The sequence below is a fragment of the Triticum urartu genome, chromosome 1A (genome assembly GCF_056163025.1).
Source record: "Triticum urartu cultivar PI428250 chromosome 1A, HENAU_Tu73, whole genome shotgun sequence".
In the NCBI taxonomy this organism is placed as follows: domain Eukaryota; kingdom Viridiplantae; phylum Streptophyta; class Magnoliopsida; order Poales; family Poaceae; genus Triticum; species Triticum urartu.
The window spans coordinates 5,752,040-5,824,128 of NC_141873.1; the positions used below are offsets into that span (position 1 = coordinate 5,752,040).

Sequence of the window (72,089 nt, forward strand, 5' to 3'; positions counted from 1 at the left end):
GGTGAAACTTATATGATTCCCCAACCATTTATAGCAAAATCTATAGGCCCCGGCCTGTTGAGGTGTTTGAAATTGGTTGCTGCAATGATGAGTTAACGAAGTCTTTTCAAACAGAAGAACATCCTAACTGTCTTTGCTCTAAGTTTGAATGACACGTTCACAGAGGCATGGCTGCAAGCTCAGTGTAGCAAAATGCAGCAGATGCAATCTAAGTAGTACGTTCAAAAGATGGCCAAATTCAGTGACACAGCGGTCCATGCAGCAATAAAATCTCCCACAAAGCAAATAGGTAAACACAACAGCGTCAGACCGGGTGACGCAGAGGACAGTTACCCTTTCAGTCGAACGCCAACAATAAATTGTCATATATCAAGCAAGGCTGCAACCTTTAGGACATAGGCCTGTATGGAAAGTTTGCTCTGAACTTGCTATTATAGGATACAAATTCCAGTAAATGAGAAAATATAACTTTTCTGCTTCAAGGGTGACCCCAGAATCACAACACACACACACACACACACATGTACATCGGTATGTCTGCACTGAGTGATAATCAGCTGCTCACACATTCAGTAAGTAAAACAGAGTAGTCTGCTGTAAACACACTCTACTAGCATAGTAGTCTGCTGTACTAACGGAGTGCTTGTGCATGCCACGCATGCACGGGCCACCAAGCACTAACAGAGTGTCAATCATTGTGCAACACAACCACGTACATAAGGCTGTACTGTTTGTACTGAACTATTATTAGCAAATCATGCATGATGAAATCAATTTTCCTGAATTCTGCTAGTGCTGCTCCTGGACGACGATGTTGTCCAGCGAAACTGCAACTGCATTTCCAGGGCACGAACTAGTTCAGTGAGCAAAAGCAATTCACGGAATTTGAATTTTTCATCTGTTGCACTCTGAGCATTGGAATGGAACAGGAGTAAAAACCGAATTCAACAAATTCAGAAGCAGAGCAATATATGTGCAAGTGCAAAAGCATGAACTGAAGAGATTTACAGAATGCCATCCTTAAACACTCAAGACCAAACTAAGATGATAAGAACACGTACCTAAATAAATTAGGAAAAACTGAAACAAGATCATAGTAAGAAATAATATTTTTCCGGTTCCAGATTCATACAGGCAAGAATCAACAACATTATTATTTCTTCAGATTTAAATAACAGCACTGTTCCCACATGGAGTGCACAATTCTTACAAAATGACATAGTCCAACATCTAACTAGAGCGTACCATTGATCGTTTCAAAGAAATGAGCGTAAATGGATTCAAGCACCACGAGAAAGCAGGAGACAGCCATGGTGGGCGGAACCGAGGGGAGGGGCGGAGGCAAGTAAGCCAGCTTGCCCGGGGAGAAGGACACGCCGGCATCGTGGAGGCGCCTTGTGCCTCGTTCTTGTGCCTTGCACTATCGGGGCAAGTTTACGTACAGCCTTGGGGAGGATGTGGAATTCAGAATTCAGTCCATTCAGTCACATGGACGCTACCCCGATCTGAAACACTGACAAGATAAAAGAGGTCTTCAACACACAGCAAACCTCCAGAACAGCTTCAGGACGTCAAGAAGGGAAGGAATAACTCTCACCCCCACTTACCAAAGAAGCTAAGCAGCAACCGGAGATTGACCAACATGATATCGTCATCGTTATTTGGGATAATAAGCTGAGAAAAAAGATAAAGGAGTGAGCATGTATATTGTTTGGAAAATAGAATTAAGCCAAAATCTACAGAAGAAACCTGAGAGAAAGGACTCACGATCATCACGGATAACAAGGGTGGGACGGTTGGGATGGGAGTAGGCTGCATGCCTCAGCACAACATTCGCTTTCTCCATACACTTATATGAAGAGCTGCCTTTCTCAAGCCAAAGGCTAACCCATACTTGCTGGAGGGAAGGGAGGTGCCTCATGCTGACATCCAGGTCACAGCCAGCAATATCCGACGCTTGGGCTGAGAACTGCAGGATTTCAAGCCTTGGCATAGCTCCTCGTGGAAGCATAGCTGGCCCTGTGAGAAAACCCAGGAAGTAGCACTCTAGCAAACATGGGAATGCGCTAGCGCCAACGACAAACGTTTCGACACGAGTGTGTTGAGCTTTGCTGGTTGCTAGCTCGAGAAAACGAAGAGCGGGAAGCTTCCCCAGGATATAAATGTCAACTTCCGGCCGCACTATGTCCACTTTAATATCCATGGAGGAGAGGAGGGGAAACGATGATGGATTAACCCACCTAGGCAATGTCCTGGTGCATCCACGAAACACAAGGGTGTGAAGCTGTGGAGTCGGCATCCAACCATCCCAGCTGACATCAACCGTTACACTGTTGTAACAGTAAATACTTAGACTTTGCATTTTCCACAGTTTTCCTAGGGACACAACCAAAGAATTACACACATTCTCATTGTTCCCATTCCAAATAAGGTCGAGCACTCTCAACTCGATTAGTTGCCCTAGCTCTTTTTCAGTCCTAGAAGAACCATCCACCAATACTCCAGTCAGCTCTTCTAAGGAAACCAGGTTCTCAATCCCAATGGGTAACACCGCATCGGATGCATGTAGGCACATCAAATGTCTTAGAAGGGCAACACTTGATGGAACCACTATACTTGATCCCGGTTCTAATCCACTTCCTACTAAGTCGAGTGTCTCCAAAAATTGTAGCTTTCCCATTTCCACAGGGAGCTCACCAACAGAAGTTCCTCTTAGCCCCAGATACCTTAGGTGTAATAAATTCTCAATATACCTGATATCAATATGATGGCGAATTTTCCCAAGATTACAACCTTCTAAATCCAATACACGTAAAACTTGAAAGCGTGAAAAAGTCTGGATAAGATTGATATCAGTTCTAAAGAGAACAACTGACCTCACTTGTGGCATCGACCCGATGGGTAGTGAGCTCTGACATGCTATTTTGAAAAGATAATCTGCGACTCTTGCTGTGTGAAACAATTTTGCTTTGCTGAGTACCATCTAATATAGTAACAAAGTTTTGTTCAATGGACATGGAACATAAGAGATCAAGCACCATATCATGCACGCGACAAGCTCCCGCCCTACCTTCCATCAAAATTTATTGGTTGAATCAAGTTTCTATTTGCGAGCTCATTGAAGTAACTCTCTCCGAGCTCAAATAGTCTAGTTTCTTGTTTTCCACCTTGCACAAACCCTTCGGCTATCCACATCCATATCAACCGGTCTCTCCTTATCTCAAAATCCTCTGGAAATACACTGAGATATAATAAACAAGTCTTCAAATGAGAAGGTAAATCGTAATAACTAATGGACAATATTCTCTGCATCTCCTTCGCACTACCACCTTCTGCAAGTCCACGACCAATAGAGCCAAGTATGTTGTCCCAGTGATACTTTGGCTTTATCTGTTGATCTGGACCCTAACTTGCTAACATACTAGCAATTGTAATGATGGCTAGTGGTACTCCACCACATTTCTTTAAGATTTCTCTAGATACTGGCTCCAATTCATCTGGACACTTACTTCCTTGAGGAAATATTCTTTTGTAGAAGAGTTTTTTGGAGTCATCATCAGTAAGAGGTTTCATCTGATATATTATATCATCAGCAGAAGAGCAACATGCATTAGAGATACTGCCTATGCGGGTTGTAATCATTACTCGACTACCAAGACAGTTGTCGGCGAAAGCACACTTGATAAGTTCCCATGTTTCTTCATCCCACATATCATCAATTACAATGAGGTACCTGTATTTGTTTTAGAGCATTAGTTTGAAAATCAACCAATATAACCAGGTCTATATATGTTTTGTCAAAAAGTAAGCAACAAATGATTAATAAGTGATATTGCCGGCTCAAAATTTTTTTATAGAAAATATTAATCGGTCAGAAACATATATTGTGTATAATTGAACGATGCATATAGAACAGAAAAATAAGGCCTAATAACAGGCTCCATTTAATAAAACTTACTTCGGACACAATCGATATTCACTAACTAGCATTACATGCTCTCCTGGAAAGAATAATGATAATCATTTGCTTCTACGTATGTACCTCTTGTCCTGAAGAAACATTCTCAATTCGTCAAGGAGTTGTCCATCGTCCCTAGCAGCTTCGTTGATGGTTGAATATTTGCTCTTGTCAAGTTCATATAAGACCTTCTTGAATATCTTGGTCATGTCAGGATTTCAAGACACAGAAACAAAAGCTACACTATCAAACTGCACTTTGATCTTGTCATACATTGCTTTGGCCAGAGTTGTCTTGCCTAGTCCGCCAAATCCAACAATAGACATGGTCCTTAAGCGGTCCGTGGAACTCTCATTGCAACCACACAACTTCTGGATCAACTCATCCCTTAGGTGCTCTATCCCAACGAGCTCTGTGACATCTTTGTACACCGCCTTCAGGCGAGGGTCAATGGCATCACCATTACCGTTGGCATCCGCGTCCCTCATATACTTTTGGCGCAGCTCGCCCAACTCCTTGGAGAGCCGCTGAGCTTCTTCAATGGCGTCAGAAATCTGGTGAAGAGCCTTACCCTTGGTAAACAGTTTGGTGGCCCTTTTGAGGAACTTCTTGACTCTGTTCTTCATGTTGGTGGAGCCACGGTTATGGCCCTCCCCCTCCACGTGCACGATGAAAGCGTCGACGGCGTCCTCCATGTGGTAGGAGAGCTCCCTCACTTTGCCCGCCCAGATGAGGACCTGCTCGTCGAACTGCTCCGGCGGCTTGGCGCCAATCTTGCGTAGAACGGCGTGCATCATCTCCAACTCTGTGATCAGAGACTCGATGCCTTTCCTCACGCGTTTCTCCAGGTTGTACTCATCCACGAGTAGGCTGCCGAGCTTCTTGATCAAGGGGGTCATGGCCCCCGCCGCGACATCCATGGCTTGGATGAGGAGGGGTGTGTTTTCTTGCTGTGGTGGAGGAGTTGTTGGTGCTCATGCTAGAGCTGGAGAAACGGGGGAGATGATGGGTTGATTGATAAGAAGGGATCCAGCTACAGATGGATGGTGGTGGTGCAGCAGTCAATGTACGAGCGACCCCTCCACCTTGCATAATTGATGTCTTGCTGTGCTATCGCTTTCCCATTGCATCCAATGCTTTGTTAAAAGCGCAAGGAGATAAGATTTGGAGCCAGATGCTTTGTTTGTTAAAAGCCCTAGGGAGATAAAGATGCTTTGTGTCAGGACCCCGATCCCAAGTCACACCGATCTAGCATGTAACACATCATATCACTTTACGGCCTCTCGCACGGTATTCTCACGGGTGCCACCTTATCTGGCCTGAGACCGTTTGCGTCTTTTGGCTCACGTATATGATAGTGTCGCTAGCATCCATATGACAAAGAACCCGGACCGACATGGCTAGTCGTGAACCCAAAGAGGCACTAACCCATGGGGACAGGCATACATGAATCAACCTCGAGCATGTCGGTCAACAGCGTGTGAATCCGGGCTGTAGCACCGGGCTAACAGGACTCCAGTGACCCGGGCTGTAGCAGGCTAGGCAGGACTCCGGATGTCTCCGCGTGACATTTCTTCGAAGGGACAGACACGGGAATGAAGTGAAACACATGCCGGCCAGTCAAGTGTCCTGAGCAGTAGTGCTGGGCTAGTAGGACTCCGGTGAACCGGGCTGTAGCGGACTACTGTGGCTCAAGGAAGCACTAGACTACATTTCCCCATAAGAGAGGCTGCCGAGGATAAACACCTAGATTGTCGGATCCCACACATACCAAGCATTTTAATCATACACACAATATGCTCGATATGTGTAAATACAACATGGCATCACAACAAGACTCTACGACTCAAGTATTTATTCATTAGGCTCCGAGGAGCGATATATTACAAACATGGGTCTCATGACCCAACATTCAGAGCATACAAGTCAAAGCACATGCAGAAGCTTAACATGTCTGAGTACAGACATCTATAAATGAAAAAGGCTAAGAAGCCTGACTATCTACCAGATCCTGCCGAGGGCACAAGATCATAGCTGAGGTAACAAGCTAAACGTCGAAGTCCACGCGGAACTACTAGCGAGACTGACGTCTCTCTGCAAAACATAAAATAGGCAAACGTGAGTACAAATGTACCCAGCAAGACTTACATCAGAACTAGCTACATATGCATCGGTATCAACAAAGGGGGTGGTGGAGTTTAACTGCAGCAAGCCAGCTTTGACTCAGTGGCTAACCTGAACTACGACTGCAAGTAACTCTTTTGAGGTGGCGCACACGAGTCCACATATTCACCATACCAACACACCACTATGGATCCGCTCCCGTCTCCCTACGAGAACGCCATCCATAGCACTCACGCTTATCTTGCGCATTTTAGAGTATCCACTTTCAGTTGTCTATGAACTATGCAAGGGGTCCAAGTTTCCATATCCGAGGAATCCGGCTATTCGAATAGGTAATGATAACCCTGCAGGGGTGTACTTCACACACGCTCTCGCCACTTACAACCATGTACACGTCGTGTATCTCGGCAACATTCAAGCGGAAGCCTGGCGAGGGAGTCGGCCACGACCTGACTAACCACACAAGTCTCTAGTCCAGGTTTATCGCCTATTCGGGTTCCATCCGCAAGGAGATCCGGCCGGGGTGTCGCTCACGGCCCCAAACGATGTGTGCAGGGTTCCCAAGCCCACCTCGACGGATGGATCTACGCTTGGTACACCGTGCCACGGTGCCTAGTCTGTCCCAAGCCCACCTGTACCGGGTGCCACTTGGTAGACTACTAACACTACCTACAAACACCAGAAACTAGTTGCAACTCCTGGACAGAGATCGAGTTGATTAATAAGCCGAGAGGGGTCGAGTTACCGGAACCCAATGTGTGGTAGTAACTGTTCATGGATCACAAACAAAGAACTCAGTTCCTGAGGACGGTTTCAATGAGACAACCCACCATGTACTCCTACATGGCCTCTCACCGCTACCTTTACCAAATCGTGTTCACACACTTAGCTCTCAACAGTAGGACATGTTCACACACCTCTAATTCATCCCTGATGAATCAGACCTGACACAACTCTAAGCAATAGCAGGCATGACAAACAAGCATGAATGAGTAGGCACGTCAGGGCTCAAACAACTCCTACTCATGCTAGTGGGTTTCATCTATTTACTGTGGCAATGACAGGTCATGCAGAGGAAAGGGGTTCAGCTACCGCAGCATGTAACAGTTGAAACGTTGTTGTCCCAATGCAATAAAAGAGAGCAGGAGCGAGATAGTGGGATTGTATCGGAATGAACAAGGGGGTTTTGCTTGCCTGGCACTTCTGAAGATAGTATAGTTCTTCATCGGTGTCATCGAACACATCGTCGGAACGTCGTCTACTGAGAGGGGACAAACACCGGCAAACAAGAGGGAACATAATCAATGCAATGCAACAATATGATGCATGCTATGACATGGCAATATGAATGTGTTTTGGGCTAATGCAAGCTAGAACAGATTGGAATGAGTCCATTTGAACCAAAGATTCAAATGCAAACCCATTTCATGGGGTCATATTAGTGCATTAAATTGATTCACCTAAACAGCAAGGTTAAAGTGTTCTAACATGCATGAAACCAGTACAGATGGATAGATTGGATTTTTCTGATCATTTTTCATATATAAATTATTTCATTTAGAGTTACGGTTGATTTTCTATGATTTTTAGAAGTTTTGGCTATTTTCTGGAATTCATAAATCATTTCTGATTTATTAAATATCCAGAAAACATTTAACGCGTCAGCACTACATCAGCACGAGCCATAGTACTAATACCTAAAGCAGTGAACCAGATTCCTACTACAGGCCAAGCAGCCAAGAAGAAGTGTAAAGAACGAGAGTTGTTGAAACTAGCATATTGGAAGATTAATCGGCCAAAATAACCATTGAAAAGAAATGTAGCCCCAGTTCCTTCGGAAATGGTAAGATCTTTGGCGCAAGAAGAAGGGGCGACCCTTATCATCTTGACTTGGTTCTGCTTCCCCTCTTTTTTTAAGAATACCGAGTCGGGTTCTTCTCCTACCAGTATCGAATAGAACATGCTGTGCCGGTCCAGGTCAAACCTGACCTGTGGGTCCCGCATGTCAGTGTCTTAACTAATTAACAGAGACTGTTAGCACTAATTAGCAAATTATCTTAATTAAACTAGAGGTCGGGCCCACACGTTGGTAACCCAGAGGGAAGTCAAACACAGTCAACCGGGGTCAAACTCGCCGGAGTTGACTCGCGGCTCGTCGCCGGCGAGGCCAGAGACGGCAGACGCGTTCGGGATTCGTCCTCCGGCGTCCAAAACGACAGACAAGGCCATCTACAGAACGAGGAGACTCGTCCGCGTTGAACTGTGCGAGCGGGAGGGGCAGGGGTGGAGCAAGCTCGCCGGACTCGAGCTCGTGGCGGCGGCCGGCGCTCGGGTGAGCTCGGAATGGACGCAGTAGGGCACGGAAGGAGCCAAGGGTGGGTGCGTTCGAATCGTGGGGCTGCACTGATTGCAGTGGTGTGCTCGGACGTGTGCTTGCACGGCCGTAGCCACGACGGCATCATGGCCGGCGGTGAGGTGCTCTCGGCTCCGGTGAAAACGACGGCTACACGGTGCAATCGATGCGGGGAGGACGGGGGTTAGGGGCAGGATCTCACAGCGGTTGCAACGGGGGCATCGGCGAGCTCGGGGAGGGGCTGGTGACGACGGGAGGTCGCCGGCGATCTCGGTGACCCGAGGTTGAAGAAGACGATGGCGACGGCGATGCAGTGCTCCCCCGGTTGTTTGGCTCGGCGTGGACGAGGAGGGCGAAGATGCGGAGCTCGGGGTCGCGGAGAGGGAGCGAGGGAGTGGTTGTGGCCGCGGCGAACGGCGTCGGTGCGCTCCGGCTCGTTCAGTCGGCCATGGGAGAGAGAGCAGAGGGGAGGGAAGAGGTTGCGGGCGAGGGAGAGAGAGGTCAGGGGTCTCTGGGCGTCTCCAGGGGCGAGGGAGAGGCAGGAGGTGGCAAGCAGGAGCTGGAGCCTGCGGCCTGCGCGGGCGCTCTCTCGCGGCGACAGCAGCAGCTTTGGGGCAAGGGGAGGAAGACGACAGGAGGTCGCGGTGGGCTAGGCCAACAGTGTTGGGCCGGAGCTGGGCCGCCAGATAGTGGACCAGGTAACTCTTTCTCTCTCTTTCTCTTCTATTTCTGTTTCAGTTTTTCTATTACTTTTATTCTGTTTTGAATTAGTAAAAATACTAATTCATTTTGAAAAATCTTGAAAATGATTGTGGCATATGTTTGGATTATTTCCAACAACCTTAAAATACTTTCAAGATTATTTGGACATTTAAAAACATTTATAGGATTTAAATGTTCAAATACAAATACTTATGATTTAATTCAAAAATCCAAAAATGACCTAGAAAGGTGTGCACCATTTTTGTCAGAGGTTCTAGACCAATTCAAAAATGATGAACTTTTCTAAAGAGCATTCTGGGTTCTTGAAAATATTTTAAAGTTGAACCTATTTGATTTAATTTTGGTGCTAAGGTTTGCCATCCCCATTTCAACTTTAATTAAAAAATTAACATGATGCATGGATGCTTTAAGGCAACTAATGACAAGCAAATTCTAGGGTTGTGACACTTTGTTAAAAGGCGCCGGTGTTGTCTCCTCGCACGCTAGTCGCTACTCTTTCTCTTGCAGAATCCTTTTTTTTTGTCAATTTAAGATTGCTTTTACCACACTTGCCGCGTGGTCACAGAATCCATAAACAAAGAAAAAGATGTCATGGATCAGTTAATTAGCACGTGGTGAAGACGTAAGGAAGTCCTCTGTTTAATTAGCAGCGACTTCAAATATCATGTACGATAACTTAAGGCAAAGTCTGTCTAAAGAACCATACATTCGAGATGCATTTTTTTTGCGAATTTTTTTTTCGATCTATTCATCAACTGTCAAGGCAGTAGAAAGAGCACTAGAAGTAAAAATTACATCTAGGTCCGTGGACCACCTAACGACGACTACAATCACTAGAGCGAGCCGAAGGCGCGCTGCCGTCATCGCCCCTTCATCATCAAAGCTGGGCAAACCTTGTAATAGTAGACAGTCGGGAATGCTTGTTTTATTGAATTATAATTATTAACTTAGGTGAAAGCATCAGATGAAGAATGCCGGATAGGGTTGCAAACACATATAGCGCGTGTAAAGAATCAGTCAATTGTACATGGTCAGAAATTTCCCAGGAAAAATTGTTGAGGTAGAAGTTTCACGCCAATGTTTTGGATAAAATCCTATATTTTTATAATTCATTATTTTTAGGTTAATTATATTTTTCAAAGAGAACATATCTAAAATGATTAAAATGAACTTAAATATTATTTGGATTTTCGTATGCCTACCTTAAGACGAGGTATGTCGTCCAGCTACACTCGAGTCTGCAATGCATGCTAGATAGTAGCCACGTTGCAAATCTAGCCAGGCTTGCATTTCCGACTATGATGCAACGGGAGAAAATATATATAGATAAGTATCGCTCATCTCGTATATTAAATTTTTGGTGAAAGTAAACCTAGAATAAGCTGGATACTGATATGAACATATATAGTTAGGCATAAAATACTAATGCTTATGACGGTGGTGCTAATGCTAGAGCTGGAGTAATGGAGGAGACGATTCTCCAGCTACAGATCGGTGGTGGTCGTCCAGCAGCCCATGTGCATGAGCGTGCGACTGACCCCTCCACCTTAGTTGCATAATTGCTGGTGTTCTATCACTTTCCCATTGCAGTGATCCCACCATGTCTTGCTAGTGTTTTTATCGCTTTCCCATGGCATCCGATGCTTTGTTAGAGGCGCCAAAGGAGATAAGATTTGGAGCCACCGCCAAGGAGACGCCTCATGTGGTCATGTAAAGCTCTCTTTTCATACATCGCCATAGTTTTCCAGCATAAGATTTACATCAAATAGGTTAAGGGGCCTGAACAAGACATAGCGACAACAAGAAAACCCAAGTACTAACAATCGCACACAATCCGCTCTTTCCGAGTTTCAATGTGATGCTGGGCCCCCGGCGTCGGGGGCACTTGTGGGCATGTTGCATTTTCATGTTTCGATAGTCACACCCGTGTGTTTGTCCGTGCCATTCCATTTTCACTTTTCACTTTCATATGTTTCTCTCACTCGAGGAATCCCCTCCTTGCCCTCTTCGTGCCTTACAAAGTTTAGGGTTGGGCACCAGTGACTCTCTTTGTCCCTTTCCCTCATCGGACACCATGATACAGGCTCACGCGGGCGCAGCGCATGCACGAGTCCGGTCGTGCCTGCTAGGCAATGGTTGGGTCCATCACGCAACCCGAGCCAGCATCGTGGCTTCAGTCTGGCGCGAGGCGTACACGCCGCTAGGTGTGACCCGACATGGCTTCGCGCGTAAGAAAGCGCACGGTGGTTCACTCGCGGGGCACGCCCGACACCGCCAAATGAAGGTGGCCCATGGCGCGCCGGGAGGTCCACCCATCACTGACCCCCCCCCCCCCCCCCCCCCCCGGTGCGTCGCCCGGCCGTGTCCGAGCTGTCCAGAAAGATCAAACGGTATGGAGCCACCCAAAGAGTCTCCCACCGCAAGACAACTGGCAACGGACGACCAACAGTCTCTCTTCGCCCCCGAGCAGCCCATGGAGGCATACCACAATATCCATATGATTACATGTATTTCACCTTTTTATTTTTTTGGAATTTGGACTTGGTATTGGCTATGTGCATTTAAGTTATGTAGAGGCCAAGTGTAATGCTTAAACCTTTTAAATAATAAAGTAACCTTTATCGAAAAGGAGCAGATCGATCAGGAGTAGAATAGCTAGAGGAAGCTAGATATGCATATGGTGGAGCACGATGTAAAAGAACTATGTCGGGATCATGGTCAGTTGCTTTGGCTTCGGTCGTGACGTGTCATTTGAAAGAACTCGGCAACGCAGTCTGGACCAACAATTGGTGTCTAGAGCAAGGTTAATCTTTTGGTAATGGGAGGTCATGTCAGATGACAAGAAGAACAAGGAGATTACGAAGTACTCCGATACAACTAAAGTAATTGTTGCTTCCATGAGGACCGATTATCCATGATTCGACTCTAGGGCGGTTAAGAAATGCACCATCTCTAGGCGGCTCTAGGCGGCGGTTCCGAGAAATGCGGACCGCCTCTAGGCGGCGGCTGACGGTGGCGCCGTGTTGGTCGCCGACGCCGCCGGCAAATTCTGGTTCCCGGTTCTCTTGCCTTGATTCATCCGACGCGGAGGCGGTGGCGCATACGGGTGATGTCTCCTCCCTCGACAACTCTTCTCTATTGTCTTCTGCAGTTCGCCGGAGGAAAACGGACGAGGAATTGGCTGACGAGTTCTGGGCGGACATCAGCTACCCTACTCCGGCGTCTAGGGTTTGGGAGAGACCGTCGGCTTGACGGGCAGGTGAGGTTTCTTGTGTTTGCAGGTCAGACAAGATCGAAGAACCCTCGCTGGTCTCAGTGGAGGGCGCGGTGGTCTCCTCCCCGGATGTGTTGGGCTCGGATGAGTCGTCGGCGATGGTTGTCGCGGCCACCCGCGGCGTCTCCGGGGTTCCCGGCCGGTCGAGGTCTCTGATCAAGCCGTGGATTGGTTCGATCTTGCCACCGCGGTTGTCGCCACCAAGAACACTCGGTGATCTCCTGCCGCGAGCATGTCTCGGCGATGGGAGGACCTCGCCGGAGTTCAGTGGGCCTGCGCTATCTTCAGGCCAGTCCTGGTGGGCCATCACAGCTTCGGATCCACCATCTGCGGCTACGCCAGGTCAGATCCTTGATCAAACGCATCCTGGGCGTCCGCTCCGGATGGTCAATCTCAGCCGTTGGCTCGGACACATGTGGAACAGGGCAGAGCAGGGAGCGAACCCTAGGTTCAACCGCTCCTTCGTGGCTGTCGTTGGCTCTCCTACGATGACGCGCGGCGATCCATCCGCGCCATCGGGCACCTCCACCGGCCACCAACACCATCCGCCTCCAAGTTCTTCTCACCCGTCTACTTCTCCGCCGAGTGGCGCTCCTGGCTTCGCCCCGGGTGTCTACCAACCGGTGCAGGTCGCGCAGCCATATGCGACGCCGGGACCTTTCGTGCCGGCGCAGCATCCGCCGGTGCAGCAGTCCTCGGCGTATCAGGCACAGTTTCAGCAGCCGTTTTTCGCTACCTCGGGTCAGTTCTTGCAGCAGTAGCCGTTTCTCCTTCAACCGATGGGTGGCTTCGTGCAGCAGCAACAACATCAGGCAGCGTTTCAATCCGTGGTGAACAACTATGTGTAGCAATCTGGTACTCCTGCCGGGGTGCAGATGGTTGCCGGCTTCAGCGGCCCGCCACATAACCCAGCTACCACCGGAGTCCATGCCGCTGCACGTCCTCGGAAACCAAAGGGTAGCAAGGGTGGTCGTCATAGAGCTCACCATGGTGCAGTATTGCCATCTAACACTACTCCATCTGTGGCCCCTATGCTGCCGCCCTTGGTACAGTTGCCCGCTTTGGCCACTTCTTCAATAATGGCAGGGGTTATGGGCAGAACGCTCCTATGCAGTTGAGCTCGATGCAACAGCAGCCTACGCCTACGATTCAACCTTCAGGGGCAGCCGAGGTTGCAGCAAGTCCTAAGAAGGTGTGGTGCTCTGAGTGCCAATCTTCAGGGCACAAAAATGATGACTGCGAGACACAACAGTATTGTTTCATTTGCAACAAGACTAATCACCCGATGACTATGCAGCGCTGCCCTGCTCTCAAGATGCCGAAGCCGGTAGCGATGCTGTGTGGATATGGAACTGAAAGTATGGCCTTCTTTTAGATGCCCGACAATGTCAGCAGGGAGGATCTTTCACCATAGGATTCACTCACGGCATTGGTATCTATTTCTGGTGGCTCTATAACTCCCAGTATCGTGGAGGCAGAAGTTGCTAAGATTGCTCTGTACCAACTGCAGTGGACGTGGGAGGCCATACCGCATGGCGAGGATGCTTTTCTCATGTCCTTCCCGAGTGAGGCAGTTCTACAGACGGTGACTGGGTTTGTAGTTTTCTTCAAGTCTCACAATGTCACTATCGAGTTTAAGCCTTGGAAGTCAGAGGAGATACCACACCGTTTCGATCTAATACCTATTTGGGTGCACATGCATGGGGTGCCTCACGCTCTCCAACACTTCTTGGGTCTTTGGACGGTTGGCTCGGTGATTGGCACTACTCTTGACGCCGATCTTCTTTGTTTACGTCGGAGAGGAATTGTTCCTATCCAGGTAGCAGTGCTGAACCTTGATGCTTTCAAATGCAGCACAATTGATTCTCGGTCTACCGATATGGTGGTTCAAAGGAAAGGTTATGAGTTCCGGTACAGTCTGGAAAAATCATTCTTCCGTGTTGATAGTGATTTTGTGCCTCGAGTCTGGGAGCACGACGATGATCCAGGGGGCGACAAGGGGCATGACAGGGAGTATACAGTGAAGACCAACGATCCAAACAAGATGTCCAAACCCACTTCATCATCCAACAACCCTTCGGCCCCTCCTACCATGGGCGGAGTGGTGCCAATGCAGATGGCCATTGTCGTCACACCGCTGAACCCTCATCGAGGCTTTCCTGCCATGGCTGCTTCTTCATCATTAAAGGGGTCTTCTTCGTCGGAGTCGGTTACTTCGTCTAAGGCTGCTCCTCGGACAATGTCGGCACCCTGGTCTTTGACGCCGTCGACACCGACTCACTGGTCGGCACCGCCTCTCGACAAGGGGAGTCACGCGCGCCCCATACCTAAGGGGTTGGCACCTGCCGTGGTGATTGCGAGCGCTCCATCGTCGCCACCATCGCCTGCACCTGTCTCTTTGACTCGACGGGGAGTGATCTCCTCCCCGTCCGTTCGAGCTGGCTAGGTGTCTGCCATGGCGGAGCTGTGCGCGCTGTCATCTACTCCTCCGTCACCGGGGTGGGGGCGTCGGCTTCCGGACTCGAGGAGGTTGAGGAGCAGCCCCCGCGATCTTCTTCTTCATCCCTGCAACAGTCTACTCCGCCTCTTGGGGTCGCCGGGACGGGCTCGGCAGCCGAGGTTTCTCCTTCGCCGTTGAGGCGCAGCGGGCATCATTACGTCGGGACTGGCAGTTCAGCAGACACCGATGATGACTCTATGGTGAAGGCCATGCGTAGGACGGATGTCCGCAACCTCGACTTCGAAGGTACCCCCTCTCGCAAATCTTTTATGTCTTTTGATAAATCCAAAGTATCTTCAAATATCACTAGACTTGGAGTGTCACTAGGACGTAATGAGAAAGAGATAGATTTTTCGGTTAAGGCTCTTAAACAAGTGGAGTTCGACCGGCTTACGGTTGCTCCTAAGTTGTCGAGCTTTGTTGACCCTCTCGTGTTAGATGAGGAGGATGAGGATGTTGATGCCAATCACGAAGGCAAGCTTCTCTCTCATTTTGTTGAAGACACGACATAAGTAGACCTTGAGGATACTGTACGCGACACTACGCTTTGTGAGCTTGTCGCGTCGGTGCGTAAGAATAATTCTAACTCAACATAGAAAAGAGGACACTCTTCTAAGAAGGCAAAGGTCTCTAAACAAAAAATTGGTTCAGCATGAGAGGCATGTTTTGGAATAGCAGAGGCCTTGGTGACTTGGCTAAACACAAACACATTGCTGATTGTGTAAAAGATCATGTGTTGGACTTTGTGGCTATCACTGAGTCGGGCAAACATGACTTTCCGACACGTAATCTGGACCACTTTTCATGTGGTTTTGATTACGAATGGCACGTCTTACCGCCGACCGGGAGGTCGGTGGAATAGTGCTAGGTATTAACTCTACGTACTTGAAACTATTGTCCACGTCAAAGGGGGAGTATCATATCAAATTCCACCTTCGAAACAAGTCCGACAACTTCCTTTGGAGTCTGGTGGCTGTATATGGCGTTGCTCAAGAGGAGTTTAAGTCTGCATTTCTAAAAGAACTTGTTAATACCTGTCGAGACAATCCCCATCCTATGTTAATGGGGGCGGTTAATATCCTTCGATATCAGCAGGAAAAAAGCAATGACCGGTTTGATACTAGGTGGCCTTTCCTCTTTAATGTTGTTATAGACAGCTTGTTTGAGGGAGATCACGATGTCTGGTCGTCAGTACACTTGGGCCAATAACCGATCAGTGCCAACCTTTGAAAAACTTGACCGAGTGCTAGTTACCACCGACTAGGAATATGAATATCCCCTAGCCTCGGTTCAGGCACTATAAAGAATTGAGGCCTTATCGGATCACGCTCCTTTGCTAACCGATTTTGGACAACCAATCCCAAGTTCTAACCGTCACAAGTTTAAATTTGAACTGGTATGGCTCACTAGAGAGGGATTTCATGACCTCGTTAAGAAAGTGTGGGCGTGTCAACCTCGCGATAACACACCCATTCAACGATGGAATAATCGGATTCGTGCCTTGCGTCAATTCCTTCATGGATGGGCCAAGCATACTGTTGGCATCTACAAAAAAGAAAAATTGCGACTATCTACCTTAATTGATTCCCTTGATAAAATAGCGTAGGTGAGGCCTCTGTCTGCTGTCGAGATTGAGCAAAAAAACAATATAAATGAGTAGATTGCCTGCCTATTACGCGAGGAAGAGATTAAATGGTACCAACGTTGCAAGGCGGATTCGCTTGTACAAGGTGATGATAATACGAAATACTTTCAAATGCTAGCCAATGGCAGACATAGAAAGAAACGCATATTTGCCCTTGGCCAGGAGGAAGGCCGAATTGAGGGGGACGCACCACTTAGAACTTTCATTACTAAGTATTACAAGGAGCTTTTTGGACCTTCAGCTGAAACAAATTTTCAGTTGGATGAATCTGTTATCATGACATTCCTCAAGTTACGGAAGCGGAAAATGAATTCCTAACCTCCCCGTTCTCTGAGGAGGAAATTCGAACTGCGGTGTTCCAAATGGAACACAACAAAGCTCCGGGACCGTATGGCTTTCCCGCAAAGTTCTATCAATGTTTCTGAGACGTGATTAAGGCAGACTTGGTTCAGTTGTTTAACCAATTGCATACTGAAGACCTTGATATTTCTTGTTTAAACTTTGGGGAAATTATCCTCTTGCCTAAGATTAAGGAGGCTAGTCGTATTCAACAATATCGACCGATTTTCCTTCTGAATGTAAGTTTTAAAATCTTTACGAAGGTCGCAACTAATCGGTTGAACGGGGTGGCTGACCATGTTGTAAAACCCACTCAAACAACATTTATGCAAGTCCGCAACATATTAGATGGAGTGGTCGTCCTGCATGAAACTATAGATGAGCTTCATCGGAAAAAGTTGAATGGTGTCATTCTTAAAATAGATTATGAAAAAGCCTACGATAAAGTTAAGTGGCCCTTTCTGTTGCAAAATTCGCGCATGAAGGGGTTTTCACCAAAATGGTGTCATTGGGTAGAGAGCTTTGTTTCTGGAGGCAGTGTGGCCATAAAAGTTAATGATGGCGTTGGCAACTCTTTTCAGCAAGGAAGGGGCTTCGCCAAGGGGACTCCGCTTCTCCTATTTTGTTTAACATTGTGGCCGACATGCTAGCTGCCCTTGTTGAGCAGGCTAAGCTAGACGGTCAAATTAGTGGTGTCATTCCACACTTGGTAGAAGATGGTCAATCTATTCTCACTACAAGAAATATGTCAACTTGTGACCACCACTATTGGTCACTGAATGGTCACAAATTTCCATTTATGACCTTTTTGTGACCAAAAACATAAGGTCAAAAGCTGGCCGTCGTAAACTGACTATGGCGACCTTTCTTCTGGAATGGTCGCAAACGTTTATGACCAAAATATGTCCACTGTGGCGTTTTGGTCACTAGCAACCTCCGCAGGCCATGTAGGCATCCAGCGTGGCAAGCTGATGTGGTACAAGATTCAGCCCGGCCCATTAATTCAGCCTATTAGTGTTTTTTTCTCATATTAATTTTGGCTAGGTAGATGGGCCAAGCCCAGCAATTAAGCCTTCTCATTTTTGGGCCGTGGCCTTTTCGGCTAGACAGTTTTATTTTTCTTTATTCAAAAAATTCCTCTAGTTAGATGGGTCCCAATGGTCAAGTTCTAGTAAGTGGGCCCCTTTTGTCAATGCCTTTTTCTTCTGATTTTGATTTGACAGTAAATAAATAATCAATATTTAAATCAGCACATACATAAAACATAAGAAATACTTCAAGTAACAGCAACCAGAATCAATCTGTATACAATGACAATCAATGTTACAATCTCTACAAATATTGGGATCCTGCTCCAGGTACAAATTCTACTAGTGTAAAAACACATATACAAGTAGAATCACTATTAAACATATGCAGTGACAATCGGCACAAACTGGGTCCCTGCTCCAATCATATTAAACATATGCACGACTCAATGGGCGACCATACTTGACTAGGCCATGACCTTCATTACACTGGACTAACAGAATGACAATATGAACTATCAGCATGCCTTCCACGGTTGCCCTGTTACATGAACCAGAAGAGAAGAATCAAAAAATTTGGGGCCAATATATTATGAACAAACCAATCAAAAAACAAACAAGTTCTTTAGAATGATAAGACAAATTCAGCTAGTACAATGCTTTCATTCTCCAGCAAGTTAAAATGAGATAATCATTCATACAAGAAAGGTGACGAAAGAAAATAGAGCATTTTACTCATAGCATGCAAAGTATCAATATTCTGATAAACATATACAAGTGTAAATGTCAACTATCTTACACCCAAATGAATGACTGCTTGTGGAAGAAATATGTTAAACCAGGTTAGTTGTAACGGAGAGGGGCTGACTTACATTGGCCATAGTGGTCGATTGTGGCCTGAACAAATCTGTTGTAGTCGTCTGGGTCTGCGACGTCCCCGAGGAGAATGATCACGTCCGGCGCGCCGAGCTCGAAGGCGCGGTCGGCGACCTGCCACAGGCTCCACTCCCTCCTTGCTACCAGGGCAAGGCATGCCCCCTTGGCAACGTACTGGTAAGCCAGCTACTGCATGCAGAAGAGAAGATCCCAAGTTGTTTGGAGTTAACAACGAAAGTACTGTATAATGTTTAGAACATGTATATTCAATATGACAAGTAGAAAAGCAGAGTTCTAGCAGAGTAGCATAAGAAGCAGAGGAATTCCAATTCTGTAACAAGAGGAAACGGAGTTGTCCTGTGCAACAAGAGGAATTCTGATTCTTTAACAAGAGGTAGAATTAGCATCACTAGCTCTGTTGCTGTTGTTTGCATATTACTTAAGTAGTTGTCTGCCTAAGCAAATAGAGAGGTATATGTAGCAAGAACACACAGTGTGATGACAGTATGAGTGCACTATAACTCTGGAAGTAAAAAGAACATAAATTCATTTGGGCTGATTTGGACACAGCCAAGAAAAACTTCTTACAAATAAATTCATGGAAGCATATCATCCTTTTAGTCCCTCACTCATATCTCCTAGTAGTATTACATAATGCCTAGTGAGTGATCTAGCAATGTACTGTACAAGAGAGTATATATGTGTACGGATTCCTGCAGCCAGCTTCTATCAGTAACATGCATGTATATATTGAAGTAAACGTAACAGAGAGTATCTTTGGAAGCATTCAAAATATATTCAATGTTGGAGCTGCATCTTACAACTCAAGGAGCCACATGAAATCCATGGAAGGACCTTACTGTGACAATTCACTTGTATAGTCCTGCCTCATGTGCATAATGCCGTTGCAAACAATTTTCATAGTGTATGTATATATATATATATATAGAAAGAAGCGCTTGATCAACAAGCTGCTGTAATAGTGTGTGTGTGTGTATATATAGTGTATATATATAGATAGATAGTGCACCAATAATTTTTTAGAAGGTAACTGAACTTCTGTGCACACATTTAGATAGAAAGAAGCGCTTGATCAACAAGCTGCTGTAATAGTGTAGATATAGAAATGCTAACAACATGAATGTTCCATCAGGCCATGATCAACTACTCCAAACCATTACATGCTTTGCAAGAAAATAATAGAAAAAGTAATCAGCAGATGACACAATGAACAAGTGAAGGCTTTAAATATCTCCCTGTCAAAGATTCAAGTCGATGAAGACATGCAGTACAAGGAGGAGCAGCCTTGCATCATCATTTGCTCAGATCGACACTGGAAAGTGTGCTGCTATACCATGATCAGAACCTGCACGACACAGCCTCTCTGTCCCCCACCTCAACTCGCCCATGCTGCTACTGCAGTTGGATGTAAGTGTGTAAATACAACATACTTTGCATTATGTATCTAGACTATAGCATCTTGCAGCTAGCAGTACATGAATTCAACTCAGTAGTATAATAAACATCCGCTGGAAGTTGTCAGCTCAAACATGTCTTAGTTTTTTCAGAGAAAATAGGCAGGAATTAAGACCCAAATGTGCATGTATAACCAAAACCTATAACAACCAGAAGCTATCAGAATAAATCATAGAGGCTGGCCGAACTAATTGGCGCACTCAAACGATACAAGAGAGCGGCCCGGTGAACAACTAAGCAAGCATACACAGCAAGTAAAACTACATCACCAAGGCAAGTCATGCACAAATTGTTGACAGTAAGATGCAGGGACATGTTAATTTAGTGTTCAGCAGCATCGTCAAGCCACATTAACTCTGTGAAACAATACAAATCAATGGTGATGTTGAATCATGTACAATAAATGTCCAAATCAGACTATGAAATATCTGTGACAACAGACAAATGATCACCGCATGGTCATATCAAATCAACTGCAGCCTAGCTATAACTATCAGGCACACCAAGAAAAATTTGCACAGAAACTATCAACAAAGATGCAGCAAGGAATGGAGGAATGGATGGTCACCGTTACTGAAGTTGATGCTTCAGGAGCCCGCCAGCGTGGTGGTTCAGGTGGTCGAGGAAGAAGAGGAGCATTACTGCATAATCATCATGAAACATAGCTGGACACTTCACCTGTGTTAAGAACCAAGCAAATGGTAGTATAAGCACACGATGCACAAGTATATTAAACGGAGCAGAAAACTGCGTGTGCTGTGTTTAATCCCTCGACATGAACATTTCAGCTTCAGTTGGGTTTTACTTCAGTATGTCATCTGAAGAAAAAGGGGACATGTTTTTGTTCCATTATTTCGTTCACTAGATTAGTGTTCACCATTGATTTGTAAATCTAGTCCATTTGAGCACTGTGAAGACAGAGCAATCCAAACTGCTATTACTAATTAATTCTAATCTCAGAGAACAAGATACCACGAGATGAATGATGGCACTCAAATTCTAATCTCACATAGATAAAATTCATTGCCATAGTAAATTAGTAACATTATATCTTCACTTGGGTATATATAGTAAGTCAAGTTTGTTCTTATAAGCAAGTGTTCACGGGTTACCCTTAACATGGCTGTTTAACTTATACTTAAATGTGAACAAACAGTACATATCAGAATCATGGATTTGATTTAAAGTGTCAGCTATGGATAAAATCATGCACAATCCAATATAACCAGAACAACTGCAACCAGAGTAGGACGTTGACATACCTGAAAAGCCCGGCGACCTTCGGCAGAAATCAACAGGAGCAACGGACGGATCCAGGGTTGTTGCAGCTCCTCCGTGTGGGCGCTCAGGAGGAAGTGACCTTCGTCGGTGAGCTGCAGCTGCGTGGGGAAGGGAGTCAAGCACGCATCAGCATCATGGTTGGATCAAATGAAATCAATCCAAGAGGATAGGGGAAGATGGGCACCTTGAATGGAAGATGCACACCTCCATGGACAGGAAGAAGCAGATCACCACCGGTGGTGGTGAGCTCCATGGCATGGCGCAGCAGATGATGGGCTCCTTGGACATCGCTCGTCTCGTACCCCTCCGGGTCGCGGGGTGTAGGCCGGCTCCGAGGTGTAGGATGGGCGGGCCGCGAGGTTGGTCGAGGACGAGGGGGCGAGGGGAGAGTAAGGGCGGCGGTGAAGGTGGGTGGCGGCGAGGATCTGAGGGGTGGGTGGTGGCGACGAGGGGGATGAGAGGGTTCTGCATCGGGGGCGAGGATCTGAGGGGTGCGTGGCGGCGACGAGGGGACAAGGGGGTTCTGCATCGAGGTGGGGAGGGGAGATGTGGTGGAGGTGGGTGGCGGCGAGGGCAAAGGTGGGTGGCGGCGAGGGGAGGGGTGGGTGGCGGCGAGGGATCTGGATGGGGGAGGGTGACGGGAGGGGCTGCTACCAGCCTGGGCAGCGGGAGGGGCTGCTGCTGCCTGCCCCCGAGCCGCGGCGGGGAGGGCGGCTGCTGCGTCGCCGGGATCTCGCCGGACGTTGGTGTGCTGGTCACGGGGATCGGCGGCTGGAGGTGGCGGCGGCAAGGGAGGAAGCTAGGGTTCGCGCAAGAGAGAGGGGTTGGGTGGGGTTCGAGCTTGAGGGGAGAGGGGTGGGGTTCGCTCAGGAGAGAGGGTTTGGGTGGGGTTCGCGGTGGTGGGATGGATGGACGGAAGGATGGACAGATGGATGGATGTATGGATGAACGGATGTTCTCCATGTCAGCGATCCATGCCACAACTGACTCCACCAATCAGGATTAAGCCTACATAATTTGGTTTTTTCTTTTGTTTCTCTTATATTTTTTACCCTCTTATTTCGGGTAACATTCAACATATTGCCTTCTTATAGTTTGTTAAAATTAACCAACAATGTGCACATGTGTGTATCTTGGGATGACAAACAATGTTGATTTGGAGGTTTTCTTTTTCACAGCGCAAAAAAAAATCATTTCCATTTTCCGAGTGCCCAAAATGAGTTTTTTTGTGAAGGACCTACCAAATAATTGTTGCAAAATTAGACCAAATTATTTGTCTAAAATACTAGGTCATATTTAATGCACAATTGACTAGATGGTTGAGTGTCAAAAGTTTTAATCCACCTCTGGTGAAAAAGACAAATTTTCGCCGATTCAGCTAGAAGCGGGTCAAATTTGAACTGTAGCTACCTCATAGTTTTCTCTTTATTTTTTCCAAAAATCATTTCTAGGTAGATAAGTATCTATTTAATCAAAGAAACACCAAAAAAATTCCAAGATTCAACCACTAGCTAGGAATGGTTATTCCCGCCGTTTTGACCGCATTTTGAAACGGGCATAAAAAATTCAAAAAAAATCAACAAATTGGGAAACCTTCGCATTGTGTCATTATATGTGGCCAAGTTCCCAGGAAAAATAACAAACTTGTAATACGACAATTATTTTAAAAAAGTGTTCTCAGAAACGAGCTATCACGTGTGGAGATCAATGACTTTCAAGCCAAATGATCAATCTTATGGCCACATTCATGGCATAGTTTGTTCAAATGATCTCATATTGTGCACAATGGTGCATATTGGAATAGCAAACAATGTTGCCTAAGAAAGTTTTCATTTTCGTTGGACGAAAAAACCATTTTCCATTTTTCGAGTGCCCAAAAGGAGGGTTTTTTGTGAAGGACCTCCCAAATAATTGTTGCAAAATTGGACCAAATCATTTTTCTAAAATACTAGGCCATATTTAATGCACAATTGACAAAATGGTTGGGTGTAAAAAGTTTTGATCCACCTCTCGTGAAAAAGACAAATTTCCGCCGATTCAGTTGGAAGCGGGTCAAATTTGAACTGCAGCTGTCTCATAGTTTGCTATTTATTTTTTACAAAAATCATTTCTAGGTACATAAGTACCTATTTAATCAGAGAAACACCAAAAAAATTCCAAGATTCAACCGCTAGCTAGGAACGGTCATTCCCGCCGTTTTGACCGCATTTTGAAACGGGCATAAAAAATTCAAAAAAATCAAAAAATTGGGAAACCTTCGCATTGTGTCATTATATGTGGCCAAGTTCCCAGGAAAAATAACAAACTTGTAATACGACAATTATTTTAAAAAAGTGTTCTCAGAAACGAGCTATCACGTGTGGAGATCAATGGCTTTCAAGCTAAATGATCAATCTTATGGCCACATTCATGGCATAGTTTGTTCAAATGATCTCATATTGTGCACAAGGGTGCATATTGGAATGGTAAACAATGTTGCCTAAGGAAGTTTTCATTTTCGTTGGACGAAAAAACCATTTTCCATTTTTCGAGTGCCCAAAAGGAGGTGTTTTGTGAAGGAACTACCAAATAATTGTTGCAAAATTGGACCAAATCAATTTTATAAAATACTAGGACATATTTAATGCACAATTGACAAAATGGTTGGGTGTAAAAAGTTTTGATCCACCTCTCGTGAAAAAGACAAATTTTCGCCGATTCAGCTGGAAGCGGGTCAAATTTGAACTGTAGCTGCCTTGTAGTTTGCTATTTATTTTTTCCAAAAATCATTTTTAGGTACATAAGTATCTATTTAATCAGAGAAACACCAAAAAATTTCAAGATTCAACCACTAGCTAGGAACGGTCATTCTTGTCGTTTTGACCGCATATTGAGACGGGCATAAAAAATTCAAAAATAATCAAAAAATTGGGAAACCTTCGCATTGTGTCATTATATGTGGCCAAGTTCCCAGGAAAAATAACAAACTTGTAATACGGCAATTATTTTAAAAAAGTGTTCTCAGAAACGAGCTATCACGTGTGGAGATCAATGGCTTTCAAGCCAAATGATCAATCTTATGGCCACATTCATGGCATAGTTTGTTCAAATGATCTCATATTGTGCACAAGGGTGCATATTGGAATAGCAAACAATGTTGCCTAAGGAAGTTTTCATTTTCGTTGGACGAAAAAACCATTTTCCATTTTTCGAGTGCCCGAAAGGAGGTTTTTTGTGAAGGAACTACCAAATAATTGTTGCAAAATTGGACCAAATCATTTTTATAAAATACTAGGACATATTTAATGCACAATTGACAAAATGGTTGGGTGTAAATTTTTTTGATCCACCTCTCGTGAAAAAGACAAATTTCCGTCGATTAAGTTGGAAGCGGGTCAAATTTGAACTGCAGCTACCTCATAGTTTGCTATTTATTTTTTCCAAAAATCATTTCTAGTTACATAAGGACCTATTTAAGCATAAATACATGGTTTGGTGGTGATACGTCGAGGTTTGGGCGGTGGCTGAGGGCCCCAACTCTAGAGCGCGTAAACTCGCATGCCCGTCGCGTGGTCACCGCGTGACCGTAATGTTGCCATGTGTTCTGGGCGGCCTAGGCATGTCTAGTGGGTTGGGCACTCCCCAGTTTGGTGCTAGGAATAAAATTACAACATAAGATTCTCACGAGGAGACCGATCGATGCTCAAACATGAATTAGCAGCCAAGTGTTTGATTAGCGGTACGGGAAATGCACATGGACAATGGCAGTGAGTTTTGGCTGAGGATGATCATCTACTAAGGAGAATGTCTTCACAAATTTTTAGCTCAAAAGGAGGATCCTAGGTGGTACTTGCTTTGCAAAGTACCACGCTAGACAAAAATATGAATGTTGAAGCTGGGCTCAAAATAATGAATGGATTGAGCTGAAATTTTGTGGAGGATGGTTATTTGGGCATAGGAAAGCATTGTAGAAAATTGATATCATTTGGACATGCCAAAGTAGTACTTCCTTCACAATGCTCTTCTATGGACAGAAACTTGGGAAAACTAGTGAGAGAGATTCGATGAATGAAATGAGCTCAAAATTGGTGTAGGTAAGTTACTTAGGTATGGTCATGCGCTGGTAAATTTTCAGATCATTTGGGTAAGCCTAGCTAGTACTTACTTTACAAAGCTTCTCTCGAGGTAGAAACTTTGGAAATTTCCCGAGAAAGATTTACTTGGAAAATTGAGCTGAATATTATCATGTGGCAATGATTTGGGTATGGAAGAGTGCCCGAAAAGTTTGAGGATAATAGGAGGGGTCTATATAACACTTGCTTTGCAACGTGCCAATTTGGCCATAAAATATAAATTGAACCTGGGCTCACATAGATGAATTTACTGAGCTGCAATTTGGAGGAGGGTGATAATTTGGGCATATGAAGAAACTGTATAAATTTCATGTCATTTAGAGATATAAAAAAGGTACTTCCTTCACAATGCTTCTAGGTGGACAAAAACTTTGGAAATTTGCCGAGGAAGATTTGCTAGGCAAATGGAGCTGAATTTTGTCATGCGGTAATGATTTGGATAGGAAAGAGTGCCCAAAAATTCCTAGGGCAATCAAGAATATATAAATAGCACTTCCTTCATAAAGTGTTGTTGTGAACATAATAGGAAAATGAATATTGTTGAATTAGTTTTGAACTAGGCAAGGAAGGATTTTACATATTTGATGAATATATGACCCAAAGAATTTATGAGATTTTTTTGGGAATTTTGGGAATGATAGAAATATAGGTTGCTTCACAACCTAGGGCAAAAACTGCCACATGGACATGACACATAGGCAAAACTGATGAGATGGCGCCTAGTCATCACAACCCACCACAATCTACAAGGCTATGACCATCTATATTGGTCATGATCAGCAAGAAATAAGGCAGCAGACTAGCACTGTTTGCTTTGTGACCATTTCGTGTAAGGAAATTACGACCTTTTTGACCAAAATGGTCGCAATGGTTTAGGGTTTGGAGCCCCCTAAACAGATTTTGACCAATTGATCTAAAATGATCAGAGATTTATGACCAATTCTTCGAGGGTCACTGACAGAAGGTCATAAGTTGACATATTTCTTGTAGTGTCTACAATATGCAGATCACACTATCCTATTCTTGGATCATGATCTAGACAAGGCAAGAAATCTCAAGTTGCTCTTATGTGCTTTTGAGGAACTTTCTGGTCTCAAAATTAATTTTTGTAAGAGCGAACTTTTTTGCTTTGGCGATGCTGCACAATCAGCACCTGAGTATGCTGAGATTTTTGGATGCCAGCACGGGCAGTTTCCTATTCGATATCTAGGTATTCCCATACACTATCAGCGTTTAACTATCGCTGAGTGGAAGCATGTGGAAGAGAGACTTGAGAAACATTTAGCCATTTGGAAGGCCAAACTCTTGTCTTATGGGGGACATTTGATCTTGATCAATTCTGTCCTAAGCAACATGGTTTTATATATGTTGTCATTCTTCCACCTACCGAAAGGGGTTCTCCAGCGACTAGACTACTTTAGATCCAGATTTTTTTGGCAGTGCGATAACGAATCCAAGAAATATCGACTGACTAGGTGGAGCGTATTATGCATGCCTAAAAGTCAAGGGGAGCTCGAAATTTAATACCTTGAGATTAAAAACATTGCTCTTCTCAGCAAGTGGGTTTATAAACTACTCACTGAGAGTGGAGTATGGCAGGAAATCATTCGCAAAAAGTATGTGGGATCCAATGCCATTTCTCAAGTTCATTGGAGTTCTTTTTGGAGTGGCGTGATGAAGGCCAAGGAATTCTTTTTCCAATTTGGGACCTTCTCAGTTAGGGACGGTTCTCAGGTTCGATTCTGGGAAGACAGCTAGCTAGGGAACAACCCACTAATGATGCAATATCCGAGCTTGTACAGGATTGTCAAACATAAATTTGTCACGATCAAACAAGTTTTAGGACAAGAAAACCCTAATATTTCTTTCCATAGGGACCTTCTAGGCCCTCGCCTGGCAGCATGGAATGAATTACTCACTCGCCTGGGGGACATTCAATTGTCAGGTGAGCCGGACATTTTTCGATGGAACTTGCATCAAAATGGTAAATTTTCATTCAAATCCATGTATGATGCAATGGTTCATTGTGATGTTCCAGTTGATAACAGAAAATTGTGGAAGCTCAAAATTCCTCTAAGAGTGAAGATTTTCCTCTGGTTTCTAAATAGAGGAGTCATCCTAACTAGAGATAATCTGGCTCCGTACTTGGTCTATCCTGCAGAGGCCGGAGGACAGTGACCTTTTTATGATGGCGTCTACATGGCTGGAGCGTACGGCCAGGGAGATTTTCTACCCCCATGGATGGCGGTGTGATCTACGGATAGGATCTGCCACTCCTTAGGCTTGACATGATTTATTTGCTTGGCATCGTATCAAATTATTTTTATTTTTATTTTTAGGGCACTCTGGACTTTTTGGCTGTGTGCATCTAGCTATGCAGAGCCGGGCTTTCTTTCGATGCAATTGTATCACCTCGATATTTCTTTTGTTTTTGATGGAAGGACAGTAGGAGAGGCTCCTACTATGTTTCCATATATAAATGTAGGTGTTACACAGTTACATCATATGTACAAAAGTGTCAACCACCAAAGAAGAGGAGGTGGCTGGCCAATGGTGATCTATAATAGGGTCAACTATTCAAAGATCAGCTATGAAAGAGGAAATAAGGGCAGAATGTGCTCTCTTAGTTCTATGTTGTAGCAGGCCGAAATCCTTCTTGAAATGTTGGAGCCAGGTGCCGATGGTCGGGTCCACCCTTCTGAAATGTTTGTTGTTCCTTTCCTTCCACAAGCTCCAAGCTGTCACGAGGAATGTGTCGAAGAAGAGGGGGCCGTCCCAAGCGTCTTTAGTGGCTTGCAGTAGGTGTAGGCGACAGTTAAACGCAGGCCAAACAATGCCAAGTTTTCACCAGCAACGTTGACTAAAGGGGCAAGTGAATATCATGTGATCAACCGTTTCTTCCTGTGGGCCCCCGCAGAGGAGACAACTATGATCATCACCAATGTCATAGTGCCGACGTTTTAGCATGTTGCGCGTGTTGAGCCTGTCGTGGAGTAGGAGCCAACTGAAAACTTTGATCCTCATGATGCAGTGAGACCGCCATAGGCGTTGGAAGATAGGATGAGCATTTGCTTCTCTGAAGAAATATTGATAGCAGTCAATGAAATGTTCTTTATCAAAAAAAATTGAAAGAACTCGGCAACGCGAGCTGGACCAACAATTGGTGTCTAGAGCAAGGTTGATCTTTTAGTAATGGGAAGTCATATCAGATGACAAGAAGAACAAGCAGATTACGAAGTACTCTGATACAACTAAAGTAATTGTTGCTTCCATGAGGACCGACCGTGATTCAACCGCCGAAATTACATGGTATGGGTGACCATGATGGAGTGGGTGCTCGAGGCCAATGAGCTCTGGGATGCCGTCGACTATGACACTAACGAGTATCCGAAGGGTCGTGCCATGTATCAGAAGGATCGCCCGGCGATCACTGCCATCTGCTCGGTGATGCCGATGGACGTGCAACAACATCTAATCTCGAAGAAATCACCGAAGGAGTCGTGGGACACACTCAAGATATTGCAACTAGGGCACTCGCGTGTGTACGACGCGAACTTGCAAATGGTGGACTCCTTCGCTTCGAGGTTGCCATGATGGTAAATGGGATTTGCGGTCTCGAAGAAAAGTTGGATTACATCTCCATGGTTTGGCGTTTCCTACATGTCACTCCACCGCACCACATACCAAATGTGTCAGTGCTCGAGCAATGCGTTGATCTCAAGACTCTCACTTTGGATGCCTGGTTTGTCATTTCAAGGCACATGACGAGCGGATGAAACTGAGTTACGCTGACGCAAAGCAGGATAAGTATCAAATGCTTACGCATGTTACTTAGTGGAAGGCAATGGTTTCCAAGGAGAATAACAACAACAAGGCGTCCGGTAGCGGCGGCAAGTACCGCCCGAAGGAGCCTGACGAACAGTCAGAGAAGTTAAATAAGAAGAAGCTCGGCAAGAAAAAGATTTGTTGCCATAACCGTAATCTGCTTGGGCACTTCAAGTAGGAGTGCAAGAATCCACCAAAACAGAAGACTCTCATGGGTCATGGCCCACCAAAAGAGGATCCAGTCCTTCAAGATCAGCTAAAGAAATTGTCGCGCTCCATGAAGAAAAAGTTCATTCTCAAGATCATGATTCGGAAACTCGTATCGATGATACAGATATGAGAGGTGATCGAAAAAGCATGTCAAAGCTACGGACACGAAGACTCATGCGCGTCGAAAGGAGATGAAGGCGTGGGCGTAGCGACTGTCTCGTCAGTAGCAAAAAGCAGCGGAGGTGCCCTAGGAATAGGAGTACTCGTTCTCTCAGCGAGCAAAGCTAGGAGAGCTCATGTTAGCTTACGCACACGCATTCCAAAACCTGCTCAAGGCTGGCCAAAAATCAGCCAGATAGAGGTGGCTAAGGCGCCACCAGAAAGCCCATAAGAGGGAGCTTCACGTCGCCTCAAACCAGCAGACCGTGGCCCATGCAGAGGTACTGTTGAATGAGGTGTGAAAGACCTGAAGCAAGTGGGCTTGGTTAAGCTCAGCATACCCAGTGGCATCCTTTTTAGATTCCACTGATTTACTTTTCCTCAGATGGAGGTCAACCTCATGCCAGCCTAATTGCAATCGCTATGATTCTTTCCATGTTTGGAAGTTCTTTCCAGTAAGTGGCTCGATCTTGAAACCACGAGGAATGGAAGCTGTCATAATTTCAAAATATCATAAGTAAAGAAAAAGAATATAACAATAATTGCATGAAAATTAACATAAGTTGGCTTGATTAATTTGCATTCAAAATATTAGTCCCGCTTCGGTACAACCCCCCTTGCAATATGTATAAAGGGTAATATGGACTTTTCACAATTTGTGTCTACTTTTATAGAAACGTATATGCAGGGCAGCTTACTTGGGCCGGCCCATTTGGGATGGCATGGACTTTTCACAATTTGTGTCTACTTTTATAGAAACGTATATGCAGGGCAGCTTACTTGGGCCGGCCCATTTGGGATGGCATTCGATCAAAAAATAGCGAACAAGGATGGCACGAGCTGGGAATCGAACCCACGACCAATTAAAACATTAGGTGCATCCAGAACCACTGCGACAAGATACCTTTCGTGACCAATATAAAGCTAGACACATTAAGTAATGGATGAGCTGGGAATTTTTATTTATTTTCCTTTTCCTGTTATGTTTCATATTTATTTTTCAAAAAATCTCACGCTTTAAAAATGATGTTCGAACTTTGAAAAGGTTTGTTATTTCGAAATTTTGTTCATAAATTAATAAATATTTGCATTTTCGAAAATTGTAAGGCAATTTCAAAAATATTTGTGTCCTTAAAAAATTGTTCAGAATGTCAAAATGCGATTTTTTTAAAAGAACAAACAAATTGTGAAAACAAACATTTTCTGAGAGCACAGACAAAAAATTAAATTCCAATTTTTTTCAGAAATGAGACTAAATAAATGATATAAAAAAGTATTCTAAATTTGCCCGAACATTTTTCCAATTTGTGATTTTTTTTTTAAATGAGAACATTTTTTAAATTCTGAACAAATTCCAATAGTCGTCCAATAGGACCAATGCCGTCGCTTAGTTGGGAAAGGCCTAAGATTTTCTTTTTACTTTTCTATTTTTTTCGTTTTTCTATCTTTTTTAATTTTCTTTTCTCATTTTTAAACATTATTATTTTTTGAAACCTATTCAAAATATTGAAATACCAAAATAACAGTTTTAAGTAACTATTTTAAATTATGATTTTAATAATTTTTATTTAAATATTTATTAAATGCTTTAAAAAAGCATTTGTTGTTTTCAATTCTATCATTTTGTATCTGTTAGTTATGTTAGGTACTTAAAATGACAGTTTTAAGTATCTATATAAATGATGATTTAAATACATTTTTCCTTCAAACCTGGCGTGGATGACTACTCGGACACGCTACATTGAATATGGTGTTTTCTAGACATTCTTGAAATGACCCCAACATTTGCCAGCAGGTGGCATGCCCATAGTAGGCATCCATGCCCCTAATATATTTTTTTCAATGGGCTTTTATGACCAATTCAAGACACCAATCCAAGTTGCTTGGGTTTTCGACAAGATTTGCATTTCTAAAGTTTTCTCTGTCAAAAAGGTTGATAAATGGCTAGATGTGTCGCAACTTGCATATGGTGTCGGAAGTAGTTCAAACCCGCCATGGCGCCTACCATGGGCATCTCCACCTAGTGGCAAAAGTTGTGGTAATTTCAAGGATGTCCACGAAAACACCATGTTCAACGGAAGGTGTTCAGGTTAGTCAGAAGGGTATGTCAGAGAGCACGTTGTTTTTCGACATCCTTGAAATGGACCTAATTTTTTTCATTGCCTCGTATGACAAAGTCAAGACACCATGACAAGTTGTTTTGGTTTCCGACAAGTTTTGTATTTTCTTCTAGAGTTTTCTTGATAAGAAAATGCAGAAAAAAAAGGCTCGATGTGTCGTAACTTGCATACGGTGTAGGAAATTGTTCAAACCTGGCATGGATGCCTATGAGGGCATGCCCACCTAGTGGAAAAAGTTGGTATCATTTCAAGTCATTCAGACCAGGTATGGATGCCTAACATGGGCATGCCCACTTGCTTCCAATATTTGGGGGCAGGTTTGATATTTCCAAACAATACCATGTTCAATGGAGAGTGTTCAAATAAAGTTCAAAATTAGCAAAATGGATTAACAAAAAGAGAGGAAAAACGAAAATAATTGCAACAAACAAATGCTTAGGCCCTAGAAAATAAGAAATGTTTTCAGAAAATGTTAGTATATTTGAAAATTATTTGTAAATTTGAATTTTTTTTGTGTTTTAGAATAATGCTCGCCAATTTGTAAAACTGTTTGCATTTTTTAAATGTTCAGAAATTTAAAAATTGCTCATGTTTTCAACAAAATGTACACAAATTTTATAAATTATTCGTATTTTCTAAAAAATGTTTGCAGTTTCAGAAAAATGTTGGCAATTCTGAAAAACTGTTCATAAAATTTGAAAAATATTCACAAAATCAAAATATTTTTCATAAAAGAGGGTCGGAAATTTGAAGAAAATGCATGTTTCCAAAAGAAGTTCAATATTTGAATTTTTTTCATATCTTTAAAAATATTCATGTTTTCAAAAAATATTCCAAAAGATGAAAAATATGTTAGTTTTTTAGCTATAAAATACGCTTTAGATAGAATGTCCGGCCCAGTTGTACAATACCAATTTTGATCTGCTACTGTACTTCTAATTAAAAAAAAACACCTACAGTACGTCCATTCTAGGTGATAAATGTCTGCGCTCCTTAAGTGTCATCTAATTATAATGGTTCTGGTGGCTATCAGCTGTTTCACAACCCCTGTAGGTCCTGTGTTCGATCCGTAGAAGGCTCACTATTTTTTTGTATTTTCGATCAGTGCTACCGTACATACTTACTAATTGGCTGGCCTAAGATGGACACAAAACGTGATAGATCTCCACGTCGTATTTTCTAGAAAGACCATCCTACCCTTTATTATGAAGGGGTATGGACAGATCTTGCCCGTTGATGTGTTCAGGAGGGTTGTACCGAAGAAGAAGTATCAAAATATAACTCCTAAGTATATCACCGTTGGGCAGTAACTCCGAGCGCTGCATCACCACCCTGTGTTGGTCTCGTCCGTCAGATCGAGCCGGCGGCTCTGATCGGCCCTGAGAGGATTGAAACCACTGCTGGGTCAAACACTAGCCCTAATTCCCCATTTTCTCCTGATTCTATCGTTCCAGAGAGAGAGTGACTGCGGCGGTAATGCAAGATGCGCCCGCACATGAAGACATGGCGGCGCGAGGCACACTGGATATGATAACGTGGTAACTTCGCTCGTCAGAGCAGCAAGCAGGGGACCTCGTCCCACGCACTCCTCCGTCGAGCGTAGCTCCAGTGACGCACAAGGCAATTTGGGAGGTGACTCGCCGCCGGCTGTCAGCGGAAACTTTAGCTGCGACGGCAGCGTGCAAGGTGCAGTGGCCAAGCAACATCACGTTCAAGGGTGTAGTAGCCACAACTGCTTCTTTCCGCGCGTCCTCTGTAGAGATGACAACATTGCCAGCGTCGGGATCCAGAAGACCCGTGCCTACTCGATGCAAGCGTGATGCAGGCTTGGGGTAGATGGTCGCAGCAGGTAGCAGCATCCCTCCAGGTGCCACCGGCACTGCCCTGGCACAAGGGCAGAGGTAGGAGATGGTCTTCCTATCGTTGTAGCGCTCACCCAGATCAGTTAGGGATTTGGGATGTGGGGAGCAGGAATAAACTGAACATGAACTGGTTAGGTCATAGGTGTCGGCTACTCCCCCTTCTAATATATGTGCGCTGATGAGGGGGAACCAAAATCATAGTTGGTTAGGATCACCCCCAATCAGGGAGCATTAGTTGGAAAAGGGTAACATACGTTGGTGCGTGGCCCGTCTCCTTAACATTACTTTTCTTTTACCTTTTCAAATTATCTCTTAGCCCGTTGGGCCTCAGATCAGTACCACATAGAGTCCGTTGGATATGGTTTCTTGTAAAGCAATAGACATGTTCCTTCTTTTTAGTCATTCGCTGTGTAGGTACAGGGCGGGAACATGCATGAAGCTAAGATCAGATTAACAACGATAGTCTATCATATATATTTTTTGAACCAGGCATCACACCTTTCCATTATGGAATAACGGAAATAAATCAATTCCAAACCCATAACGAGCACAAAAGGAGAAGCGAAAGGGAGACTGAGTTCAGCATCACAGGTAAACCCACTACAAATAAGCGTCATCAACACATTCACCATGGGGCGTAAACCCGACGACACTCTAACAAGGGACTAACCTACCAAAAGAAAGGAGAATGTCCAATGCTCCAACATGAAGATAGAGTACAACCAGAGAGCAGCACCCATGCAAGGGAAGTGGATCCTCTAACATTCTCAAGGGATGTCATGAAGCTATAGTGAAATGTGTGTGTAAAACGAAGAACGGATGTTAGGGTACCTTAGCATGTACAAAAATATGTGTACACAATTTACTGTAGCATGTACAAAAATAAATCAAAAAATAATTTTATTGCACCATAATTTTGTTTGTACGTAATTTTTGTAAATATATACAATAGATTTGTAATTTGCAAATTAATTATAATCATTTTAGGCTTAACCATATGGATGTGAAAGAGGGATGTTACGGTTACTATAGGTAGCTTACGTGACATCCCTTGAGGATGTTAGAGGATCCGGTTCCCCATGCAAGGGGCAAACTGAAGCAGAAGAAAACAGCCAAAGGAAGTAACCCCAGGGGACCTCCAGTCCACCATGGAAATAGTATATCATATATCTTTTGTTTATTTAATTTGTCTCCAGTCATTCCCCAAGAAAGTCTCAAGTCCGCCATTTTAAATTACGTGGATCGTAAGGTCAAGGTTCATAATGTTAGAAGATCCTCTATGTTAAGGGTCTGTATTTTACAATTAACATTGGATTTACAACATATTTCTCTTGCTTCAAGTGAACCCGTTAATTACTTTTAATATATAATAGATAGATGTGCCCTTGGAAAAGGACTAGAGTACTGTTGGTCGACATGTACACTGTGTGTAACTGTTCGATGTTATCAATAAGTCTAAAGTAGGAGGCGCTTTCGACCACCTAACCTTTTGTGGGCGCGTGGAACGCGTGGAGCAGGCTGTATCTCACGTGATCGATGGCTTGTGGATGCAGGATTGGTACAACCATTCGTCTGGTAGCAGATATGTGGTTTTAGTTGAGTTAGAGTCAATGCTAGCATATGACCAACGGGAATGCAGGATTAATGAAATTGAGAAGTGGTCGTAAAAAAGAAGTTCATGCATGTGTATCAAACCTTTAAAGGGTAACTACCAACTCGAAGCCCCTCTTCTGTAAACGGGAACGATCCCGGCCGGACAGCACGAATCAGTTCCCGTTTACAGAAGAGGGGCCATGCTCCGGCCAGTGACCTCTGTCTCCATGGCTGCGCCAACCCTTCCAACTATCTCCGGTCTCCACCATGGCGCGTCTCCTCTTCTCCGAGCCAGAACATCAAGCACCATGTGCGCATGCATGCCCTCCCTGGCGCACCGAAAGGTAGCGCGAGAGCTGGTGGCTGAAGCCGAGGCGCGGTTGCTGCCCTCGGCTGTTCCTGCAGACGTACTCGAGTTCCGGAACAGCACCGGAACCGCCGTCGGCATGCTGGACGTGCGTCGAGGCGTGCCTGCCTCATCGGTATTTCCTCTCTCGATTCAGTACCTACGTGATATACTACTACTTTTGTGCATCTCTCTCTCTCTCTCTCTCTCTCTCTCTCTCACACACACACACACACACACACACACACACACACACACACACACATAAACACACAAGCATCACCATGGCTTAACTGAAATTAATAGGAATTAGTAGCTCCGTGAGAACAACAAACCCAACAATATTGGCAGTGGAATCATGAAAACTGGCGCACTAATAAACTTGCCTAATTTCTTCTATTTGCTCCTCCTCGTGATCATATGACTGTATCAACAAAAACGACAAATGCGTACGATTTTCAATGGTCTTAACTTCTGTCTACAGATTGATTTCATGTTGTACTCGTCACTTCACTGCAAAGTCCCGAACGGTGCAATCGATATTACATCGGTTCTTATTTCCCTAAACGCCTTGTCGGATGCACCACATTTCCTCATGGAGTTCATACAAGGCAGCCCAAGTTCAATGGTAGTGATTCTCGATCTGCTCCCACGTAAAGACCTTGCACTCCACCCCGAGTACATCGTCAAGTACTATGAAAACACTGGGCTGGACAAGCAACGTGAGAACATCGAAGAGTTGCCACAAACCCGTCCATACCGGTCGCCGTCGCTCTTTGTGCGCAGTGCATGTTCTCCAACAGCGCTGTCGGTCACCATTGATTGTGGTCATGGAGGGGAGAGTACCTTGGAGGAGATAGTGTCCAGCCATCTGGCATCAGCTGTGAAGGAAGTGCTTCAAATCTGGCTTCATAGTTGTGCTGGTCAAACATCCGAAATGGAAGATGCCGAGAGGGAGATCATGGTCAGGAGGGATCAAGCTGTAAGATTAAAATCAATCGAGGTCGATCTGACAGCAAATTTGCCTAAGATGTTCGGTCCAGATGTGTCCAGCCATGTAATCGCTGAAATTCGTAAGGCCTTTGGAGCCTAGCATTGAGAAGCAGAAATGTAATCTAGGTGACTCGGCATCCTATTCCTATATTGGAATCCAATCACAAGCATGTTCCTTGTCAAAGCTGTGAGTTGTAAGTAATGCGTGCCATGATTCATTACTTACTATGGCAGGGTCTTATTTTTACACCATTTCCCTTTTAAACTCTTTCTATATTGAACATAAACAATTGAAAGCGCCATGCTCAATCTTGGTATTACTCTGGATTAATAAGCATGATATGTTCAATGACTTTCCTTAGTTACAAGACCCGTAGCAAGCACTAAGTACGGCCCGCCACTACTAGCTTGGTCTAGTATAGCACAAGTACCTGTCGTGCATTATATGATGTGCATAAATTGAAAGCTACACCATGAGTCTCAAAGCAACTGGCTGTCCTACAGCTCATTTCAACAGTGTCTCAATATTCTGAAAATATCTTTTGTTGACTTTTATAGCTGGCATACCTACAAAGACCAACAAGGCATTACACCAATAGATCATTGAGAGGAAAATATAAAATTACTTTTTAATTATGTGACCGAAAAGAATAATTATATTATTTAAATGGCTGGACACAGTGGAATAAATTGTTCTGCATCGAGCTGGAAAGCTACACCATGAATCTCAAACCAAAGTGTCTTGTAGCGTGCAAGTAGAACGCATGATAGATACTCGCACTATTGTATGCAAAACAGTTAGCATAAACAAGTGGCACTCCTTCCATCACATAAACAGTTAGCATCTACTCTACCGCTCATTCCAGCAGTGTTCAAATGTTCACAATTAGTATATTTTTAGTAACTCTTATTGCTAGCTTTACCTACAAAGATGTAAGAAGCAGTGTACCATTACCTCTTTCAGAAGTCCAATCGATAAATGATTTACATTTACGACCCATCAAAAATAGTTATATTATGTTATAAATCTTTGAATAGATAGAATATTCTGACATACAATGGGTTACAAAGGTACATCATAAATCTCAAAGCAATAACCTAAAAATAGAAATGCACCACAGCAAAAACAAGTGGAATATATCACAGCAAAAAAAGAGTTGTCACACTATGAGTATCTATCCGACGGCTCATTTCAACATATTTGGAATATTTGAAAAGTATTTTTTGGTGACTTCTATAGATGGCTTTACCTGCAAAGACCCAAGAAGCATAACATCACTATAACATCACCCAAAAACCAATTATATTATGTGTGTAGATGGTCGGATACAGTAATATAGTGTACTACAGTATGCTAGAAAGCTACCCACACCATGCCAAAGAAAACACAGGATAAATAAGTGGCACACATTTCTTTTAATAAATAATTCAAGTCATAAGTTGATGTGCATCTATCCTACAACTCATTCCTAGAGTATTCAAATGTTCACATATACATTTTTTATGACTTTTATACCAAGCTTTTCCGGCAAAGATAATAATATGGTGAAATACAGGTAGTTGTACTATACTAGGCCAAACTGTTAGCATAAAAAGGTGACACGCATTTCCGTCAGAAGAAAAAAATATCAAGAGTCGCAACTTGATGATTAGAGTATCGATTTTGTTTTATTTGCCACACCTTCCAGGAATGTGATTCCAAGACGAATTTTTGCAACCACTTGAAACTTTTGTCAATGTTTGTCACAAAAAAATTCAGATTTTTTTGAATTTTTGTTGATTTTACTGTTCACCAAGCTCATTTGAGCTCGGGAGCGGAAGGTCACTTTTGGCTCGTGATGAGCATCTATGCTACCGCTCATTCCAGCAGTGTTCAAATGTTCACAATTAGTATATTTTTAGTAACTCTTATTGCTAGCTTTACCTACAAAGATGTAAGAAGCAGTGTACCATTACCTCTTTCAGAAGTCCAATCGATAAATGATTTACATTTACGACCCATCAAAAATAGTTATATTATGTTATAAATCTTTGAATAGATAGAATATTCTGACATACAATGGGTTACAAAGGTACATCATAAATCTCAAAGCAATAACCTAAAAATAGAAATGCACCACAGCAAAAACAAGTGGAATATATCACAGCAAAAAAAGAGTTGTCACACTATGAGTATCTATCCGACGGCTCATTTCAACATATTTGGAATATTTGAAAAGTATTTTTTGGTGACTTCTATAGATGGCTTTACCTGCAAAGACCCAAGAAGCATAACATCACTATAACATCACCCAAAAACCAATTATATTATGTGTGTAGATGGTCGGATACAGTAATATAGTGTACTACAGTATGCTAGAAAGCTACCCACACCATGCCAAAGAAAACACAGGATAAATAAGTGGCACACATTTCTTTTAATAAATAATTCAAGTCATAAGTTGATGTGCATCTATCCTACAACTCATTCCTAGAGTATTCAAATGTTCACATATACATTTTTTATGACTTTTATACCAAGCTTTTCCGGCAAAGATAATAATATGGTGAAATACAGGTAGTTGTACTATACTAGGCCAAACTGTTAGCATAAAAAGGTGACACGCATTTCCGTCAGAAGAAAAAAATATCAAGAGTCGCAACTTGATGATTAGAGTATCGATTTTGTTTTATTTGCCACACCTTCCAGGAATGTGATTCCAAGACGAATTTTTGCAACCACTTGAAACTTTTGTCAATGTTTGTCACAAAAAAATTCAGATTTTTTTGAATTTTTGTTGATTTTACTGTTCACCAAGCTCATTTGAGCTCGGGAGCGGAAGGTCACTTTTGGCTCGTGATGAGCATCTATGCTACCGCTCATTCCAGCAGTGTTCAAATGTTCACAATTAGTATATTTTTAGTAACTCTTATTGCTAGCTTTACCTACAAAGATGTAAGAAGCAGTGTACCATTACCTCTTTCAGAAGTCCAATCGATAAATGATTTACATTTACGACCCATCAAAAATAGTTATATTATGTTATAAATCTTTGAATAGATAGAATATTCTGACATACAATGGGTTACAAAGGTACATCATAAATCTCAAAGCAATAACCTAAAAATAGAAATGCACCACAGCAAAAACAAGTGGAATATATCACAGCAAAAAAAGAGTTGTCACACTATGAGTATCTATCCGACGGCTCATTTCAACATATTTGGAATATTTGAAAAGTATTTTTTGGTGACTTCTATAGATGGCTTTACCTGCAAAGACCCAAGAAGCATAACATCACTATAACATCACCCAAAAACCAATTATATTATGTGTGTAGATGGTCGGATACAGTAATATAGTGTACTACAGTATGCTAGAAAGCTACCCACACCATGCCAAAGAAAACACAGGATAAATAAGTGGCACACATTTCTTTTAATAAATAATTCAAGTCATAAGTTGATGTGCATCTATCCTACAACTCATTCCTAGAGTATTCAAATGTTCACATATACATTTTTTATGACTTTTATACCAAGCTTTTCCGGCAAAGATAATAATATGGTGAAATACAGGTAGTTGTACTATACTAGGCCAAACTGTTAGCATAAAAAGGTGACACGCATTTCCGTCAGAAGAAAAAAATATCAAGAGTCGCAACTTGATGATTAGAGTATCGATTTTGTTTTATTTGCCACACCTTCCAGGAATGTGATTCCAAGACGAATTTTTGCAACCACTTGAAACTTTTGTCAATGTTTGTCACAAAAAAATTCAGATTTTTTTGAATTTTTGTTGATTTTACTGTTCACCAAGCTCATTTGAGCTCGGGAGCGGAAGGTCACTTTTGGCTCGTGATGAGCATCTATGCTACCGCTCATTCCAGCAGTGTTCAAATGTTCACAATTAGTATATTTTTAATAACTTTTATTGCTACCTTTACCTGCAAAGATGTAAGAAGCATCACACCACTACCCCTTCAGAAGCCCAATCTATCAATGATTTACATTTACGACCCATCAGAAATAATTATATTATGTTCTAAATCTTTGATTAGATCAAATATTGTGAAATACAATGGGTTACAAACGTACATAATAAATCTGGATCGAATATTGTGAAATACAATGGGTTGCAAACGTACATAATAAATCTGAAAGCAATAACCTAAAAATAGAAATGCATGACGGGTTACAAAAAAACTGTAGTAGGCCAAACAACTAGTATATACAAGTGGCACACATTCTATGACAACCAAAAAAAAAGTCGTCACACTATGAGTATCTATCCTACAGCTCATGTCGACATATTTGGAAGAGAAAAATTCACCGTAGGTCACTAAACTTGAACCGGTTGACAGTTTAGTACCACTACTTTAGAATACCCGAACTACGGTCCATTTACTTGTGCAAGGGGTTCACTTTGGTCCGTATGAACGATTTCGTCTACGTATTTACTGACTTGGCCGAGTCAGCGGTCGCCAGCTCGCTTTGGCCGCCACCTGGTCGTGCCTAGGGTGAATACTAGTCCATCCGGGTTTTTTTTTTTTGTAAAAACGCCAGACAAAGCGACCAGGTCCCCGTCCTCGACTACCTCGACAAGGTCGGCGTCCACCGCGACGAGCTCCCGCACCTGCTCCGCCGCTACCGCAGGTGCTCCACGCCAGCATCGTCGTCGACCTCGCGCCCGTCGTCAAGTACCTCCAGGGGATGGACGTCAAGCCCAGCGACGTGCCGCGCGTGCTCGAGCGCTACCCGGAGCTCCTCGGCTTCAAGCTCGAGGGCACCATGAGCACCTCCGTCACCTACCTCGTCGGCATCGGCGTCGCCAGGCGGCAGATCGGCGGCGTCATCACACGTTTCCCTGAGGTGCTGGGCATGCCGGCCGTTGCAAGAATGATCAAGAAGAAGCCATATGTCCTTTCGTTTGGGTTGGAGGACTAGTATTCACTGTCGCCAGTACCTGTCCATAGCTACGGCGCAAGGGGGGAAGGGATCCCCGTTCGTTTTCTGGTCGTGATTTCTGATAAGGTTCTGCAGCCTCCTGACCTGAAACTAAAAGGCAGGAATTTCACATAGAACGGGTCAGCTCTGTTCGGCTGGCACTTGGCAACAATTTCTCCAGATAGAGTGGCTACTGGAACTGAAATGTTTCCAGCAAAATTCTTTGCTGCAGATGATCCAGTTTTCGATGGAAACACACCAAATTCCAAACCAAACGGCGCCAGCAGCCTGACTAGCAACTCTGGACTATGCACTATCTGGAGGCAGGAGTGGTGGACTTCTCCTCTCCGGGCATTCTGAAACGGGGATCCGCGACTTTGGTGTTCAACAGGAGACAAGTTTTATAAGCCACAACACCTACTCCTTGGTTAATACTCCTTTGGAGTTCTAGACTGGAGTAGTATGCATTGCGGACTTTTTAAATCCATCTCTGCGATCTTTATCAGTTCTTGACAACATAGTCAAAATCTTGATGCCAACATCCCTCTCTACTACATAGTCGTAGTCCAGTGAAATAAACTCAATCATGAAGAAAAGGGTATATCATAAGAAAATGACAAGGTTGACTCAAAAAAAAGAAGGAGAGACAAGGTGACACCAAAAATGAACATGCATTGCATTGGAAGACCAACTGGTGGCATTAACAGGAGGCTCATATCTCACTTCTGACTGGGAATGTCAGATTTATAACATCGCAATTTGTTCATTGTTTGCTCAGGTTCTTGCAAATGCAGTGGGTCATAATGCAGTTTCACATTCAGAACAGTGCAAACTGTCTACTCCAGACTGCAAAATGTGTCACCTTGTCTAGGCATACATGAGCAAACAATGAACATATTTACAGTATATCTACGCATACATGAGAAACATGCAAAGGGAGTATATGATATAACTTCAAGTTTACAATATATCTAGGCATACATGAGAAAGATGGCTGCAAAATGTGTTCCCATATGAAAATGCCAAATGTGTCAGTAACAAGGATGGATGCTACATCATTTCCCAGTTAAACAAGCACTGTGTGAAATATCTGAATATATCAGATCTCTAAGCTACAATTTGATTATATCCAGCATTTGGTTTATCAAGCACATCCTTCAAAACTGACAGTCTAGTTTGATGCTTTGTTGTATATGATGCAGTAGTGATCACTAGACTGTCAGTTTTGAAGGATGTGCTTGATAAATGCCTTGAGCTTGATGCTTTGTTGTATATGATGCAGTAGTGATCACTAGACTGTCAGTTTTGAAGGATGTGCTCGATAAATGCCTTGAGCTTGATGCTTTGTTGTATATGATGCAGTAGTGATCACTAGACTGTCAGTTTTGAAGGATGTGCTTGATAAACCAAATGCTGGATATAATCAAATTGTAGCTTAGAGATCTGATATATTCAGATATTTCACACAGTGCTTGTTTAACTGGGAAATGATGTAGCATCCATCCTTGTTACTGACACATTTGGCATTTTCATATGGGAACACATTTTGCAGCCATCTTTCTCATGTATGCCTAGATATATTGTAAACTTGAAGTTATATCATATACTCCCTTTGCATGTTTCTCACGTATGCGTAGATATACTGTAAATATGTTCATTGTTTGCTCATGTATGCCTAGACAAGGTGACACATTTTGCAGTCTGGAGTAGACAGTTTGCACTGTTCTGAATGTGAAACTGCATTATGACCCACTGCATTTGCAAGAACCTGAGCAAACAATGAACAAATTGCGATGTTATAAATCTGACATTCCCAGTCAGAAGTGAGATATGAGCCTCCTGTTAATGCCACCAGTTGGTCTTCCAATGCAATGCATGTTCATTTTTGGTGTCACCTTGTCTCTCCTTTTTTTTTGAGTCAACCTTGTCATTTTCTTATGATATACCCTTTTCTTCATGATTGAGTTTATTTCACTGGACTACGACTATGTAGTAGAGAGGGATGTTGGCATCAAGATTTTGACTATGTTGTCAAGAACTGATAAAGATCGCAGAGATGGATTTAAAAAGTCCGCAATGCATACTACTCCAGTCTAGAACTCCAAAGGAGTATTAACCAAGGAGTAGGTGTTGTGGCTTATAAAACTTGTCTCCTGTTGAACACCAAAGTCGCGGATCCCCGTTTCAGAATGCCTGGAGAGGAGAAGTCCACCACTCCTGCCTCCAGATAGTGCATAGTCCAGAGTTGCTAGTCAGGCTGCTGGCGCCGTTTGGTTTGGAATTTGGTGTGTTCCCATCGAAAATTGGATCATCTGCAGCAAAGAATTTTGCTGGAAACATTTCAGTTCCAGTAGCCACTCTATCTGGAGAAATTGTTGCCAAGTGCCAGCCGAACAGAGCTGACCCGTTCTATGTGAAATTCCTGCCTTTTAGTTTCAGGTCAGGAGGCTGCAGAACCTTATCAGAAATCACGGCCAGAAAACAAACGGGGATCCCTTCCCCCCTTGCGCCGCAGCTATGGACAGGTACTGGCGACCGTGAATACTAGTCCTCCAACCCAAACCAAAGGACATACGGCTTCTTCTTGATCATTCTTGCAACGGCCAGCATGCCCAGCACCTCAGGGAAACGTGTGATGATGCCGCCGATCTGCCGCCTGGCGACGCCAATGCCGACGAGGTAGGCGACGGAGGTGCTCATGGTGCCCTCGAGCTTGAAGCCGAGGAGCTCCGGGTAGCGCTCGAGCACGCGCGGCACGTCGCCGGGCTTGACGTCCATCCCCTGGAGGTACTTGACGACGGGCGCGAGGTCGACGACGATGCTGGCGTGGAGCACCTGCGTAGCGGCGGAGCAGGTACGGGAGCTCGTCGCGGCGGACGCCGACCTTGCCGAGGTAGTCGAGGACAGGGACCTGGTCGCTTTGTCTGGCGTTTTTACACAAAAGCCCCCGGATGGACTAGTATTCACCCTAGGCACGACCAGGTGGCGGTCAAAGCGAGCTGGCGGCCGCTGACTCGGCCAAGTCAGCAAATACGTAGACGAAATCGTACATACAGACCAAAGTGAACCCCTTGCGCAAGTATGTGGACCGTAGTTCGGGTATTTTGAAGTAGTGGTCCCAAACTGTGAACCAACTCATGTTTAGTGACCTACAGTGAATTTTTCTCTATTTGGAATATGTGAAGAAACAAAATTGGTGACTTCTGTAGATAGCTTTACCTGCAAAGACCCAAGAAGCTTGACATCACTATAACTTGGGAAGACGATATATAATTTGTTTTTATTTATGGGACCCAAAAACCAATTATACTATGTGCATAAATGTCCGGATACAGTAATATAGTGTACTACAGCATGCTAGAAAGCTACACCAATAATCTCAAAGCACTGTTTTATGTAATTGACGTGCACGTAGAATGGATAAATAAGTGGCGCACAGTCCTCTTAATAAATAATAAGAGTCATAAGTTTTAGAAAAGGATACGAGTCATAAGGTGATGTGCATCTATCCTACAACTCATTCGTAGAGTGTTCAAATGTTCACAAATATATTTTTTATGACTTTTGGACCAAGCTTTTCCGGCAAAGATAATAATATGGTGAAATACAACGGGTTACAAAGCTAAGCATAAATATCAAAGAAACATATTAGGCGACTAGAACTTAGAAATGCACGCTAAATACTAGAACCATACTAGGCCAAACAATTAGTATTAAAAAATGGCAATCCTTCATCTCGCATCAAAAAACAATCAATAGGGGGTAACATGATGAGCAGCTATCCTAAAGCTCATTCAAACAGTGTTCACAAATATCTTTTGGTGGCATGTACGGCAAGATTTTTCTGCACAGAGACAAGAAACATCACATCACTACCTCTTTGAGAAGCAAATCTATATTTTTAAAATCCTGGGGCCCATAAAAATGATTATATTTCATGCATAAATCGTTGGAAGCAGTGGAATATAGTAAAATACTGTGGGTTGGAAAGCTGCAGCATGAACCTGAAGCAATAATATGCACATAGTAATGCACTACAGGTACTCGTACTATAATAGGCTAAACAACTAGCATAAAGTAGTTTCACATTCTGTCATAACGATAAAATATCAATTTTTAAGGAGATAGGTATCTATCCTAGAAATCATTTGAAAAAGTTCAATATTCAAACATAATTTTGAGGAGTTTTATAGCTAGGTTTACCTACAAATACCCAAGAAACATGACATCACGACAACTTTGAGAAGTAAAGCTATAGTGTAACACAACACACTGAAAGCTACACCATGAATCTCAAAGCATTGTTTTATGTAATGTGCACATACAGTGCATGATAGATACCCTCACTGTTTTTAGGAAAGTAGTTACGATAAATAAGTGGCACACGTTCCTTTGCGTAAAATATGAGACATAAATGTGATTAGCATCTACCCTACAACGCATCCTAGCAGTGTTCAAATGTTCACAAGTACATTTTTTATTAGTTTTATAGGTAGCTTTAACTTCAAAAATCTTAGAAACATCACAACGTTACCTTTTTGACAAGCCAAATCTGTAACGATTTTTAATTGTGGGACCCATCAAAACTAATTATATTATGTTATAAAATCGTTGAACACACAATAATATGTGAAATACAATGGGTTACAAGCCTACACCATAAATCCCAGAGCAACATGTTAGGCAGCATGAACATAGAAATGCATGATAGATCCGCAGTAGGTCAAAATATTAGTATTAAATGGGGCACGGCTTTGTGTCTTAAATAATCAATGGGATGAAGCAATGAGCAGAAATCCTACAGAACATTAAAACAATATCCAAATGTTTATTAATATTTTGTGGTGACTTTTATAGCAAGATTTACCTCCCAAGAGCCAAAAAACATCACATGACTTCTAGCTGGGAAGTATAATATATACTCCCTCTGATCCATACTAAATAATATGGATCAGAGGAAGTTAATGTCTTTTAATTATGGCACTCATAAAATATAATTATATTATGTGGGTAAAATTTTGTATGCAATGGAATATAGTGAAATACAGCAGGGCGGAAAGCCTCAACATGAATCTCAATGAAATAACATGCACATAGAAATGCACGACAGGTACTCGTACTATACCAGGCCAAAAAATTAGGTAAAACAAGTGGCACACGTTCCGTCGCAACAAAAAAATCAAGAAGTGACCTGTTGCAGTAGCATATAGAGCTGCCCTTTTTATATTCTTTCCATGACGCACCTAGTGCAAATGGATCTGGTTGGCGCCTAATTAATGGCGCCAGAATGCTTCAAACACCATAGATTGTTTTTTCTTTCTTTACGAATAAACAACACAGATTGCTATACCTAAAAGAAATACGTACATAATACTAATACTCAATCTTATCAGTTCACCAAATGAAAACTCAATCTTACACAATAGTTGTTCCAAGAATTTATATGATGTTTGAGATAGTCGTCTCGTTGATTTTATTATACAGTTGACCCCTAACTATATGAAGCTCCAGTCTGCCTGCAAATTGCAAAACGGTCTATGTGCTCTTCACAGATGCTGGTTAGGTAATTATTTTTTTCCTATGCTTCATTTGTTCCAGTAGCCGCCGGGCTCACCCCCTTCTTCCACCTTTCCGTTTTCTTGATAATGAAACCTTCGCAAAATAATATTAATTATATAATTAATATATAGAAAATCATACCTGTGCCTCTATGCAAAACAGCTTCCTATGTCATAATTTTTTAGGACCTGGCTAGAGAGCGCCCATCTGCATCATTGAGCAGACCTGCCGGCCCAAATAAGAAAGTATAGCTTTTTTTGTGCCACCAGTTTCACCTAGTTGTATAGATTCAGAAAAAGGTGGTCCTCTTCCCCCGTAACCCTCTTCTAATAGACCAACAAAGATCCATGTCTCATGTGCATTAAATCAAGGTTCCAAAATATTTAAAATGTTGCAACTTTTGATTAGAAGATCAAAATTCAGATCTGTTTTCACCGATGTGTTTCTCGCGGCGAGCTCTTCACCGTTGGAGCAACGAAAGGCCAGACAGAGTACAGGATTGTAAACATAACAGACTTGCAATCGGATTCAACATATGCAGTTGCAATTCAGAGGCGACACTTGTAGTTGCGTGCCTGGTGATGAACATGCAACCCCCCCCCCCACCTGATAAATCATCACTAAGTTGCAATCTCGTTTAAGACATGCAATTGCATTCGGGGCGACACTTGAAGTTGCGAGCCTAGTGGTAGACATGCAACTGCCCCCACTCCCCTAATGAAAACACCACTAATTTGCAATTGGGGGAGAGAACTTGCAATAGTGGGCCTAGAGGTAGACACACAACTGCCCCACTCCCTCGACAAAATGCCAATAAGTTGCAATCGGCTGTGACACCTTCAATTGCGTGCCTAGTGGCGTACATGCAACTAGCCCTTTTTGACAAAACACCACAGAGTTGCAGTCGCGTGAAGATATGCAGTTGTTGTCCACGGTGGCACTTGCAGTTGCATGCCTAGTGACAGGCATGCAACTACCCTCTCCACCTAGCCCAGTAAAAACACCATACAATTGCAATCACGCTGAAGACGTGCCGTTGCAGTCAGGGGCAACACTTGCAGAACTACCCTTCCTCTGACAAACACCCGAAAGTTGTAGTCAGGAGTGAGACTGACAGTTGCATACCTAATGGCAGACATGCAAGTGGCCCTATCCAATAAAACACCACAACGTTGTTGTTCCATTGAAGACATGCAATTGAATATCCGAGATGACACTTGCAGTTGTGTGCCTAGTGAAAAATATGCAACTATCCTCTCCCTCCAACAAAACACCATAAAGTCACATTGAAGACATGTCGTTGCAGTCAGGGCAACTCTTGTAAGTGCATGCTAGTGATAGACACGCAATTGTCCTCTGACAACACACCACAGAGTTGCAGTCAGGAGCGACACTTGCAGCTGCAAGCATAATGACAGACATGCAACTAGCCCCTCGTGCTGCGAAGCACTAAAGAGTTACAGTCACATTGAAGAAATGTAGTTGCAGTCGGGGAAGATTATGCAGTCGGATGGCAATATTATCTAATTTTAAAAATAAATTAATTTTAACTAAAAACATGAAAAAAATAAAAATAGCGAGAATCGTGTGTTGGTAAGAAAAAGCTTAAAAAGAGTGATAAAAAGCATAAATAGAATTAAATAAGAAAGTGAAAAATACAAATGGAAAAAAAATCAATGCTATGAGGAACATAGACGAAAAATGTTAAAATAACTTGAAAGGAAATAGAGAAATACAAAAAAAGATAAAAAAATTAAACCAAAAAGCACAACAGAGAAAGAAAAAAAAATTACCTCTGAGCACCTAGCTCATCACGAGTCACTGTCAAAAACAAAGAAAAAGCAAAAAATAGGCCAACCACAACTAAATTAGGCTGGTTAAATACAGGACAAATGGTGTTGCACGAATCTTGATGTTTCTTCGACAGTAATAACACAAAAAAGAACCAGAAAAACCTAAATGAAAATGATCATCTGGGCATGGTCATCCTAAAAAGCACAATAACACAAAAAGAAATAGTGGCATTGTCAATGGTTAGTCTGGTCTTGAGTGGAGCAGCAACAAAAATTGAACCGACAGAAAAACTAATTGGCGACTCAAATTTTTAAAAACAAAATATAGTTCATAGATTTGTATGACGTCAAGCCACGACACACATGTTATAGAACACAGCCGAGGAAAGAATTTGAACAAAAAAACTATGTGCGGCCGATTGCACACCCCTGCCCAACAAAAAAAAGCACAAGACAAAAATAAATGGGCCAATCGCAGCCCAGCCCGGCAACGCTGCTTGACGGGGGCTCTTATTCAGCGCTGTTAGCACCACAAAACACAATCGGCGCTCACTGCAGTGCCTAGTGAGCCGGCCCACCAAGGCGCAGCGCATGGATGGTATTAAAAGCCCGAAAAAACAGCAAAAAAAAGGTGCTTCCGCGAGGAATTGCAACTGACTAAAAGCAGCGGTAATTTGTTAAGCGCAATTATAGATGCTCATATGTGATTTTTATTTTAAAATGAAACTTCACAGATTTCGGAAAATGTTCATGAACATACAAAAAGATGTTGCCCTATTCAAAAAAAGTTCATTTATGTCGAAACAATCATCAATTTTGAAAAATAGTTCACAAAAAATTGTGAAAACTTCATCAAATCTTGAAAAAAAATCACCAACTTGAAAAAAAGTCCACCAATTTGGAAAAAAAGTTCTTCAAAATGAAAAAAAAGCTCATCGAATTGAAAAAAAGTTCAGAAAATTTTAAAAATTTTCACAAATTTTAATAAATATTCATGGATTTTGGAAAGAAAGTTCATCGAATTTGAAAAAAAAATCACGAATTGGAATAAAAGTTCATGGATTTTGGAAAGAAAAGTTCATATATTTTGAGGAAGATATCGCCATGTTGAAAAAAAATGTGCATTTAAGAAAACAAAAGGAAAAAGTAAAACCGAATAAAACATTACTGACCAGTGAACTGGGAAGAAAAATCACTAACTGAAGAAAGAAGTATAATAAGGGAAAAAAGCAAAATGTGCACGAGAGGGTAACATAGCCTAGTGGTTATTTTTGTTCCCTTAGTACACATAGGTTGCGAGTTTGAAACTTGTCACCCTCACAGTTTTTTCCTTTTTTAACAGAAAAAATGTACATGGGCCGGCCCAGCAAGGAGCGAGGGGTGTGCGCCAGTTTTGTTTGCACTGTAACCGATGCCTGAAGCGCGGAATAGGAAGTGCCTGCTTAACAGAAGCCATACAGCTGCCCACATGCGCTTGCACAAAGCCTAAAGCTGTATTGATCCAACGACTGAGCATATGTCTGGTACTTCGCCAAATCTCAGTCGACTAGAATTTACCAAGCCCCAAAAAAGAAAGGGCTAGTACAACGAGACACCTAATCAGCAAGCCCAATGAGTGTGGCTTTCATGCAGGAGACCAGAGCATACTTCTTGACCAGTGTGTCCAGCCCCAGTATACTTTTCATCACCGTGAAGATGCTCACGAACATCAACTTGGTGTGACTGGCTGGCGGAAGCAATATTTTGACCCAGGCAGACGCCCAGTCATATGACCACTAGAAGCAACAAGGCCACCAGAAAAGTATTCAAGAACATATTCAGCACCACGAGTGTGAGCTGACGATGAATGTATCCTTCATGGAATCAAACATTTAACACGACTGTACCATTGAGCACACCACACAGATGAAGTACATTTGTACTGACTCTTGTAGTAGTCGGTATTGTCAAAAACTTCAAATGTTGTTTACTAGTCTGTGATATAACAATGCGATTATTTGTTCGCTTTGGTCCATACTTCTATAACTTCATCCAATGAAAACATTCAAACAGTCTGCTGCCATGGAATGATGCTAGCTACTTTTACAAGGCTGACCCTTCTAATTATTTCAACAAGGGCCCGCAACACAAACGAGCGTGCAACATGACAGTTCCACGGAGCAGCCGATGTAGATGAGGTAGCCTGCAAGGCCAAGAAACGTGGCTTTCATGTCAGGCAACATGAGAAGGCTCCTCCAACAGTGTGCACCACATCACATTACAAGGGAGAGGCCGACAATGATGGTGAGCATCATCAACGCGGAGTGGAAGTACAGTGTTGGCTGCCAAAGGTGTAATTTGTAGGCGGTGCCAGCGGTTGTGATGAGCACCAGATACGACATTACCACCATGCACACCGTATATATGGATGATGTAGCCAGGAAGTGTCGATTTCATGTCAGAGACACTGAAAGTCATGGTAGAGATGAACCCAGAGATAAAAGCAGACTTGTCGACCGGTGTGACACCGTGGACATCATTCAGCACCAAGGTGATGCCGATGATGATATTAGGTAGTACCATGTTTTTTTTACTTCGACGTGCTGGCAATAGAAATGCTAGAACGGGGACCGTAATTGATTATTGAAGTGTTTGCCATCTAGACTCTGGAGCTGTCTCAAGTCACCTACTGAACTCGGCAAGTACCACGTGTCATCCTGTTCCGCAGTGGCGGCTAGTGCCTCATGTCGTCCGGTGCTGTTACACCACCCTGACGGGTACGAAATCCTCTGATATCCAACCTTCTGCCACGGGCTACGGCGGCAGGCCCTGCTACCACAGGCTATGGCGGCAAGAACCACTGGAGAGCTAGGCCCACATGGACAGTTGCAGAACAAAATAATAAAAGAAATTGAGGAGAACATATTCTTTGAAGCAAATATCTCTATCAAACCAGAATATTGTTCCCGTTTACGAAGAAACCTTTCGACAAGTACCTAAAGATGCTACCATGACACAGAAATAGTAAATAATTAACTGATTCTGGGTAGCAGTTTTCAGTTTGGAAACTTAACTAGTATATGTCCAACTACCACAGAAGTTTTTCCGCCCATGACACAGAAGTTTTTCCACCCCCTCTGATTCAGCTATTGTACGGTAGGCAAGCACTCCGATGCAGCCCTTATAATGAACCCTGGTTTCTTTGGGATTGGTAGATTATCCTCGCCGTTCAGCATCTCAAGAACATGCGGCATGGTGGGTCGATCTTCAGGAACCTCCTGAGCGCAAAGCAGTCCGATCTCTATGAATCTTTCCAATTCCTTTAGCAACGTCGAAGGCTCGAATAACTCCTTCATCCTCTGAGATTCTCGTACCTCCCAAGCCTGACAAAAATAGCATCACTTATTACAACTATATATTTCAGTTGTAGTAACCAGCATGTTTTTTAGGCTCAATTGCTAAACTGTGTTGTGCCTTGTTGTTCATTTTTTGTAATCTGATGTGGAAAAGCAAACATTCTATCTGTAATCTGATGTGGTTTTTTGGGGTCACTGCTGCAACATCGATAGAGAAAGAATGTTGCATGCAGCAGGTCCTGACACACACTGTTCACTCATGTGACTGTTCGTGTGTGCTGCATGCAATGAGGAGACTGCTCTGTCTTTTTTTATTACACATGGTCTGACCCTCCTGTAATCAACTGCATGTTTTGTATGTGACCTTGGCTGAGTTGACACCAATCTCGAGGAATAGGAGGCCAGTGAATGGCACAGATAGAAGGTGCCATGTAGCCCGAGCTACAAAAAACCACATCATATTACAAAAAATAGATCTACTTACCCAAACAATTGGATGTTTGTCAAGGTCTGCCTTTTTAATTTTTCGGTTAATAGTGTATAGGAGGAGGACGCCGAAACTAAACACATCGCTCTTCAGTGAGATAATACCATCTGCAATATATTCGGGAGGAATGTAGCCCCTGATTGGCATGTGATTCGAAAGGTCAGTAGTGGTAATAGTATAGAGAAATTTATATAAGAGCTTCGTGGATGTCTAGGTAATAAAAATACTATTGTCTCTGTTCGAAAATACAAGAATTATTATCTAAAAAAATTGTAGTTCTGTATATTTGACTAAGCTTATAGAGGAAAATGTCAATATTGGCAATACCAAATCAGTATCATTAGATTCATCATTAAACATAGTCTCATATTTTATTTATTTTGGTATTGTAGCTGTTGATATTTTTTCCTACAAACCTGATCAACCGTAGAAAGATTTGCCTTTTCTGAAAAAAAATATACACCTCATTATTGTAAACAGAGGGAGTAGTTTATATTGGATGGAGTCTTACATTGTGCCTACTAATTCTGACGTCTGTTGTTGAGTGACATCTTGATTTAGTATTTTAGCCTTCTCAAGATCGCAAATCTTAGGGTTCATATCTGGACCGAAGACAATGTTGGTTGGCTTCAGATCCATATGGATAATATGGTTGAAGTGCAGATAAGATACACCCTTTGCTACCCCCCGAATTGTCCTGAGCGCTGAAGACCAATCCAACTGTTCTGACGATCCTGCAAAGTTTGAATCAACTTTTCATATACATACACATTCTCTTTTCCTTTTTTTAGTCATACAGACACAAAGTTGAAGTTTGGTTTAGAACATGCGAATTTATTTTTGGAGGGGACACAAGAGACATAATTTATTGAGAGTAACTACAATAATAGAGAGAAATCATACCATTGATAATCTCAGACAAGGTTCCGTTCGGCATGTACTCTTCCACCACCATGTCCTGGCTAGCTTCATGGCAGTATCCCACGCAACGAACCACATTCTCATGCTGAAGCCACACCGGCAAAACACGAGCTTGTGTCTCAGGATCTTCAAATCTTTTGATGGCAATCTCAAGTCCGTCAGGCAATACACCCTGGAAATTGTGAGCATAATGTTAAACTAAGAGTTAAGTTTATGTACAAAATACCCCGGTAACACATATGGCACGACGTTGCCATATGGGCATTGCCGGTCATTAACACTGAGCACATCTTATCGGCTTGTCAACACTCCCCACCAGTTACTACTGATGGATTGACCTAGGTCCATCAATGTTGAACTGGCTCTTTAACCTGTTTTGTAGCAGTTAAACCTCCGTGCTTGAACTTATGAAGAACTGAGAGCAAAACCATCCTTTTTATAGCTATTGATAGCATTTGCCTTAGAGAGAACCTTGATATCAATGGACTTTACACCAATTCCCGGCAGTGAGCCACATCTTTTCTAATAGTTGCTTTTGTGCTTGCCCATGTGTATTTTTTTAGTAAAACTATATTATAGGTGTAAAAAACATATGCATTATTAATAATAAATGGTTGTATGCATCGTCCTGATGCAGAGGCGGGGGTAATCCTCCTTTTCGGAAAAAAGTATAAAAACATATAGTCCATTTAGAAAATAAAGTAAAACAAAATAAAATTGAAATACAACAAGAGCGTCGTATACACAAGGCTTTTAGACGAATTTTACTTCAGCTATGACCTGGGAAAATCAAACATATAGCGTACCTTGTAGACAGCAACATGGCTAGTTTTTCGGATAATATTATTTCCTGAGAAGCTATTTGTAGCACCTTCTATCACAGATATACTGAAAATTCTGAAGCCTGTTGGAAAAGCAACAGGCACACACACACACAAGCATACATAAATTAGATTATGCAAAACAGTGAAGTAGAGCAGCAAAGTACTGAATGAGTTGTCAAATATGCAGAGGGTGCGAGTTATTTGATCTTACCTGGTGATACTGCCGCGGCCTCCATATTTATTCCAAGACAACAGTTTATGGAAGAAGATTCAGCCACTGTAGCACCCTGAGATAGAAAAGGTATCATATTCAACCTGTCGATCTTACATGGCAGAATAATATGTCCATAAGTGATAGCTTTGCATGTCTAATTCATTCTTATAAATATTAAGTGGACCCCTTCCAATTAACCACTTCAAATTTTGGTGTGCAAAACCTTATAATAAACAAAATAATGAAAGAGCTCGTGGCCCAGTAGGACTAGAGATGCACATAATTCTCAATTTGTTCAACATATCTATCACCTGTCCATTTAAAACCCATTTTCTGAAGTTCAAAATATATGACTACTCCTGATGAGATGTAATTATGGAGTACGTGTGTTAGTTAAAATACCTGTAGGGGGTCGAGCAGACAAACCGAATGGTGGCGAACTGAGCACAGCCCACAGCAAAGATGGCGTCCACTGTCCGATCCGAGATGCGTCTGTTAACCAGATTCAGTTCCTCGTGGAGCTCATAGACTTTAAGGACATTCCCAAGGGTGGTCCTCTCCTGGCAGGCCTTGACAAGATCGAGGGCCTCAGCCAAGATGTCTTTGAGGGCAATAAGCACACCGCATATCGCCGGGTGGTGGTGTATCACCCCTATATCCTTCAGCATTGACAATATGTCACCGAGTCTGCTCGCGCGATCTGCAATCTCACGGCAAACCTTCCTGTTCTTCTTTACTGTCTCCACCACGTCCTTGATCTGGAGCACAATCTCCACAATAGTGGCCACGCTGCCCAGTACATCGGCATCACTCTCCAATACCTGTTCTTCTCTTCCTACAAGCAGAAACAAACCTGCTTCGGTGAGCCAAACACGCATCTAACTTGTCTTTGTAAGAACGCAATGAACAAACAAAATCATACCGAACTTATCGGGACGAAAAGTGAGACTGTTTGGGCCTCATCCAGAAATCATTCAAGACAATGAAAACCATAAGCTGAGTGAGATCGCAGCTGTGTACAGCGAGAACAACACAAGCAATAATATAATATGCCGGCCGGCTTCTTGGCTAGTTTCCTTGTTCGTTTGCAAGCACTTGTACCAATTGATTGACGGGGTTAGCACACAACTCGATTGTACGTTCCCTATGGACCAAAACCAGTGTGATTATTCTTCTCGTCTCACATTGCCGACATCTATTTATTTTATTATTTTTTTATATATCGCATGATTTGGTTTGATCCATGAAAAAATGGCGAGACCAAGGAAACTGGGGCTGTCTCAATCACATAGCAAACCGCCACAAGGCCCACGAACGTGCAGCGTAGTTTCCCTGTCAACTATCAGTACTCGAAATCACTAATTGAAGAGTAATACTTCCAAAGATCACTCCCACCTACCCAGGTTGTCACAAGTGGCGCGGTCGCAACCTGTGAGTTTTCCTTTTTTCTGTAAATTTGTTTATTCAAAACGTTTATCTCTTAAACCGTGCGTCCAAATCTCAAACCGTTTTCATCGTTGGATTTATCACGTCAAGATCTTCAAAACTAGATTCCATGTTCATAAGTTTTGATGAACTTTTTTACGAAAAAATCAGACAAAAAACCGGACGAAAAAAAACAAACCGGGAGCACGTTTTATTTTCCTTTTCCGGAAGCAGTTTCCGAGAGGCACGGCCGTGCCTCTCGCGGAAGCAAATCCATGCCACTCGCAGAAGCAAAAACGTACCTCTTGTGGAAGAAAAAAACATGGTTTTTTTTTCGTTTCCGAGAGGCACGGGTCATGGAACCAAAACCGTGCCTCTCACAGAAGGAAAAAAATTAAGAAAGCACATTTTTTTCGTTTCCGAGAGGCACGGCCCTGCCTCTCGTGGAAGCAAAACCGTGTCTGTCACAAAAGGAAAAAAAAAGGAAAACGTGTTTTTTTCGTTTCCGAGAGGCACGGCCGTGCCTTTCGCGGAAGCAAAACCGTGCCTCACGTGACAGAAAAAAAGACAAAAAGGTGTTTTTTTCGTTTCCAGGCCGTGCCTCTTGCGGAAGCAAAACCATGCCTTTCACGGGGCAAAAAGAGAAAACATGTTTTATTTTATTTTCCGAGAGGCACGGCCGTGCCATTCGTGGAAGCAAAACCATGCCTCTCTTGGAAGCAAAACCGTACTTCAACGAAGCAAAAAAACATGTTTTTTCGCAATTTTTTTATTCTTTTTGTTTTGTCGAAAAGCTAGAAAGACCAGTGAACACCCGAAAAGCTAAAAAAACACCGGAAAATCATCTAAAAACCCGGAAACACGTGCGAAAAAACTAAAAATAAAAAATCTGCAGGGAGCGCCCAGGTCGCGACACGTGATGGCGAAGTGACGCGCTCTCAGCGCACCGCAAGTGATTGTTGTGAGGCTCCTGAAGGAGCGCTCGTCAACTAGTTGTCTTCGTAGTCCTAACTTTCAATCTTCTGTATGATCTCTTGGTATTCATTTGTTTTGGTGCCAGATCGTAACAAGGTACGTAGTTTCGATGTGAATTTCCGAATGCGTGCGATGTGAAGTTTTCATTGTGATCGAAGAACAAGAGTCAAGTTTTATGTAAACCAAGAACTTGTACAGGTACTAGGATCCAAACCTTGAACTTCTAATCCTTGAAATCAAGACCCTAAACTCATCAATGCCAGTCATTAGCGGCCCACATGGCGTTGCCCACTTGGATTAGCTGCCGTGGCTCAGATTCAAGCCAGGATCAAACGTGGAAAACATGTTTCCACAGGGAAGTAATCAATGAAAAACCACTTTTGGATTATCGGTAGAGCCATGTCAGATAAATTTGTATTTCTGTATGATGACAGTAGTTGTATTAAGATTTCTAACCACTTTCGTATTAATGAAGTTCCAAGTTTTGTGATTGTGGAGGGGATTGAGCCATTGGCTAGCGGTGCTAATGGGAATGGATTGCACGGGGGACATCTGTGTGCGGCAAGACAAGATGAGAAGAGAGTGAACAATGTTTTCTTTCTGAGCGAGTGATGTATAAAAGAGTCAAGTGAGTGTGTGATACATACATTTTCCATCACAATTTCCAAAGATAAATTTTGTATTTACATGCATATGTGATCACCTTTGCATGGAACATAATTCCAATTCTTGAATTCTAGCCCAATTCGTAGGAGCCAAACTAGGCATTTTTGGTAACAAAATGTGGCAGGAAGCTTTTGTGCTCCCCCGCCTTAGACATATTTCCCAAAACAAATTATGGCGCGAGTAGCTTTCGTGTTCCCCAGGCAAGCGGTGCCACAACCAAAGAATGCCAAAGAGGGCTTGCTCCCCGGTGGATGGATAACACTACCAAAGCCTATCAAAGAGGGCTCACCACCACTAACAAGTCTGCCGCTAACTGATGTTGGCATCGGAGAGGCGAAATGGAATCAAAAGAACTAGGTGGAGGGATTTTGACGAGTCTCCCCAGGGCGGGTCATGTCACGAATGAGAATAGGTGTTTTTTGTTTTGAGAAAGGGTGTTCTTATTGAATCATAGTGCAATAAGAAAGGGGATCAATATTCTCCGACTTCACATTGCCGGTTCTGGGCAACTGCGTTTACAATCTAGACAAAAACATGAAATCTACCTTTGCCCTGGTTGAGACCTCAAGCGTATGATGCATATTTAATCTCATAATGACACCACTATGAAATGGTGAAACACTTCCAGTAGAACGCAGGTGGGACGTGGAAAACGTTTGATATAATAGAAGATAATTAACACAATTCAGCATTGTGAGCAAGATCCCAGTATACGACATAGTCATACATAGCAAATTGATCCATCATGGTTTCACAATTCGTTAGGCATCATGTTGCTAACGAATTAAGCTGCATTTGTCCATGCAGCCTTGCATAGAAGCTGCAAGCCAATGCACTACTTATTTAAGTTACACGCCACAAGCACCATTGTTTCCAGTACTGATAAATGCATAATACGGGAACCAGGGATAAATTTAGTTTTACCAACTGCAACACGTCGGTCGGCAGAGATGCCTTGTATTATTATGTATCCAATTATGTAATATCAGCAAGGAGTTGATGATCTAACTGACTTTGAGAAAGTCCATCTCAAAAAGCCCATTATCTGAAACGTGCCCTTTTCCAATGAGTGTGCCATCAGTAGCACTCCTGATGAAGCATGTGCCGCGGGTAAACCCGATGCTGTAGCCGAGCTGATTGAGCTGGGAAGCTGAGACAACGTTCTTGGTGAGACCTGGGATGTACCACACGTCCGGGAGAACCACTGTATCGGTTATCACAGAGCCTTGGGCATGGACCAGCATGCGAACCCCATCCCGCGCCGTGATGAAGAGATCATCATCATTTCCAGTTGTTACGCCAGAGAGGAGTGAGAGCTTTCCTGTTGCGTGGTGCACAGCGCCGGTGTCAATCAGCCAGGTAGCTGCAGCTTTCCCATCTGCCTCAATATAGCAACAGATGCGACGGTCCGCAGAATCAGGAGCACTGGGCGAGTTTTAAAGCAACAGATGATGTTTTTGACAAATTAAAACAAAATAATATTCAGAGTGTAACAGCAAAAAACTCAAACTTCATGCATGCACTCAGTATCTCATATTCTGATAATTTTGATCCCAAAAGCTTACTTCATACTACTTGAGTACTGTATAAGACAAGGGCAAATTTTAACATGGTCCCTCTTACCCCCTCTTTTTACATGCGAGGTAAGAAGATAAGAGTTAATCAGGCCACTAATTAATGAGACCAACAGGTCAGATCTATTTTATACTCCTACCTTCAGATTGTGACTAGTTGTGTTGTGCTAGTTAGGTCTAATATGGGTGCGTGCAAAATTATTCTGCTACGTAGATGTTCTTATCCATGTGAGGAGTTACGCTAGCTGTTTGAGTTAAGAACTCAAAATTTATTGATCGATGGCATCAGGAAAGTAAACTTGAAGATACCAAAGGGATAAAGAAGTTACCCATGAATTTCCGGTTCAGCGTGAGTGAGGTCGTCCACATTTGGATTAGTTGACTGCGGTATGGGCTTCTTAGAAATGCGACCTGATTCATAAAGATTAACGATGCTTTTGGGCACAATGGATTTGAGACATGCTAATGTTGCACCATACAGCGAGTCAGCAAAGAGCACCATTTGAACGAGTGGGCGGTGTACACTGATATGTTAGCATGGAAGTTTCAGTTACACTGATATGATATTGCCATCATTGAACATGGACTGTATACAAGATTGAAGAAAATTTCATTTACCTGCCATATTTCGGCACATGTATTTTGTATGAACCAATCTTAATGTCAACGCCTCCCTTGGGTGAAGTTTCCACGGAAAATTGGACGAACGACGATGTTTCACGTTCAACAGAAGAAATCTGATCTTTGTACAATGCTACATCCTCGATAGCATATATATCTCGCATCATCCCAATCCAACTTGTGTGTATCGGAGCCGGGGGCACATCGAGATGTACAACAGAAGCTGCCCCATGAAAGGTTTCTCTGTAGGTTTGGCAACGACATATTAGGTTTGTAAAATGATGTTTGTTAGAACCTCTCTCGAAGCTCTAGTCATTAAAATCTGAGCCTGCACTATATCAGTTTCGATGCAAAAAGTAACCTAATTAACCTGTAAACCAAGGTCGTGTGCGCGATGTCTTCCCAATAGATTCCTGGAAACTCCATTTGTCGATTGGGTCAGTCGAAGCCAAAAACATGCTGTTCAGAGTTAATAAGTCAAAACTTATGGATCCATGCACCAGGAAAATAAACATAATAAGGTACCAGGAGCGATAAGTAAATTACCAGTGATTTTCCAGTTCAGCGCCAGTTAGACCATGCGCGATGTCTTCCCAATAGTGTTCTGGAAACTCCATTTTGTCGATTGGGTCAATCGAATCCAAAAACATGCTGTTCAGAGTTAATAAGTCAAAACTTATGGATCCATGCACCAGGACAATGAACATAATAAGGTACCAGAAGCGATAAGTAAATTACAAGTGATTTTCCGGTTCGGCGCCAGTTAGACCATGCACGATGTCTTCCCAATAGTGTTCTGGAAACTCCATTATGTCGATTGGGTCAATCGAATCCAAAAGCATGCTGTTCAGAGTTAATAAGTCAAAATATATGGATCCATGCACCAGGAAAAGAAACTTAATAAGGTACCAGCTGAAGCGATAGGTAAATTACCAGTGATTTTCCGGTTCGGCGCCAGTTAGACCATGAACATCCTTGCTTTCAGCTGAGCAAGTATTTGGCTTCTCAGATATGCCACCTGATTCATAAGGATCCGCGATGTAGTTTTGCACACTGAGACCTTCCATTATGCAACCAGCAGCACGTACACTGATAACAAGTTTCGGTTACTTCATTGCCCTCATAAAACATGGACTGTAAGAATGATTGAAGAATTTCATTTTACCCGAGACAGTTCGCCACATATAATGGGTAAGAACCATTCATACCGTCAGCGCTTCCATTAAGCAAAGTTTTCTCAGTAAACTGGACCATCCCATCGGAAAGAGCATCCAGAGAGTCCTCGTTCTTATGGCTGACCATTCTAACAGTGTTTTTACCCTCCGTAATCTGACCATAGCCATCTAAGATGGTTTTTCCAGTAGACAAGAACTTTTGTGCTCTATCAAGCACAGGTTTAAGCATTTCGGTCAAATGATGCTCCTCGGCCGAACTTTTCATGCCCCAGTATCTGTATATCCAAATCTTCGCTCTGCAGGTTTGCAAAAACAGATTAGGTTTCTAAAGCAAATTTCGTCAGGATCTCATGTGCATCTTACAGCCATGTAAGCGCTAGTAATTAAACTCTGATCTAACGCTCTCGATTTTGCTGAAGAAAACATAATTAACCTGGTAGCCCAGCACCCAGCACCAGCACGAACACAAACCGGATGTCTACGAATACAGAAATAGTTTTTCCCCTTTAGTTCCCATGTAGCTAAGGTTTATTATCCAAACACGACCTTCAGGAGGAGATAACCATGCAAGAGACTGGAAGAAAATCGACATCATACCGCAGTTCTTGAATGGCGTGGTATATCATTTCAGCTTCTTTCGGCAAAGTCCAGCCGATGCGAGGTTGACGAATACGATGATACAGCCAAGATAGCAATTTCTCGTGAGCTGCTCCTTTGGCTGTTTGTAGATCATCTCGCCCTGGCAGAATCACGATCGCCCTAGTCGCTTCATAAAATTCGGAACGACGATGATGCCGCACAGCTGCAACTATCTCTCGAATTTCTTCTGCATCCATTATTCTTTGTTCCCACCATCTCCCAAGGCTAAACGGGGCCATGGGAAGCACTCTTCTATCCATGAGAATCACTCTCCCAGCTAAACTCTGATTTGTGAGGCGCCAAAGCTGAGCCAGGGGAAGTTACAAGGGACGATGAGGCGCCGTTGACTAGAATTCCTATACTGCCTCTTCAAGCAAAGCTAATAGGAAGGCCATTTACTACACTACCCCTCTAGTTAATTTACGACGTTCTCATTCACATGGTATTTCAGCAACAGCCCCTACATATTCCTGTTAATGCACCCGCAGACCGTTTCCCCCCTGGTGAATGGTGCGGAGTACCTTATGAGTTTTATTATGTAGACAGCTACAAAGACGTTCCTAACATAAAATAAAAGAGTTGTTTTATTATGCTTGTACGAGCTACCTTCCAAATGCATGCGATAAGACATTAAAAAGGGAACTTTATTGCTGTTTCCTGTGTAGCAATGTGATCACAATTTCAAACTCGTTTTCCTCCGATAATAACAATGTGTGATGTTTGGAAGGATGCGTGTATTTTGTTAGCAAACCGTCCTGCAACTACAAAATTGATTACTGTCAACTATTTTGTACAATTGCTTATACAAGGACATGCCGGGTCAGCTTGCACAGCCAAAACCTGGCCTAATAATTGGTCTTGGGTACTAGATGACACCCCGCACATTGTGGTGGAAATGTTTGCACTATATTCTACTGTTATTTGCTTTATATGGAACATGAATATCTGGAGTGATAATATGAGAACTAAAACTGAAAATACATATTATTCATTGTGTATGATTATTGTATGGTTGTAAATTATTTATTAAATATGAATAATATAAAATAATTGAAATTCATGTGCAGGTTTGCATGTTGAGGTAGCTTTTTTAATGCATGTCACGTGTGGAGGTGGGCCTTTTTCCTATGCATGTTGCATGCTTGGATGTTGAGCGAAGTAGAGTGGTGGGAGCCGGCTATTTAGACATGGAAGATATATTGATTTCATGTGACAGATTGATGGCCACTTTCAATAATGTTCCACCATTGTCCTCACTGTTGATATATCGTATTATTACCACTACCACAGAAACGAACTCTAGTGACCGCCCCAAAACTTTCCCATTGACAGTTCCAGTCAGTGTAGATTTCTTCCACACTGATGACCAAGCATCCCACGCCGGAGGTCCAACACCAGTGACAGCCTAACAGACGAGCAGCAAATGGCCATTAGTGGGAAATAGATCTAAAAACCCAAAAATATCCCTATGGGACTAGGCCTGCATCGATGCCACCGTCTAGGAGTGCATCATTGTTTTCATGGTGGAAAAAGGGCAGGGTGCTCCCGTCAATGTTAGAAGAAGAGGTCGTGCACACACGATGTGATTATCACTCGCGAGGACGACAACACATGATGCACCAAGAGCTTGCCGCGCTACTTATGGACTGTCTCCTTTTCATTGGGCCCCGGTGGTGGCTGCTTCTCTAGCCTCCTACTCATGAGCTCGAGGTAGGTCATAGAATTCATCTTGTCTGCCTCCCACTTATGCGGTGATGAATTGTCTCACCACCACAAGAACACACTCATTGATGTAGGATCCGATGAGGGTGGCAGTCAAATGGTAGATCCATCAAAGGTGGTAATCAAAGATGACGGAGTGTTGAGGTGGGGCTCGGTGAGCTTGATGGACTATCTCCTTTTCATTGGGCCCCAGAGGTGAACTTTGATGAATAGATGATTTGACCGGGGTGCATTGGAGTAGAAGGAGAGGGAGGTAGCTGGAGGGGGTAGGAAGAGGTGGAGGGGAGCTCGCAGGTGGCTATAGTGGGGAGTTAATAAATGGTAGGGATTAGAAGAGTGTCATTGGTAGGGATCAGAAGATCTCAACAACAAGCTCGTCCAGCACCCTCCCACGTCGCTCCAATGGGCGACGGGGAGGGCGCTCCTGCCGCCAGTACCCTCCTCTCCCTCCCTCCTCCCTCGCCACAGCCAGAGGACACGGTCGAGAAAATCCTGGCCGCTGCAGCGGCGGGGCGGTTCGCCTTCTCGCGCAAGGTCTCCGCCACGGGGGTCGCGGTGGTGCGGCAAATGATCCCCACAAAGGCGGCACTCGGGGCCGGTGGCGGGGGGAGGGCTTCGAGGCGGCGGATCGTGCAAGCGAGGGGGTGGCGCTGGATCGGGATCCACCCCCATCTGGCTTCCGTCTTCAATAGGCATTGAGGGTTGCGGGTAGCGTGGGTCTATGTCCTGCGCCGTGGCGGCGATAGCATGGATGTGGTGGAGGCAGTGGCGTGGTCGCAGCATTAGTGCTCTTATCACATCACGGCTACAATTTGCATGATCGGTCCTCCTCGATCTGGCAATTGACGTGTTCCGGAACTACTGCCGGAGATCTTGCCCAAGGATATCTAGATCAGATAGAATCCGATCGTGCGCGTCCATATTAGCCTACACGATGTGAAGCATGTTGTTTGTTGACACCATGGGACATCTCGGTATCTTGATTTCGATGGCATAGACAGTGGCGGAGAAAGTCATGGTGGCTGAGCTCCAATGGTCAGTAAGGGGAAGGAAGCCTTGGAGGCCATGCAGTCAGCCAGGTGTTTGATGACTTTCAGAAGCAACAATGACAAGTAGGCGAGGCAGCACTAGAGGATTTCATTTTTGGTGGTGCTCCTTCGGTGCTGAGTCGTGAATTCCAGGGTGAAAACATAAGGTCTGACCTTCATTGGTTGTGCCTGGCAATTGCCTTGCTGAAGGTATTTGTTTTGATAGCTCGAACTTTCTCCAGGGTGAAAACCTAAGATCTTGGATCGGGCGACGACGGCGCTTGTGCACTGTTTCCTTCTTGAGTCGCTTTTGGAGACCTTTAATGTTTTTTGGGTGTTGTCTTTTGTGGTGGTTTGTGTGGTGCTGCTGAGAGAAATTGATCACTGTGGCGATGCCTTCGTTTTTTTCTTTGTTTTTTGTTTTCATTTCGGGCTATGTGCATCGTGGATGTGTTTGAGACATCTTGTTAGTGCAGAGGTTGGATGTAATTGGTATTTTCACGATATTAATATATTATTTTTTTCAAAAATATCCATAATTCTTGAATATGGTAAATGTACAAGGTACGAAAATCCACAGATGTCGTATTTGTGTACAAGTACAAGAAGTTTTGGAAGCTTCCGTTATATTGTATAGGTAACAAATACAATATATTTTTTGTTATTTCCCACAACAGCGGCGATTCTCTTCTTACTTGGTCCCGTGCCAGTTCTTGTACACGGCTGGTTTAGTGAAATCGCGACCAATTTGTATCATCCATAATGGCTATATACGTACAATGGTCAAACGTATGGCCGATGAGATGTCTTTTTTGACTCAGCCTCTGTTGCTTCTTGAAAGAGGTTGAAACCTCCGGCATCTGCATCATTGTGATGCACACATCCATTTCTATTAAAGTTGATGCATGGAAACGAGGTCAAAGTCATCAACAAGATGAGTACATAGCATGGTAACTACGATGAAACCATTACAAGATATGAATTTAAAACATAGTGCTAGTGAGGTTGAAAGATGATTAAAGAAGGAAAGAAATGGAGGTGCAGCATGACCCTTCCATCTCTCTCTAGAGGGTGTTTGCAAAAAAGCACATGCTTTTAACATATGGCAGTAATAAGAGGAAGGAAAAAAATAGGGCAACATTAGGCCGATGGTGTGATATACTCTATTTTCCGATGGTGTGATATACTCTATGTTAAAATATGGTGCATATTAGTTTGTTCTACGCAAATTTTACAAATTTTAACCAATTTTGTAGGAAAAAGATATCAACATGTACAATACCAAGTACTGCTACATACAATAAGAAATATATTCTATGATGGGGGCCGTGAAAAGATGGATACATGTAGATATACCAGTCCCTGAGAGAGAACAGAAATAATGAGCGTATATGGTTGAGGAAAACCCAACCGAAGTCAATTTTTAAAAGCACAATATTTTCACAAATTCGGTCATAAATGTCAGTTTTTTCACAATCATCCATATGGTTTTCTTCATTTGCGTGAGCAAATAAGATACAAGTATTTCTATCTATAATACAATAGGTTCAAGGTACCAGCCCATGGAAGAGAAAGATAAATAGTTTGAGCGTGTAGGGTTGAGGAAACCCCAACCGGTGTCAATAATCATACCACAACAAATATTCATGCATGAAAGTTCCAGCGGTCCTTTATTAATATAGCAGAGGCCGGCAGGAATGCTGTTGGAACCTCAGGTAGTTCATCACCAGAACTTAATTGGGTGCTTCTCTGGAGATAACGACACACACAAACGATCCTCTTCTCCATCTCAGGCCTAGGCCCGGTCAAGAGGAACCATGAGGTAATCCAGCTCGAATAGGCCCGAGACGGCGCGACCATTGCCAGCTAGCTCATTGGTTCTGTTGTCAAAGATAGAGCATCCGGCGTTTGGTACGAACATTAACATGTAGTCCAGCTCATTAAGTTTTGACACGGACACAGTGTTGATGCCCAAACCTGGGACATAGTGAACATCCGGCAATGTGATGTTCCCAGAGCTCACGTGTCCACATCCATGTGACAGTAGAGGAGAGTGCATATTGGCTGTGTTAACCAGGGTCCCCGCGTTGTCCGTGGTCAGGTTGGAGATGAGGTTCCGGTTACCAGTGGCGTGAATGTTCGCCCCCGAGTCCACGTAGAACCGGTCTTTGCCTTTAGTGCTTTTGCTGGACAATTTATACACCCAGTTAGCGTCTGACATACAAAAACTATTGTCAATGCAAAAACTTAATTACGTTAGGGAACACGCATTATCTTTTTACCTCTTATAAGATGGTTTGCCCATATCTATCAACACAGAAATTATTAAAATTTAGGAATTCAGGATGGAGTTAAGACATAAAGCACACAAACTGAAACATGTTTCTCTTTTGTTTTTTGCGAATGAAACATGCTATCCTCTTTTATGTACTTTTATTTGGAGGTTATAAATGCTTATTTCTTAAATTTTAAGTTGATCTTTGGGAACGACAATTCTTACTTGTTAATCAGTTGAACTAAATAATATTTGCATGCTATTCTTTCTTATTTACTTACCATCACTTTTTTGTCAAAATGTTTACATAAATTTCTCTTCAACCACATCGGCTCCTCTTAGTATCCTTTCTATCTTCAATATATGTTTTATGTACTCTATGGCATCCCAATTTTACCTAGAAACAAAGATATATACGACGTGACAACTCATAATTGACATAAAAATATATGTTGAATGATGGACGCCTCAACTATGACGCTATTTTTGTGTCAAGTGATTCATCATCTAGTATAACCATAGTCTCGCCGACAACCTCCACGTCGACGCTTTCCAAATTTTTACTCCCATCGAACTTGACTTCTTAAGTTTACGATGTTGCTCACAAAAACAAATATTTGTTTCTGACTTTTTAACCCAGTAAACACATTTTTACATAATAAGAAATGAATACAATAAAATAATAAATATGACATTTTTATACACATTGAAGAGTAGAATAAATAGTACTCCCTCCGTTCCAAAATTCTTGTCTTAAATTTGTCTAAATACGGATGTATCAAGTCACGTTTTAGTATTAGATACATCCGTATCTAGACTAATCTAAGACAAGAATTTTGGGACGGAGGGAGTATCTTCTTAGAAAGTATGTGTGATTTTCTTTTTCATTCAGCCACAAATGTACAAAAGGTTATTTAGACTGACAAGAGGATAAATGATATGTATTAGTTTTATCATTAAAATATTTTATCAGATATTTTTGAAATAAATGAATAACAATATTTGTGAAACCTGTAGCTAGAGGCAACAGAAGTTATGGTGCATACTACGTCAATGTTATTCAACCATGTCTATTTTACAATAAAGTGACTAATTATTACTTGGAGCTCCTCCGCAAAACAGTATTACTTGAAGCTACCCATATGGCTTTCGAATAATTCCACTAGTATAGAAATGCTAAGTATGTACACCTCATCAAAGAAGACAAAAAGAACCTATGCTACCCTGGATGACTATATCAACAACAACAAAACACTGTCGCTTGGTTTTTAAATTGGGCAGTTCTTCAATCTTTGATAGATTAACATGAGTAAGGGAAGGGATCAATACCTGAGGGTGGATGATTCCCTGGACATCCCCGTGGAATTGGAGACTTGATTTCTAACATAGAATGTAAATTAATTTCTCAAGATTTCAATTATGAGAGAAATTTTAACATAAGAAAGGAGAAGAAATCATAACAGGGAGAGTTGAATATTTGACAATAAATGTGATGGTATTTAAAACATACTTAGAATGCACTAGTGCATGTTATGTAGTAGAGATGCTCACATGACCAGATTAGACACATGTTAGTGGATCAAGCTAGCAAATCCAACAGCCACCATAACTTTGATAATGTGGAAGCATGCGTGTGCGCAAACTATATATGTAATGAACTGCAATGGTTTTTTTTTTCTATATACTTGTGATTACGTAGGGTAAGCGAGACCCTCCCTTTGATGAAGTTGGCATGGTTAATTCATCTTTTTAGGGGAAATATCATCAGCGGACTCCAAGTTGCATGCATAGTAGTGATATCCTCATGGAAAGGCAATATCCCAAAATATCAATTAGATTTTCTGGTGAAAGAGGAAGGCCTTGGGGGTGCGGCATTTGTGTGCTATTTTCGGAATCATAATTCATTTGTGTCGCTCTCTCGGTAATATATTTCAGCATTAAATTTACACACATGCACTATACATCCATGGGAACATATACAAACATTTTCAGAATTTTTTGTACTTTGAAATGCGAATTTTGTTAACAGACTAACCGGAGCCCGAGCACTAAAACACATTTTTTTAAGGCCATAAGCCATATGGTCGATCATATTAGCATGAACTTGTTTATTGAAATATGATCCTCCAGTCATTATTCAATTTGTATATTAAAAAGGTTTATGAATTCTAATTTGATGGCTATTTTATAGTGTGATATTTTCCTTGAATTGAATAAATTTGTCGTGACGATAAAATATACTTTGAGAAAAATATACACATGTACAATTTTAAGAAAAAAATAAAAGATATTTAATCACCAGCCAATATATGATTGACTATATCCATGTCCAATATTCTTATTGAGGTTAGAGTACTAGAAACATTATAATAGAGAATAATTTGAAGTGCTTGAATTGTAGTTTGAGTCGAATAAGTATATAGGCAGAACTTTATAGGAATGCATGCAGATCATGAGTTTTGCATCCGCCAGTTTTTCATCAGGGTGTTTGTATTAATTGTGGTGAAGGAGGCATGCAACGCGCAAGGTTTGTATGTCACAAGCGTAACTTTGCAATACTTTCTAGAAAACAAAGGTCATGTGTTCCAATATTATATTTTTTACTGATCATTTACATTAGGATGATATAACTAAGACTCCAAACCAAATCCATTGCCAAAATGTATCCAACCATCAAACTGGAATAGAGCAGAAGTATAAGATTACCATGATCTCAAAAAGCACGAGATAAAAATTAATTAAGATAGCAAGTTTTACGACCAATTAGCATGTGACGTCCATGTCTAGACCAAAAGGGCGGAACTTGTGCTCTAGAGTGAAAGGTTCAAACTCGTATGCAGGAAGAAATCAGCAAATACGGTGGCAGTGACAATGCCCATAAAAGCAGTGAAACTAGAATTTTCAAATACCATATAACACCAACGTTTCAATCAACGTCGATGCCAGGGAGATCCCCTTTTTGGAGAAAAAATACCATGCACATTTTGTAAGGATCTTTAGTTGCAAAAGTGGATGAAACTAACAGGACAAGAGGGTTCAATACATGGGCATGACGATGTCTCCATTTCAAGTTTTCACGGTTGGCTCATGTTCAGTTTGAGAACCGTCAGAGGGGTCTGAGTTGCATCCATAATAATGGCATCCACAGGGTGGACCGCATCCCCAAATGTTAACTAGATTTGTTTGGTGGAAGAGAAAGGCCATTCGTTTGATTGTGCTAGAATGTATTTTTATTATTTAAATCTTCCTTCTAGTACATAGAAGTTGTTCATTTTGGATATCAACAAGGTGCTGTAAGAAATGAGTTTCTTGAAGTCCTAATATTGACGGCTATTCTATATTATAGTATACTTGTAGAATTGAATAAATTTTCAATAGAACATAAGTACTTTCTCAGAGTCTAAGCATATGAATTTTAACTATTCATTTCAAATAGTTAGAAGATTTTTTTTCAATGGTCATTAGGGGAGAGTGAAACCCTACCTGAACAATCTTCATACACATTTTCTTATATATGACTCTTTGCAGCCTCTTACAAGAGTGGTCCACATGAAATGGTGATTATTGGAGAAAGAGGACCCCCTCCACACCCCCCCCCCCCCCCGCGCCGCAGACACACACTCACATAGGACAGTCCAAGAAAGATTCTCCTCATTGAGGCCACCCTGGCACTGCTGCTTTGTCGACATAATATGGGGACAACATCAAAACGCAAAGCATGGCACATACTACATCAAAGGTGCCACCCTCACAAAACTACACACAAACCACCACCAAGACTGAGAAAAACCCATGGGAGGTATGGGCATCAAAGCAAGTAGGAACGCGCACCACACACACATAATCTGAGCTAGATCCATCCCGTGTGCGTCGTCTCCTCGCCAGGATGATGTCAAACCTGCCATTGCCTCGAACCACGACCTACGCCATGAGAGGCCACCCAACATGCATCCCCATCCCACTATCATAAGGAAGGACACATGTAGCGGTCGAGTAGGTCACAGAGCAACATCATGCTTAGCAGGGGAGATATCATACGGAAACCAACATTCGGTGAAACTTCGTGGAAACCATAATTTAAAGTTTTGAAAAATTCTGAAAAAATACGGGATGTTAGGAAGGTGATGTTTTATTGCCACGCAAAATTTCATGTTGAAACACATTGCGAGATGTGAGCTATGAAAAAGACAAATTCAGCCCCGAATAGTGACATTACTATTTGACACTATTCAACGCTAATTTTATCTTTTTCATAGCTCACATCTCGTAATGTGTTTCAACTTGAAATTTTGTGTGGCAATAAAACATCATCCTCTTAACATCCCGTATTTTTTTCAGTTTTTTTCGAAACTTCAAAACATTTTTGTCTCGTGGTTTTCACCAGTTTCCACCGAATGTTGGTTTCCGTATGATATTCTCCCTCTTAGCAGTGGCGGTGCCAGAAATCCAATTATGCGTGGTCAACTGAATATTGTGTAGTCAGATGTATGCATTCATAAGATTTTTCATCATGATTTCTACCTGACGTATGTCGATTTTGCAAAAAGTTGTGTTGTCAATTGACTACCCAGCTCAAGTGTGGCTTCGCCACTAATGCGTAGCACGTCACCATCATTGCTGCACAGCCCCGACAACCGCTAGAAATAGCCGACTTGCCAACGAAAGCACCGGGCCAAGCAGAACTATCGCGCACCTGACATTACGAGGAACGCAAAACAGTTCTTGCACCGTGCGGGGACCAGGTCCCACTGCTACCAGCTGCATGCGAGCTTTGCTAGGCAATGTGTGCTTGTGGCAGCGAGGGAAGAGGGAGATATGGAGCGGCGGCGCCACTCCCCGTATCTATGTTATAACTAGAAGATATAAATCGTCAAATAGATTATCTGATTGACAATATATTTGTCCCACACGATATATAACTGATGGTTGCATGTATGAATCCTGTAAAATGGGAAGAATTTTGCAAACTCGCGTTGTGCTTTTTCCCACGAAAAAGGGAGTACCCAGCCTCTGCATCATAGGATGCACACAGCCATTTTATTAAACGTGAATCAAGTTCAAGTCAGAGGATGCACAACCACATTGTGTTTCCATTGACCTAAGTATAGAAGCGCAAAAGCTGGTATGACATAT

The 72,089-nt window shown here is 42.7% G+C and overlaps 2 protein-coding genes, 1 long non-coding RNA gene and 3 pseudogenes across 4 annotated transcripts in view; 4 read left to right on the plus strand and 2 right to left on the minus strand.

The window, feature by feature from the left end:
* The window catches only part of LOC125543394 (uncharacterized), a 2,653-nt gene extending 1,139 nt beyond the window's left edge, over positions 1 to 1,514 (plus strand). The window contains exon 3 of the long non-coding RNA XR_015615881.1: positions 1 to 1,514. This exon is cut by the window's left edge and continues 107 nt beyond it. This is a non-coding gene — a long non-coding RNA (uncharacterized LOC125543394).
* LOC125541315 (disease resistance protein RGA5-like) lies at positions 1,130 to 5,038 on the minus strand (annotated as a pseudogene). Its single transcript, XR_015615851.1, has 3 exons — positions 4,043 to 5,038; positions 1,768 to 3,733; positions 1,130 to 1,674 (listed from the first exon to the last, which is right to left on the minus strand). The product of XR_015615851.1 is annotated as a disease resistance protein RGA5-like (transcript).
* Positions 5,039 to 12,140: 7,102 nt separating this feature from the next.
* On the plus strand, positions 12,141 to 13,193 carry LOC147988195 (uncharacterized; annotated as a pseudogene).
* Positions 13,194 to 13,359: 166 nt separating this feature from the next.
* Positions 13,360 to 15,070, plus strand: LOC147988196 (uncharacterized; annotated as a pseudogene).
* Positions 15,071 to 35,544: 20,474 nt separating this feature from the next.
* LOC125542622 (red chlorophyll catabolite reductase) lies at positions 35,545 to 37,044 on the plus strand. Its single transcript, XM_048706071.2, has 2 exons — positions 35,545 to 35,940; positions 36,289 to 37,044. The coding sequence occupies exons 1-2, from the start codon at positions 35,659 to 35,661 to the stop codon at positions 36,895 to 36,897; spliced, it is 891 nt and encodes a 296-aa protein (XP_048562028.2). The 5' UTR covers positions 35,545 to 35,658; the 3' UTR covers positions 36,898 to 37,044.
* A 21,882-nt stretch (positions 37,045 to 58,926) lies between these two features.
* LOC147988197 (uncharacterized) lies at positions 58,927 to 62,191 on the minus strand. Its single transcript, XM_087517295.1, has 7 exons — positions 61,883 to 62,191; positions 61,283 to 61,581; positions 61,051 to 61,206; positions 60,539 to 60,576; positions 60,115 to 60,412; positions 59,826 to 60,020; positions 58,927 to 59,347 (listed from the first exon to the last, which is right to left on the minus strand). The coding sequence occupies exons 1-7, from the start codon at positions 62,189 to 62,191 to the stop codon at positions 58,927 to 58,929; spliced, it is 1,716 nt and encodes a 571-aa protein (XP_087373421.1).
* Positions 62,192 to 72,089: the final 9,898 nt, after the last annotated feature.

Bases quoted from the DNA above. Each gene is read 5' to 3' on its own strand.
- LOC125542622 (XM_048706071.2), top strand. From the start codon at position 35,659: ATGCTCCGGCCAGTGACCTCTGTCTCCATGGCTGCGCCAACCCTTCCA. The intron at 35,941-36,288 runs GTATTTCCTCTC...TTCTGTCTACAG, and splicing joins GAGGCGTGCCTGCCTCATCG to ATTGATTTCATGTTGTACTC.
- LOC147988197 (XM_087517295.1), bottom strand. From the start codon at position 62,191: ATGGATAGAAGAGTGCTTCCCATGGCCCCGTTTAGCCTTGGGAGATGG. The intron at 60,577-61,050 runs GTAATTTACCTA...AACTCTGAACAG, and splicing joins GCCGAACCGGAAAATCACTG to CATGTTTTTGGCTTCGACTG. The intron at 59,348-59,825 runs GTAACTTCTTTA...AAACTCGCCCAG, and splicing joins GCTGAACCGGAAATTCATGG to TGCTCCTGATTCTGCGGACC.